Source organism: Micropterus dolomieu, linkage group LG17 (assembly GCF_021292245.1).
Source record: "Micropterus dolomieu isolate WLL.071019.BEF.003 ecotype Adirondacks linkage group LG17, ASM2129224v1, whole genome shotgun sequence".
Taxonomy (NCBI): domain Eukaryota; kingdom Metazoa; phylum Chordata; class Actinopteri; order Centrarchiformes; family Centrarchidae; genus Micropterus; species Micropterus dolomieu.
Window position 1 is genome coordinate 25,617,525 of NC_060166.1, and position 50,980 is coordinate 25,668,504.

General features: G+C 41.1%; 1 protein-coding gene and 1 long non-coding RNA gene across 2 annotated transcripts; one reads left to right on the top strand and one right to left on the bottom strand.

Annotated features, from left to right (window-relative positions):
- Window positions 1-9,636: 9,636 nt before the first annotated feature.
- Window positions 9,637-29,414, top strand: LOC123986408. Its single transcript, XR_006828876.1, has 4 exons — window positions 9,637-9,690; window positions 17,943-17,991; window positions 28,596-28,661; window positions 28,943-29,414. It is a non-coding gene; the product is annotated as an uncharacterized LOC123986408 (long non-coding RNA).
- igsf10 (immunoglobulin superfamily, member 10) lies at window positions 17,576-34,675 on the bottom strand. The gene is made up of 10 exons (XM_046074645.1): window positions 34,555-34,675; window positions 33,992-34,217; window positions 31,137-31,266; window positions 28,968-29,358; window positions 27,601-28,368; window positions 25,496-27,382; window positions 23,792-25,378; window positions 22,415-23,318; window positions 20,064-20,430; window positions 17,576-19,986 (listed from the first exon to the last, which is right to left on the bottom strand). Exons 2-10 carry the CDS (start codon window positions 34,192-34,194, stop codon window positions 18,436-18,438), a joined length of 7,788 nt encoding a protein of 2,595 aa, XP_045930601.1. The 5' UTR covers window positions 34,195-34,217; window positions 34,555-34,675; the 3' UTR covers window positions 17,576-18,435.
- Between the last annotated feature and the right edge of the window lie 16,305 nt (window positions 34,676-50,980).

A 50,980-nucleotide genomic window follows, 5' to 3' on the forward strand; every position in this document is an offset into this window, starting at 1 on the left:
ATGAGTCTAGTGTGGAGTCTGAGTTATCCACTGGAATAATAAATCTCATTTTTATTGCACTGTGGCCTCCAAATGTTGTAGCCGAAGACAAATGAACTGTGAGATATAACATAAAAGGATGACAGGTTAGTAAATGTTCTTTTAAAATTTGGTGAATTTAGTCAGAATGTAAATGTAAAAAATAATGAGAAGGAATAAGTAATTTGCACATTTATTGATGGTTCAATAACTTATTTTTACCAGATTATGCCTTTAAAGGACATCACTTAAATGTAATTTATCATTTATTATGTTATGTCTTATCTTACTGTGCAGTTAATGGTAGTTAGTACTGTGTTTGATATGACCCTGTTTGTGTTTTAGTTCACATTTCCCTTTTTAAAAAAAAAGTGTATATTATTTTAGGAATTGAGGACCAATGAAACCTTGGTATCTACTTCTCTCCTCACCACATGACCCTGATGGTCGTCTGCCCTTCATTCTATTGAGTGCCAGCAGTTAGCATAGCGATACTGCAACTTCCTCTGTCTGTTTGCAAGAGTGGCATTGTCAGCAGCACTTACTTCCTAGGAAAATGTGTGTTTGTGTGTGTGTGTTGTGACATGTATGGCTAAGTCTAATATACTGTATGTGAAGCCGATTTCACAACCATCCATATTTACATGCAGTCATGTTTCGCACAGCTGTGGTCTCTGATCATCTGGGTCTGGTCAGGACTGCATCAAGCATGAACTCTCCTGCAGAGGACTCAACAGCTACACTTGCCACTTTTCAGCTTAACACTTTTCTGTCTGCGTAGCTTTCTGGCCACCCTTTCTATTTTTCTACCTTTTTTATTGCTTCTATTTGAATGTCTTTGGTTTCACCTCAGACGTGAGTTGGCCAAACTATCAATCCATTTCTTAAACGATCTGTCTTGAGTTCTCCAGGACTAGGGTCATTGTGTAATCCTACCTCTTCTATTGATGTTCTAGCTTTACATGAATCATTTACACAAAGGTATAATCAAATAGTGTGTGAATGCACAGTGCAGACATGCATGCAGACCCAGGCAAAGTTGCACTATATTCACACACACACACACACACACACACACACACACACACAGTAATCCTTGTCAGCTCCCTCTCAGACAGACAGGAAGAAGGGAATAAGCAAAGGAAATAAAAATAATGTAACACAAGACTTGACTGACTTTCCATTTAAACCCCTCTGAGACTTCTCAACACCCTCTAACACACACACACACACACACACACACACACACACACACGCCCACACACACACACACACACACACACACACACACACATTCTTTTCCCTCTCCGTATGTGCACTGCTTCCCTCACCTCTCACGTAACCCCTTGACCTTTAAGTCACCACTCGCCACTTTCACTTTCTTCTAATCTTGAATCTAAACTTTCTACTCTCTTGCACTTTATTTTCACCCTGTGGGGATAATGAAGCTGGAGAGTGGAGGGAGAAAAACTTCATTTCCTCTCTGCACATAGGGTATTGCCTATAGCAGCCCTGCTTTGAGTCTTTACGTCGCCTTTCATGAGTCTTTTATCACAACAGTGAGTATGAGGCTAGGGAGAAGTTAATGGAAAGAAACTCTGGTGTTTGAGGGCAAACATCATGCTAATAGCAGAAGCAGAGCTATAACAGCTGTGGTCTGAAAAGTGTGCTTGATGCGAGGGCAAGATGAGGTTGAACTGTGCCCCCTGACCTTTGGAAACGGTTGGCGGTTGATCATCATGTCATCATGACAGGTAGAAAGACGGAAGAAAGGAACTTCTTTCCATGCAGAGAAAAAGAGAAAAAACATTCAGGGTGGTCTTTGCTTGTGGTTTGTTTGGGACTGTCTTTGTCTTTATGTATGCATGTTTATGTGTATCCTTTGGCAGGCTTTCAAATTAGCTTCTACTCAGATAGTTGAAATGTGTGGGCCACACTTTGTTTTGACAGTGTAAGGTTTCTTTTGCTACTGCTGTGCTGCTCAGTGTAGGTTCCAGTGGGTCTGCCACCCATATGGTTATCCACATTGATCTACAGCAGCTCATATTGAGGTGTGTGTGTGTGTTGAGGGGGGGGGGGTAGATTTAACAAAAAAAAACTGACAGTGAACTACAGTATTTCTAGCTTTTATGAGGATTAGACCACATTTGCTGTCATGCACCATTACGGTGTAAAGCATCATTCCATGCTGATCACAAAAATGTTTGGAAATGGTCTATTTGTTCTACTATAGCTGCTAGTTTTATTTCTTTATGAGCTATGTGATGGCCTACATTGGTAACTGCTGACTTGAGTAAATTCGTTCATTTCTCATGAGCCCCATGTGTCCAGTATGGGTGTGTTGACCGTCTGCATCAACACTGCACACACACGGACATCAGTGGTTCCAACTGGCTCCTGGGCTTCAGTTTCTACTGGTGAATGATGTCGTTGATTCCATCCTGAGCTCCAGTTTGTTCCTCACATAGATGATTTCCTAGCAACTGCTTTTGTTTGGGTATTGCTACAAATCACAGATCATGTCTTGGGTCTGGCATATGCATCAGTGAATGATCTACTAGACACTACCTGGCTTACACAATTGAACTTTTCACAACTGCATGCGACTAACACAAGCTTATTTCACGTTTTAATGGTAGTTTTATTTACCTTATGCGTTCATCCAACTGTGAAGCGTCATTTTTGCAAAAGTTTGAAGTTGCAGTAATCAGTATTTTTATATTAACAACTACTATCCAATTTTGCAGTTCTCCTCAGAAATGTTTTAGCATCTTTCAACCTCAGCAAACCTCTGTAGGCTAACCCTCCCTGCCCAGCTCCAAATGTCAGACAAACAAAGTTAGTAATTTGCTGGTGAATAGTGCACAGTGAAACATTTAAAGCCAGATATTTCCCTCAGGTGTTGGTGGAGACCAACAGTCACCAACAGTGCTAAATCATCTCTAACCTTGTGACAATCCCCTAAGTAATTTGTGTGCATATACAGTACAATTTCACCGTGACAGTTGTACAAATAGTGCATGGTGATGATGTTTTTAGGGATTTCCATGACATTAAAATATGGTCATGGTATGTAACATGTACGTCCTTGTGTAACAACCCAATTTCAACCATGTGTAGATCTGTCATGATGACAATGTGAATCCTGGCAGTGAGATTTCTTACCTAGTCAAGTTATGTACTCAAAACTGAATGGTGGTATCATTACTGATTGGTCCTATAATTAGGCCTAGCTATAGCTGTTATGTGGACATTTATTGTGTCATTGTGTGTATCAACATCTGGGTGTATTTACACAGCGCTTTTTTTCTAAGCAGTTTACAATTTGCCTCTCATTTACAAATTCACAAAGACACTCACACAACGATGGCCTGACCATCTGGAGCAATGTGGGGTTCAGTGTCTTGCCCAAGGACACTTCGACATGTGTGGACAGGAGGAGCTGGGGATCATGGATGACACAGCCATACTATTTCCAGTCCAAACCACATTTTACACACAGCCACCCTTGACATACCCTCTCAGTGACTCATTGTCAACAAATAAAACTTAGAGCACCTACACAGTGTTGAGGCATTAAGACATCAGCTTGGTAATGAGGAAGAATTCCATCTGCAATGAAACCATAGCGGAGACACATTTTGAGTGCCTCCGGCACCTGACATTCCTCTTTATAATTCTCATCCAGAGTGTTGATGTTTGTCCGATAATCCCTCAGCCCACAGACTGAGAAAGCAGGATGCAGAGCTGTGGTTTGAGAATTGGAAAAAGAGGGACAACAGCTCCCTTTGAGAAACTGGCCAGTCTGGGATACCAGGCATATTTGACAGGGTGTCTCTGTGTGCTCAACAGAGACCTGTGTGCACACGGAGGGCAGCATATAGGCCAAGGGACACGGCAGAAAGTGTCAGCTTCAGCTGTTAACCACAATGGTGGGGAATACATGTGCAAAAAGGTCAATGTCATGTATGAACTAGGAATGAAGGCACTAGATGCCAAAGACCTAGACCTATAACACACTTTCTTCATGTGCAAACTAAACCCTAAACCCTAACTGAATTATAAAAAAACTCCAACTAAGACATCTCTAGTGAAATACAGGTAGCACATGTATCTGATACTTAAAACAAGGCCATCCCAGCAGTTTCCTTGTCTGGTTTGGACATTAGATATAAAGTAATATGTCATGAAATGATGTGACACAAAATTGCTTTAGGGAAAGTCTAGAGGAAGTTTTATAATCCAAGAGAAAACATGACTTCAGTAACAACCATTTAACTCAGAGCTATAATGAGGGTCTGTTTTTCCTGTGACGTCATCGTGGTATCTGAGGTTGCTAGGTGCAGACAGGCTGCAGCAGATGGTCTAAATGGTGTCATGTAAAATAATTTCACTGCAGTACTCGGTGTAAAGCTAAACCTGTGAGTCTGTTTACAACTTTAACAGAGTGACATGATTTATGTCTGACTTTCTTAATCTCTCTTTCAAAGATTTCATATTTAAATCGCACATATAATTTATCCAAGTTATTTAGGCTAAAAGAACAAATACAATACAATTATTAGAGCTGTTGATGCCATCTATTGGTTGCCTTGGTCAGGATAACACAGTCAGGGAACATACCCTGATTAATATTACTAGCCGAATAATAAACCAATTCTATCACTAGTCTGAAATCTTAATATTATCTCAAAGTGAAAATGAATACGATTGAGTCTCTGATCTTTGCTGTGATCTAAATAAATAAAAGCTTTGTCTTGATGATAGAAAAATACATTTCTACCAGAATGTCTGTCTAGAGAACATGCAAAAATATCTTACTTAAATCAGAGAAGGCTTTTATATTGAGATGGCAAAGCTAACTTGTGCTCCTGTCTTGTTATTTATGTGCTAGTTTTTCCTCAGCTGTGTTACAGCATCTCCAGATTGCATCTAAATTACCCATTGCCTTTACTGCGGAGTGGTAAATTAAACTTTATTTCCAGGAGCACAGAGGAAATGCTGACAGTGGATATCTCTGAGAACACATGACTCTCTTTCACAACAGCTCCAACTTGGGCTTTGTCTTCAAGATCTCATTCCTAAGACCAGGGGCACAGAATGGAGTATGAAATTTATCCCCTCATCTCAGTAAAGATATGCAGGCCTCGGTTAAATTAAAGGTCAGGCCAAAGCTTATGTTGGGGATGTAACAACTAAACAGCCATATAATGTATCACAACTTCCACAGGGTGAAAAAAAGAGATTCTGCACAAAGCATTTCCATGCAGGGCTTAAAGCAATAAAAAATTTTGTGCCTGAAATGTGTTTGGAGGTTATGAGACAGAATGGAGGGTAGGGGGCAAGGATGTAACTTTGTGTAGAAAAGTGGTGGGGACATAGGGGCTCAGATTATGGGTGTGACATACACTTAGCTCACGAGACATGAGGAGACACGATATTGGGTTTGTCGTGGAAATTATATTCCTGGTGAGGGGTTGAGCAAAGAATTGAGCAACCGTTGTCTTTGAAGAATTTATTTAACAAAAGAGGATAAACAGAGAAGTACTTAAACACAAATACAGCTGGTCCAGAGACCTGCCGCCTAGGGCGGCTTCGGGCGTCTGGCCCCGAGCAAAAGGATGGATGCATCATCATTTACACAGCCTCGGTTTCTGTGTTTTGGGGAACAGAGATCCTCTCTCGGCCTTGAATGAACATTCCAGGAGAGAAGAGGAACAACAAGAGGGGAAAGCACCAAAACAATCTCACAGCTCTGACCTAAACCCTAGTAAATGTGGACAGACTAACATAAGGAGTAGGAAAGGTTAAGGATAAAAAACACAATACATATATCTATAAGCCATAACAAAATTAGTAATAACAATAGTAATAATAATAAAAGATCATACATAAAAGATTAAATGTAAGAGGACACAGTTTTCTGCCATAACAGGGTTCACGAAAACAAGACGAGAAGATAATTGTACACTGTTTTGAAGAAATCTTCAAGGATTCTGGAGGTCCCCCCCGATGTGAAATTCTGCACCAATTTCTTCCTTTTCTGCATTTTATGGTGGAAATGTTTTTATTTATGTAAAGACCCCGGCCTTTCTGTGTGGAGTTTGCATGTTCTCCCCGTGTCTGCGTGGGTTCTCTCCGGGGGCTCTGGCTTCCTCCTACCCTCCAAAGACATGCGGTCTAGGTTGATTGGTGACCCTAAATTGTCCTTAGGTGTGAGTGTGAGCACGAGTGGTTGTTTGTCTATTTGTGGCCCTGCGATGGACTGGCGACCTGTCCAAGGTGTACCCTGCCTTTGCCTGATTTGAGCTGGGATTGGCTCCAGCCCCCACGACCCTGTACACAGGATAAGCGGTTGAAGATGGATGGATAGATAATGCAGTAAGGCTCCTAGGCATTCTGTAATAGCTTTCAGATATATTTCTCCTGTAGATCAAAGTTTTTCATTTTTTGTTTTTCATCCCTGCTGAACCAACACACATACAGGCATGATTTAGTCTTCCCTTCTCTTTTGTTTTGTTCACAAGGAAAACTTGGCCAAAAATAAACATTGTCACAAAGTTGTTAAATTTACTTATTGGTGCTGCATGTTTTGGGGTCATTTTATAATCAGAAGCTTGATTTTTTTTAGCTTAAGTTACTTTTTTGGACAATGCACATTTGTTTCTTCCTTATTTAAATTACATTGCATGTTTACTTATTCTGCAAATAGCCTAAACCTTGCTCAAAGCCTTTTTATTTGTTGTTTATCATTTGTTGTTGCAAGCTATTTTTCAGAATATTTTTAACAAGTGCTTTTAAACAGTGGTAGGGACAAAATCAGCCACTTCAAATAGTAGTGGGAACATGTCCGCAACGAAAATGACAAGAAATTAACCAAGTGCCAATCTGTTTTCTGTCTCCACCAACAACCTCCTCTCCATTGTTTTTTGGCATAATCGTCAACTATGGTTGTTTTTTCACCAGTTTAATCAATTTCATTTCCATTTTTCACCACAAGAGAGTGTAACTTGAAGTGTCCATGATGACTGAACGTCATTATGTCAGGATTAGAGCAGGATGTCAGCCCTTTTGGGGGGATTTAAGGATGTTTGCACAACTGCTATGCTTTATACAGTCTACGGTTGGTACTTATGCAACATACCATTGGAAAGCTAAGCTTTATGATTCAAGTGATGCAAACCTATTCAAGATACAATCACAACATCAGGTACAATCAATGTATATATTAGACCCCTCCCTATAATCGGGGCTTGAAGCGGAAAAAAATAGGTGCTGGTACTCCCCATTCACATGTTGCCCTGAGTATCGGGTAATGTTAATGTTAATGTCTAGGTCTAATGTTAGTGTGTTCATTATAATTTTGTAGTGGGACAATGGTGTGGATTTGTGCATTTTATATTAAATAAATTTGGAGCTACTCCAAATTCCTCTTCCTGGGGATCATGGATGACACAGCCATACTATTTCCAGTCCAAACCACATTTTACACACAGCCACCCTTGACATACCCTCTCACTGACTCATTGTCAACAAATAAAACTTAGAGCACCTACACAGTGTTGAGGCATTAAGACATCAGCTTGGTAATGAGGAATAATTCCATCTGCATCTGCAATGAAACCATAGCGGAGACACATATTGAAATTTCCTCTCCCAGAGAGGAGCAGGGGGGTTAAAGATCAACTTCAACAGACTGCTAAAGGGACCCCAACGGAAGGGGGGTGGAAAGTTGCTTTCTCTAAGTGTTATGCCTTCGCAGCCTGATCATAAAACTGGCACCTTATTGATCTACGAAGCTGATAACGCGGTGCCTGACTGTTAAACTGACAAAGGGACATTAACCAGCGATTAGCATTTCCCTGAACAGCCTATCAGAATCTCCTTGGATGGGGCAGGAAATCCTAAACTCCCCCCCCCCCCATGTAACCGTGGTGACTATCCTTGAAGCTACACACGCGAAGTGCCGCGACATCGATCTGCCCCTCAGTTTGTTTTATTTTCTTTCTTTCTTTTGTTTTGTTAAAGTTATCAGTCCATTAAGTTACACTGGACTAATTCAGGAATGACCAAGTTCCCTTTTAAGCTTGTTCGTCGAGCCAACTTCACCGAGGTCAGACCAAGCGTGGTCGTGAAGGAAACCTGAAAACAGCCGAATTGCCAGACGGAGGACGGCGTTTTCTTCGTACACGGAGAACCCCGGAGAATCCCTTGCAAAAAGCCAGGATCGGGCAGCTAGCGTGGGACCTGTGCAACAGGCCAAAGCAGGCCGTCGACAAGCCGTAAGACCTAACAAACATTCTGTGATCAGGGATGTCTGGTAATGTTAATATTTCCTTTTTAACTCCTAAACTCATAGCTTACTTTCATTAGTTCTCCTCTGCCGTATGAGTCAAATGCTTCCCACAATTGAACCTCCATTTCCCATTGTTCAGCCATTGTTTATTGCCCTGATGTATTTAACCACCCTTTTATATCGCATTAGTTAGTTAATAAATTCACTGTAATCAAGAACTGTGTGTGTTGCCTATTTCCACGTCCCTGCCAAGAGAATTGACCTTTTAGATATCAGACTGACTGATTGATTTAAGATAATGTAGCGATTATGAACTAACTGATCACTAGTAATAATTGTATAATTATTAAAAGCTACCTAGAGGTCCAGAGACTCTAGGATTATAACAACTCCGGGGGTGCCCTTTTAAACGAGAGCTTTTATGGATTTTTGATATATTCTGAATATTAAAATTCATAATTGGGTATTAATTCTCATAAATTTATTAAAATTCATAATGCTAATTTAGCCATGCTACAATTTCATATAACTTTATTTTAATATTACTAATTCTAGTTGGACATCAGTTAAATTTTTGGGTGTTGTTTTAATTCATTAAATCCTTGCGTAACAACAAAGCTCTACATGGTCTCTAATTTGTTAATGCAGTACTAGCTCGTCAATAATCACTCATGCAAAACAGTTCAACATTTCTGAAGTTTGCTGTAGGGGTTCAAACTTTTTTTATGTCCCACCCTATCCAGGCTATGATTGGTCGGTTCACGAACAATGACATTGACAAGCTACTTTATGCACACGGCTGCATAAAAGGCACCTGGGCTTCTCCCAGCTCTGTTTCCGACGACGGAGAATAGCGAACAGGTGAGTGTTACAAAGTGCTTAGAGAACCTGATATGAAGAGGGCAAAGAGGACCAGAAGCTTGTGAAAAGTCCCAACATGCTCATGAGTACTGGGCAAGCGGGAAGCTTCTGGTCTACAATATGAAGCGAATGCGGAAGTCCCTGAAACCTGCATTCTATTGAAAATCCAGCAGGGGGTGACTCTTCTGGTTGCAAAAAGAAGTCCGGCTCCATTAGAAATAATGGGAAAATGACTCTACTTCTCAGCTGAATAATTACCCTAGTAAACAACAAAAAACTTTCCTGATGAGTTTATGGTCTCGCCATGGTCGCTCTTCTTCAACACAAAATGATGTTCATTTTGTAAATTATGGTCCCATTTATTTTAAAATAGACCACAAAGCAGAGTATGTTTCAAAGTCATTACCATGGTGACCTGTCAATCAGGCTAGAGCCGGCTCGTACCCTCGGTGCTGTGTAAATTTAACCAGCGCCGTTGAAAAAGCTTATTAGGAGTTGGCTGTTCACTTTCTCTGGTGAGTACATTTAGTTTTAAAAAATTTAAGTGACTGTTGTTCCCTAGACAAAGTTATCAGCCCTGTTAAAATGACAGTTAACGTGAGTTACAGTTGCATCTAGCTAAGCAAGCTAGCTAGCTCCGCACACGGCCGTTAGATCCGCCGTATCGTCACTTCTGGGCACTTCCTGGTTGCAAAAACTCGACATTGCGGTGCCCTATCGGCCAAACTCGAGGCTTCAACACGGCAGTCCACAAACCAACGGGTGACGTCACGATGACTACGTCCATTTCTTATATTTCTATGGTACTGGGCCACTTCGAGCACTGCCTTTCGGCTAATCAAAACTGACGCAACTAACCCGTGAAGCCGTAGTCCAACAAAAATTGTCTTCTAATGTTGGCAATGGTCCAGATGATCCAATCCTGTAAAATATTTAGTCCAAAACGCATTATTATATCATTAAATACCCATGAACTGCTGTTGTGTCGTTTTATATTAGCCTAACTACAGTTTGCATGAAAACAAAAAAAAAGCGCCTACACACTGACCTTTTGAGTGACACTTCAATTGACCCAATAAAAACTTCCATGCCCTGTCCACAGCCTACAATAGCAAGTGTCCACGTATTCGGGAAGTGCAAGTCCCCTTTCTTTCGTGTATGCACGGTATGCACCAATTGTGCTGACGACTCATGCTTCACACACACACACAGTTTAAAAAATATGCAAGAATATTTTCCAGACACAATTATATATTGTCTAATATAAAGCACCCTGCGCCGGAGTCCTTTAAGTCCTGTCCCTTGTCATTGATGCCTGGTGACTTTCTGGTCCCAAAGGATTCTTACCCCAAAGTTCCTACTGGCATCCACCCCACTTAACTTTATTAATTTATCACTGAACTTGGAAGATTTCCTGGAAAAGCTAAACCTGTCAAACAGAAAACATCAGCCTCTGCTGTAAAGTAGTAGTGCTACATTGTTGATGCAGCCTAATTGGGTGAGCTGCCTTGTTTAAAAGCTTTCCCCCCCATTCGGACTCAATAATTTAGAAGTGCTTTGATGTTTTCAGTTTGGTGTTTGTTTGACTGAAGTCAGAACAGTTAGGTATACAGCAGTGGGCTCCACCAGTCCTCAGGTACTCTCTGGGAACCAAAGGACCGCATCTGCACCCAATCAGATTGGAGAAACCCCAGTGGAGTAATTCCTCTGCCTTCAGGAGAGAGACTGAGGGATATGGTCCAGTTAAAAAGTGCCTTATAATACACATAAAATCTGTGTGCTGTGTTGGATACTTTTTGTTATTGTATTTATTGGGCCTCTCTTGCATTTAATGGTTGCAGTATCCACTTACTGAAAGCTTTGGCCAATTTATGGCTAGTCAGTTGATTTGTGATTGCACCTTTGCCCTTGTACCTGGCTCTTATACTTGCTTAAAGGCTCACTCTTAAGACTTTCAGACAATATCTGAGAAAGAGAAAGCAGGGTTTCATGCAGTATATAGAGTCCCACTGCGACTGATACCTGCATACTTTCCTTTCCCTTACAAATGGCCAACATACTGTATAAGCTAAACTGACAGACTATCAAAACTAGTCCAGAGTCCTTTCCTGAGAAGCAATGGTCTGAGAAACCTGGAGCCGCCATCACAGCGTGACAGATCCTACCTGGCAGAGAAGTGCAAAGATGGATATGTCTTACTTGTGGCTAGAAGGTGGATGTGTGGATTCTACAATGCTGGTGTGAAATTCCTCCAGCATCATAGGTACTGACAGAAACGCCGATCTACTGTATGAGCAAGCGTGTGTGTCTATCCACAAGGCTCCGTGCAAAGGAACAACCCACTTCAGTGTTTTGAAAAAAATTCCACCTATAGGTTTGGATTGCAGCAAAATTGAAGCAAAATTGGTAACAAGTTAAGTGGATCACTTGCTTCAATTTTGCTGCAATCCAAACCTATAGGTGGAATTTTTTTCAAAACACTGAAGTGGGTTGTTCCTTTGCACGGAGCCTTCTAGTTAAAGTATGGAATTCACACCACAGGCCTTGTGTGTCTCACCCTTCCCAGCTTTCCCTACCTATCAACTCTGTAGACTTTCTTTCTTTCCTTCCTCTTTTTCTCACTCAGCTCCAAATTTCCTCTACTTTCTTTTAAAAAGCTTTTTGTCATTACTCATTTCAGGTGTTGCCCACACAGATATATGATAACATACATTGTACATTCAGTTTCATAAGTAGTTACGAATGGCATGTATGGTACAATATGCAATTTTTCTATTATGAGTGTAAATTTGTTTTTTTAAATTATTGTAGGTAAATGTCTGATTCAAATACCTTTTGACACCATAGCACGAAAAGCACAGATGTAACTAAAATAAGCATCTCATTTAGCTTTGCCGTGGTAATGTGTATGATGACTCACTCATATGACTTCTTGTGACACTTACATATAACTTGGCCTTGTTAGTGAGCCAAGTTAGTCTTATTAGTTCCACTTGTTAGTTTGAAGCAAACATTTAACTTTATACAATGAATGTTGATTGAAAGTTGGCCTATGTTAAATTAATTATTAGCAACAGAGTTAGAGTGGTTGTAGCTAAGGAAGTAGTCATGGCTATGTACTCTGCAATTTCCTCTTTTTACACTGCAATACTTAACACTGCACTGAATTTTGGGGGCAACACTGATATATTATCTATGACCTTATAAGATGGATATAGCTCACATGTTAGCAAACAATTAGGGTCTACACATCTGGCAGTTACGGAGCATTTGGACCATGTTGTAAATTGTAAGTCCAATATTCACTCTCCTGTTGGATTTGCTTGAGGTGAGGCAGATATATATCGGCCAATATTAGCTTACTGCATATTAATCAGTATTGGTGAATGTGTTGGACGATAAGCAACAAGAACTTGCAGTACAGAACTACTTTCAAGGTAATTTAGATTCAGTGTCTTCAATTTGATCACCAGAGACCACTGATGTTTATTTTTCAACTGAAAACTGTCCCACTTAGTATCTATCTTGGTCACTATTCTTAAAAAAGTGATACTTATTATGAGTGTTTGATTATGCTGTGTGTATAATTTTTTTTTATCATAGGCTAGTTTGGATGTCAGGTTTTTCTTTCTAAATATCGTTATCAGTATCAGGCTCAAAAATCCAGTATCAGTCGGGCTACATTGAAAACTAATTCAATAATCACTCAAAAAGTAGTGCACTGGAACAGTGAGTGCAGAGCAGATTGTGTGTCCAGCACATATGCATAAGATTAGGGCTGACAAATAACGATTAAATCAATTACTATGGGGTGCCGCCGTCAAGCCAAAGTACTTCTTAAACGACGCATTGATGAAATAATCTGTAGAAGCTATGAGTACTAAAATCATCGTTACCTGCAGCCCTACATCTGATTAGTGTAATGAAGGGGGAAAAGTGTTTAATATAGAACAGTAGAGTGTAGTATAGTTTAGTATATGTTTATACAGATGTACGCAATGTTTAATAAACATTAAAAATGTCTAACTGTATAAACCTAATAAGGAAACAAGAAATGGAATGCTAAGTCCAAATTTCTGAATCCCCCCTTCTTCCTTTCCCCTCTCAGACAAGAGTTAAATTTCACTCAGTTGTCAGTCCCTGGCCCTTTAGAGTCTAGATGGAGGTGAAGATAACAAAAACGGGCATTTATATTTGTCTCACATTGTGCCAAACTTTAGTTGTACCGCATATTGTAAAATGGCGAATACTGCTGAAAAGACGAAACGTCTAACTTTTAGGATAGGCTCAGTCAGTAAAATAGTTTTCTCAAACATTGTGAACGACTGCAACCACGAGAGATCCTGGAGCATACAATCATAAATGTGCACAAAAAATATTACACTGATGGGTCCAGTAGTATGTAAAATTAGCAATTAGATAGACAGATACACACACGCACGCACGCACGCACGCACGCACACACACACACACACACACACACACAAATCCCTAAATGCCAGATGTATATAATAAGGGGTTTTGCTGTATAAAGCAGATCCTCCATTTGGTTCCTATACTGGAGATTGACAGCCTTACTGATGCATAAAAAAATAGATAATACATATTAATGTAGTAACAGGGCTTAAAGCAAGAATTATTTCTGTGCCTGAAATGTGTTCGGGGTTTACGAAAGGTGGCGGGTAGGGGGCAAGAGCGTAACTTTGTGTTGAAAACTGACGGGGACATAGGGACTCAGATTAGGGTTCTGACATACACTTAGCTCACGAAACACGAAGAAACACAATTCTGGGTTCACAAGAAAAAGACAAGAAGATTATTGTACACTGGTTTGATAAAACGTTCAAGGTGGAAATATATGAAGGGGCATCTGGGGGTCCTCCCCCAGAAGATTTTGAGCATTAAACAGTTCATTTCCTGCACTCTGGTAACATTTTCTGCCACCACCTATAGTGCTTGAAGTGGAAAATATAGGTGCTGAGCAATATGGCTGAAAACGTTATCACGATAAAACATTTCACATCGTTCAATATCGATTATTCTTATAATATATGTCAAATCATTATAAGGCAGATTTTTGCTCCTGAGTGAAAATTGAAGAAACCAGATGGTTAATTGTGGTTTTAAACTATTTTTATGGTCAAAACAAACACTTCATGCCAAACAGTGGATCCAGTGTTTCCCATACGTTCATTTATTTGTGGCGGCCCGCCACAATATCAACACTGACCGCCACATATTGATTTTCAATGGGTTTTTTTTTACTAGGCCTATTTAAAATGGTATTTGATTGCAGAGCACCATAGCGCATTCACATCTTCTCGCTCGTCCCTCTCTTTCTCTCCCTCATGAACACCGCTGCACAAATCTGTCCAACACAATGCTGTCGGACTCCCAGCTTAAAAAAAGTTATTAGCAAGCATGTAAGGAGCCTAGCTAATAAGAAGAGCTAAGTTAACGTTAGAATACAGCTGGGTTGTCAAGGTTAGCACGCTGTTTATAGCTGGTGCCACAGTTACACTGTCATTCTGTGGGAAACACTGGGATCACTTAACAAATCTGAGGTAAAACATTCCAAACAATTATGATTAAGTACATTTCAATTAAGTAATATTTTTCCTCCACAAAGTAAAGTGCTGATTTGTTCGTGATTCAAATTAATTAAATCAAACACTTATTAAACATGTGTTATATTGTTATTGAGGAAAATTATATTGCAATAATTATCATTATTGTTTTATTGCCCAGCCCTGCTGGTAATCCCTATTCACATGGGAGCTCACGGCTGCATGAAAGGCACCGAGCTTCTACCTGCTCCGTCTCCGGTGACAGAGATTAGCAAAAGGAAAGAATGGGAACAGATGAGCGCCACATAGAGCCCACCAATACACAAGAAAAGTCCCGGGACGCCAAAGAGTAAAATGTAGAAGTAACTTACTGGTATCGGTGGCCCACTTCAAGCACTACCTATTATCAAAATTGACACCACTTATCTGTGAAGCCATACTCCACAGGTGGATTACATTCCGACAAAAATGGCCTTGTTACGTTTATTATTATTTTAATAAATACACACAGACTATTGCGTCGCTTTATATTAGCCTAACTACAGCTAGCATGTAAACAAAAAACGCGTCTACATGTTGACTTTTTGAGTGAGACCTTAGTTGACCCACTAGAAACTTCCATGCCCTGTTCACGGCCTACAATAGCCAATGAGTATCCACGTCGCCAGGAAGTGCCAGTCCCATTTCTTTCTGTATACACCGACACCAATTGTGCAGAGGAAGACTGGCGCTTCACACACACATAACACGCGACGGTTAAAAAAATGAAAGAGGTTTGTAAAATTTTTTATTTTCCACATATTTACACTATATATTGATAAATACAAAAACGCCTCGCGCCGGAATTCTGGCACAGCGCCGGAGAATTTTAAGCCCTGTAGGAAATACTACTAAACATAACTGAACTAGTGTGGACTGTGGGGTAATGAGGACAATTTCCCCAACAAGAAGTCATTTGATTCTATGCAGATTTGTTCTGTTTTTCCACAATCTTCGAGCTGGCCAAGGAGGTACCATACTTTTACCCACCTCATCTAGAGTAAAAACAGGCTTTGTTTATTCATCTGGTGAAATGGTAGTGGTAGTGTAACTCTTCATGTTGACATGTCTCACCTCAACAGCTGTTGTGTGACCAGAAATTGGGTTCAGAGGTACAGTATATTTGACCTGGTAAAGGTAAAATTCACGCAGACAAAAAACCCCCCAAAAAACAAAAAAAACATAACTTTCAATAGCTTCTTACAAGACCATATTTTAAAATGGTACGTTTCACGTCATCTCTTTTCCTTGAAACACCCAAGAGGAAAGGAGCAAATGGGAAAATCACATGTTTAAAATCCTCATAAATACCCAAGTCAGTAGAAGGTAAACTCCATCATTCTCCAAACCGCAAAACCAGAACTGAACAAATAAACTTTTTAACCATCCACAGAGGGCACATGGTACGAATGGTGAACTGTCTCTCACATTGCAGAGAGTTAAAGAAATCACTGAACTACTTTAATTTGTGTTTGATTGTCGCATTGCTCGCATATGCAAGCAGTTTTCTCCAAAATCATGGAGCAATTAGCCTGCATTCCAAAGTTTATGGAAGATGATTCCCTTTTTCCCCATATCTGCATAGGTCACATCACACTGCGCTAGACTGGCTCTAAACTTGTTTTCTCTAAGCTCTCAAAATTTGATTTATTGGTACCCACTTAAGGACAAACCGCTAACCTTTCCATTAAAATGCAGATGTTAGGTATTAGAAGCCACTGTAAATGAATTATGTCCTGTTTAATGGTTGTGTTTAAAGCACCAAGAAAAGAGGAAAGACTCTGATATGGCTTTATCAGAGATGTTTTATCATCCGGCATGCAAAAACTGGTCAGGGGTTAAAAAGGTGAGAAGGATACGCAAGCAGAGAAACGCAGAGACAGTGTAAGAGGGATCTGTTTTAAGCTAACATGTTGTAAAGATAATGTGCATTTGTCTGCAAAAAGAGAAAGATACTGACATGCAAGGGCATCAAAGGCATTGGAAAGGGATGGGGACAAAAGGGTTTTAGATTAGGGGTGTGAGGATACACTTAACTCACGAGATGTGACGATGCACAATATTGGGGTCAAGAGAACAAGATGTAACGATATTTTAACACTATTTTATATACTTCATCAATGCTGAAATATATAGGGGGAGGACCCCCCCCCCAATATTTTCAGCATCAAACACTTAATTTTCGTCATTCTGCACAAATTTCTGCCTTGCCTGCATCAATTTAGAAGTCATCAAAGAAGTGTGGTTAGAGAGCAAACCTCTATACATATACCATCTCACTCTTACCGTCTCCGATGGACCCTATTCACCTTTATTGATGAAATGTGTTTGGAGACAGGAACAGAACATCAAATCAATGATATTTTAAATATATATGGCTTTGTTCCCCTTTTCTGTCAACAACATCTTCCCTCATCTCTGTTTAATTTGCAGGAGGGCAGTAAAATCAGCACACAATCACAAACAAAAATCAAAAGCTCCCCTGTGGGTCTTGCTCTTTGACGAGTTGGGTGAAGAACTATTTTCACAGCTGGAGATTAAGAACTGTGTGTCTGGTAGATTTCTACTGCAACCACAGTCATGACCTCCTCCTGTGGGGTGAGGTACAGCTGGATAATCGTAATGACCTTCATTGCACTGTCATAATACTAGCAGTACCATTCTGTGTACCTTCAAAAGTGACATAGTGTATATACTTTCTCATCTAAAAGATGTTGATGTATCAAATAGTACAATAAAAACATTAAAAGGACAAGAACCATCTTTACTTTTTAATTTAATTTTTTTCTGACATACTTTGATAAAGTAGATACTACAAATAGATACATATACTGTATTATTACAGATTAGCATAATGTATAACATTACTGTAGATTCTTGTGTACAACACAATAGACTGATAGTGTGTCTTTGTATTTTTTGACCAATGATCTGCACTGCTGATAGACATAAAGTCTATCAGCAAACTGTCAACAAAAATATAAAAAGTATAATAAAGAAAGCTGATGTAATTCTTTGGTGAAATCACTGCCCTGTCCATACAGATATGCATCCAGTGTTAAACAAGCCTCATATATTTTTTAGTAAACCTTTTTCGTTATTCAACAAATTGCTTTTTTACAACATAGTCTATCTGCTGTCTTTTTCATTTGCTGTTAAAGGACAAAGCACCACGTCATGACAGCAACAACTTCTGACCAATGTCCAAAGGTAATTAAAACCCTCGTTGGAGCTTTTTTTTCTTTCAGTCTGCTACACAATCCTTCTCCTTCTCTGTGTGGTATGCGCTATGTGCTGAAATAGTATCCCTATAGCCAGCAGCATCTGGTCAGGGAAATCACTTTTAGTTTGACTACAGGCTGCCCCATTTGCTCCCATGAGAACCACCAATGAACTTCCAGACCCCTAGCTCCAAAATTACAACAACAACTTTCTAGCTCCAGGCTGGGTTTTCCAGTTTAAAAAAATCCCTTCCCCTTCTCTTCTTATGCTCTGCTTATTTTTTTTATCCACATTTGTCACTTTATTAATAATATTCCACAAGCCGTGATCCACATGTGAAAAAACATGTACTGTACCTCACAGACACAAGTGGCTGTGTGTGTGTTAATGTTTACCCCCAGCTATGCCACTGTCCTCCCTCAGTCTTTTCTCTCACAGTACATGTACATATGTGGCTTTTGTGTCTGTACCCAGGTGGTTTTTGGCCAGGCACTTGTATGTGCCAGAGTCTGAGGCTGTGGGCCTCTGAATGATAAGTGTGCCCTGAGGGTGGAGCAGTTCGCTACCCATAGGCCGGCCCTGTTCTGCAGCTGACAGAATTGAATGATCGGGCAGCTCCCAGGTGATCTCTGGCTTGGGGATGCCAATGGCGGCACAGTTGAGCTGGATAGGTGTCCCGGTTACTGCCTTCACACTAGGAGGCGGCCCTGTTATGATCCGTGGAGGGTAGGCAATGATAATAACAGGGACAGTGAGCGATGCCTCCCCAGCATTGTTTCGGGCTCTGCAGATGTAGTTCCCTCTGTCGTGAAGAGTAGTATCCTGAATAACCAAAGTACCATTTTCTTGTAACTGGTAGCGCCCAAAGACTTGAGGGCGAGTAAGAGTGTGGCCACCAGGAATGGTCCAGTAGATTCGGGGTCTGGGACTTCCATCAGATAGACAGTGAAGGAAGAGAGGTTCCCCAGACACACTACGGATAATGCCCCTAGGCCTTGTCAGGATGTAAGGCTTCTGCCCAACATCCAAAATAATTAGCTTCTCAATGTAGCCCATTAAATTCCTAGCACCACAGCGGTACTTCCCGGCATCCTCTTTGTGAAGGTTGGAGATGACTAAAGTCCCATCGTTACCAAGGTGGTGGTGAGAGCCATGGTAGGGTTCACCAGTGAACCGTGATCCATTAGGCAAAGTCCAAATGATCTCCGGCATTGGGTGTCCATCAGCAGAGCAGTTCAGAACCGTGGTTCTCCCAATCCAAGACACAATACGTTCGTTGAAGGGGTTCTTGAAGATTGGTCTTCGGAGCATACTGGTCACCTCCAGCTGCACCACCATTACTGCCTCGCCGCCATCATTCCTTGCCATGCAAATGAACTCTCCTGTATCAGTTGGCCGCACGTGACGGAACTCTAATGTCCCATTATAGTGAACATTAATCCTGCTGCCAAAGTATGGAGCTGTCAGAAATATGTTATCAGGCATAATCCAAGTGACACTAGGAGCGGGATCGCCCTCAGCCTTACAGTCTATAAATTTCCTAGAGAATTTAGCAGCTACATCTTTGATTACAGTCCTGTTCTGCCGGTAGCCATTGATCACTGGTGGATTGCCATCTATATCAAGCTTGTAGACTTTTCTGTTTTCTCCACCAGGGTTGCGAGCCATACAAACATACTCCCCAGCATCGATAAGATTCACACCCCTGATATCCAGAGAGCCATTGACATGCATTAGGTAACGTTCATTAGATGCTGCAATTACATCGTTGGTGGGCAGCACCCACAGGATCTTGGGTTTGGGTTCCCCAGTTGCTTCACAGTCAAAGCGGATGTCCCCTCCAGGCATCACCTTGGCATAGGTCTGGCTGGGTGGACGTATCTTGGGGACAGCGGTCACCACGCTGATATGTACATGCATCTCATCCTTGCCGACTTGGTTTTCAGCATAGCAGGTGTAGTCCCCTTCCTCTGACATACCAACCTGGAGAAGCATGACACAGTAATGTAAATCTTTTGAAAAGGTTTTTATGTTTCATGGTTAGGGATGTGATTGCGTACCTGGTTTAGGTAGAGAGTTCCATTGTCAAAAAGTGTATAGCGCCGTGCTCGTCCTCCTCCACTGCTGGCATCAGACTGAAGAGCGCTGTTAACCACTGTACCGTCTGGTAGACCCCAGGAGATCTCTGGCTTTGGTGCTCCTGAGGCTTTACAGTCGACCTTAAAGTCATTACCGTAGGGTACCTGCTTCTTTCCATAGAGCTTAGGCTCTATCTTGGCTGGCTTCATTGACACACTTACCCTCATGAGTTGGAGATCATCACCAATTTTGTTTCGTGCCACACAGAGATAGTCTCCAGCATCTTTATCACTCACAGTGCTAACAATGAGAGTACCATTATCCAGGACCTGAATTCTGCTGCCCATCCTATGGAAATACATGACAGAAAATAGGGTACACTCAATTACAATTGAGCAGCATTTACTATAGTGCAGGACAGGAACAAATGACACATATAATGTTAACATTGAATGAGTTACTGAACTTTGTAAAACCAGTGGGCAATGCTTTTTAGGAGCTATGCAAGGACTTATGGTAATATATCCACCGATGAGTTCATATTGACTTGTGCAGGGGGAAGCCAAGCTCTAGCAGGACTGGGTTGAGAGCCTGGATTGAAAGTGTATCTGACTGAGAAAGATTCAGGTATACCACCAGCTGCTAGACGCACCCCTATCTGTTTGTGTGTCACCAACTTATCTTGAAAAATAATGGCCTGCTGGCATGAATTTTGCTGTGCACTTTAACAGGAAGAAGCAAATTGTTTTTATATTATATATGTATTTGAGAAAAACCTAATTTCGCAAAATTGTGCTTTCACACATCCCAGTCGTCCATACTAACACTGAAGAATTTTATATTATTTCTTTAAAATTAAGGAAATGCATGAAAGAACTGATTGAGCCTATCACCGCCAGGTAATTCTCAGGTAAAGCTCATAAGCACATGTTGACAGTGTTGTGTAATTACTCTCACTGTCAGAAGGCTGAGACGAGAGTTCTGCATTGCAGGTTTAAAAAAAAGGGACATGAAAAAAACAAAGGAAAAATACTAATGAGAACATTGTGGTTGCAAAGAAAATGTTCAAATGGATAAAAATGAGCACTAACAGCAGAAAACTAAATTACCTACTCATACCAAGCAAACATAATTCACAAGGGAGCTTGAATAGACTAAAGCTTTTATGAACTGAACAGTATAAAAGTAAGAATGGAAAAACATTAGCACTGCATTGTCATGTGAAAATAACAAGCTTTCTGCTTCTTTTCCTTGGTGATCAAAACATGACCTGTACTGCCAATACTATTTATTTTTACTTTTTCTTTTACAAAATATTTCCACTTTCAGCTGTCTTTTGGAAAAAACTGAATATTCAGTACTTATATAGAATATATCAGAATAAATATAGCTTGTTTTGTCACTGCAGTACATCTCAGGTCTACAAAGTTATTGTGCACAAACACATCATATCTCAACATAATGATATGCTTGAAAAACTCGAAAAATGTTTTGAAGTGAAATGTCTTACTATCAAAATTAGTGATCTGGTGGATGCACACCAAAAGTGTGATGTCATGTTAACTATATATTTGAAAGGAGGATGGCTAAAATTAGTGATACAATAAAATTACTTTAGCTTAGGGTGTGGTCATCCTTTTTTCAAATGACTATTTTACTCGAACATGTCCTATTCATGCTTATCAAACTAAACAGGCCATGTTTATAAAAATATAATTTTTTTATTATGTGTAATCACGATTATAGCCAAAGGGTATTTAATTTTTCCGAGACCAAAATCCAAAATAAAGATGAGTTCTTTTTTTTCTCTCATCAAAGCTTTAATTGTATTTTCTGTATTTTTTCAGTTTCATTAACTTCGTATGAAAAAAATATCGTATTTGATTCCAAAATGTATGGACTGGGTAACCATCACATCAAAACACTGAATGGTTTATGGGGATAACCCAAATAGTCAATGCAGAAACCTTTGACCCACATTTTAAGATGGAAGCAGAAAAAAATTCACATAATACACAATAATCCCTTAACATGTTCCTTTTTTATAGTATTCTCAAGCTGTGCTGAAGGGTTCAGCTGTTGTGTGCCTGTTTGCAATTCAAGTTATATTTGTGTGCTTACTGCATGAATGGAGACTTATTACTACATCCTAAAGTAAAGATGTGCATTCCTCTAAAAATAATAATGTTTCTTTTTACAAGTTCTTCACGGCCTTAAAACTGTTAAGAAATGGTTTATCTATTTTGTCTGTTTTAGCTTTTACTGATAAGTTCACAGTAAATGCAACCATGTATTCTTCTGTGCATCACTCCTACTGATTAAACATTTTTACCTGTGCCACTGGTCCACCACAGCTTTAGATGGAAGCCTCCAGATGATCCTGGGTTTAGGTTCTCCTGTAGCTAAACAGTTTAGTGTCAACTGGTCCCCAAAGTACAACTCTGTTATGCGCTGGGATGTCTCTAATATTTGAGGTGCAGATTCCTTCCTCTCTACTGTAAGAGTCACCACCCTTCTCTCTGAGCCAGTAGAGCTGGTTGCAATACATTCATATTTTCCACTGTCTGCGGGAGTCACGTTCTTGATGTTGAGTGTTCCATTCACATACACTGTTAATCGTGCGTTATTGGCAGGTCGGTTAGATCGTACCACTGACCCGTCATGGAGGACCCAGTGAATAGTAGGCTGAGGGCTGCCTTGGCCAGTGCAAGGTAGCCACATGTTTTGGCTTACAGCAGCATTCACTTGCTGCCGTTTCTCCTCCACAATGCCTGGGGGAGCTGCCACCACCTGCAGTCGGACTGTAGCAGTATCAGCTCCAGCTGGGTTACTGGCAATGCATTTGTAATGACCTCTGTCATAAACAGACACCTGCTCAATGACCAAAGTCCCTTCAGCAGATACTGATGCCCTTCCTGTCTCTGTGTTTTGATCCCTGACCTGGGTTCGGTTAGCCAGGATCCAGGATATCATGGGTGTGGGCCGACCCTCTGCATTACATTTCATCTCCACAGTGTTTCCTGCATGAGACTTTATGTCACGCATTTTAGGCTCCAGGATGCGTGATGGGTAGGCCACCACAGAGAGGGTAACAAGGAGTTTATCTGATCCATGATCATTCTCAGCTAGACAGAGGTACTGGCCACGGTCCTTAATGTTGGCATTCTGGATCGACAGCGTGCCATTGCTCAATACCTCAAACTTGCCCATCCTCCTTTTAATAGTAATGGTGCTTCCTGAAGGAGAAAGAGAAAACATTCAATATAATTTTGCATCCAAAATAAAATACATTACCCAACATAATTTGTGTTCTTAAAACTCACTTCCTATCCTATTGTAATTTTTATTTACTTTATTACCATTTGTATTGTTTTTTTGTTCATGATGTTTTCTCATTGTTTTTGTTTTTACTATGTTATTAAAAATGCCATACAAACACACACAATAAACAACATAAGTTAATAATAAAACAGACAAGGAATATACATAATTGCTGACAATGTCACGACCAAATATAGTATGTCGGAAGCCCTTCATCAACTTAAACAATCAACAACATGGTGCTCTTGCAAATCATTCTTAGATATACAGCTACGCCTTAAGATTTTTTTTTTAAACTGGCTTTTAAAATACTTTTACACAACATCTGAACCTTTTCTAAACGTTTTGCTTTTCTGAAAGATAACAATAAATTAAACTGTTTCTGTACCTGTGCTTGAGGAGAAGCGTTTCCAGGTTATAGCTGGCTGAGGGTTTCCAACAGCCTCGCAAGGCAGGAAAGCATCTGAGTTGGATAACACGGTGAAGCTGGCTGCATTTCCCCCAACTATCTTAGGTTTGGTTGTCATAACCTTTGTAGTGGGTTCAAAGCCAGCAATATTGACACTTGTAGCTTCATTGCTAGTGACATGATTATAAACACTAAAGATGGTGTGTGTGTCTATGTTGTTGTATGGGGCAGGGGTGTTGCTGTATCCTTGCTCAGCTGTAAGGACGGTCATTGTGTCAAAGGTAAGGCGGTCATCTGCACTGTTTCTGGCACCACTGCTTTGTACAGTTGGTCTGATCCGTCTCATTGGTGGTCTACGAGTGGTGTGACCATTGTTCCTCTGTGTGGGTGGTCTGATGTTACTGTGGACTCTGGTCCGAGCTGTTGTATAAGGCCCTTTTGTGGTAGCTGGCATGAATGTGGTAGTAGGGGTGAATGTGGTTGAGGGGATCAACGGTGTCTTGGTTGTAGTATAGCCTGGTAAACTGCTAGATGTGCGCCAGTAAAATTCCTCATATAAGTCAGTCTCCCCTGTTGACGTTTGGTCAGTGGAAATGGCTATTGTGGTTCTGTCCTCTTTCCTTGATGGAGTGTACAGGGGCTTGTAGAATGAAACAGTACGTTGTGTTAGTGTGGTTGTCTCCATTGTAGTTTCCATAGTTGTTACCGCTGTAGTTAAAGCCTCAGTTGTCGTAGCAGAGTGTAATTTAATGATTGCAGGTTTCCTGAAGGGTCTTCTGCCCCTGAATGGCCTTCTTCTCCGTCCTTGCTTTCCTCTTCTCCCACCAGGTTTCTGTCTCATTTCATACCAATTATCAGGTAGTCCCCCAGACCCAGATAATATGGCTTCATCAGGATTTCCCCTTGAAGGCGGTTTGACAGTAGGTGGGGACGGTAGAGTCTGTGATTCTGGTGGTGTTTCAGCAGTAGTGGCAGACTTGGAGTAATAGGATGGGTTGGTAATAGTTAGATGGTGAAAGGTGGGTCCCAAAGTTGTGAACTCAAAATCTGCAGAGGACAAATCTCCATAGTCATCAACTAATGAGCCCTCTTTGTTCTCTGTGTGTCTGGAGGGAGACAGAGTCTCAGGTTCAGTCAGTGAGTTTGCGGTGGTGGTGGGCACAGCAGCAGGAGTTGTGGTTAGGGTCACTGTTGTAGTTTCAGCTGTAGTTGAAGTTTTCTGGGGGATGAATGGCTTCCTTAATCTGCCCAGTATCTTTTCTCTCTCTTTGCCTCCAAACAGCCTGTTCCATGGAATTCTTCCACGAATAACCTTAGAGGCCGTAGTAGTAGTAGTAGTAGTAGTAGTAGTAGTGGCCATGGTGGAAACTGATGGTTCTTTATTTGTGGTCAAATATGGATGTACTGTAGGGTCAAACTCAGGGGCATCAGCAGAGGTTATGTAGCCACTGGAAACATCTGGCCTAGACTCGGTATGGGTGAAGGGATCACTTGAAGTAATGTAATAGGTTGCATTAGAAGGTGCATCACTGGATGTCTTTTTTTTGTCCTCATCACAGTCACAGTCTGTGGGAAAAAAAAGGAAAAGGAAACAGATACACAGAATATTAGCTAAAGAAACACACACTGAACAATGAACCAAACATATAAAGACAGCTCTTTTTGCTTACAAAACAAGCTTACCTGTGGTCAGTTTGATTCTGTATGGCACTGTGGCGTTCCCTTCTTTCTTCATGGAGGGCTGTTTAAGTTTATTGATGAAGGACTGTATGTCAGTGATCCTGTTTGGTTTAATGATCCTCCTGCGGCCTTGAAAGGTCCTCCTGCGACCCCCTCCTCTGCTATTCTTGTGTGGGATGATATGGATCTGCTGCCTTGAGATGATGGTGGATCCTACAGGCAGGCGCGGGGATTTGATTGTTTGGGTGGTGTGGACGGTTATCTCATCTCGCTGTCTCTCTGTTGTGGTGACTGCTGAGAATATTGTCTGGCTTTCTGGGTCTGTGGATGTGTGAACAACTACCTCCACTGGGCCTGGGCCATCCCTCATCGGTGTGACAGTAGGGTCTGTGGTAAAAGAGAGTTCCGCCCCAGTGGACGTCTCTGGCTCTGCCGGTTGTTCCCCTGAGAACTGGAGCTGAGTTTCTTGTGAAGTGTCTGTCACGGTAAGATGGAGAGTGACTGGGCGCCTGTCTGAGCCTCGCTTGGTAGTTTCTTCCAGGGCATAAAATCCAGTGGTCTCATCAAAACTTGAAAGGCCTGTGTTGTATGACATCGTGTTATATGGTGTAACTGCATCATCTTGACTTTCACTCTCTTCTGTTGGAATGTGTGTGAATGCGTACTTGACTGGTGTAGAATCTGACTGCATATATGACTCTGTTGTTGCTGTGTTTGTCACTTGATTTGAATCAATGTGATTTCTGACTGCAGATTCCATGCCAACAGTTTGCTGTGATGCTGTTGCTACATCACTACCCTGACCTGTCTGAGATGATGTTATAGCTTCAGGCTGCTTGTTTCCTTGCCCAAATTTTATAGCTTTCGTTGGATTATCTGTAGTTGGTTTGACTATCCTTGGCACAATTATGAGATGATCTTCATTATGATCCTCACCAGAGCCTGTTTCACCATCACCAGAAAGACCAGTGTTTGAGTCTGAGTCATATTTTCCCCTCTCTTTCTCTGTGTCAGTTTTTATTTTTGATCCATCTTGAGCCTTTTTCATAAATTCGGCAAATTTCTGTGGGTCCACTTTCCTGGAAGCTTTATCAAAGACCCTACCACTCCAGATGCGTCTGTTGCTGACTGACCCCCTCCTTCTCTGTTCCAGTCTTCTTTTACCACCTCCTCTAGTCTGTGACCTGAGTCTGGGGTAAGGTCGATCTGAGGTGATGGTTCTGGATTCTTGTCTAGTTTTGTCAGAGGGATTGGAAGAGGGGATCTCATTGAGGGTGACTGTGTTTTCAGTCAAGCTAGGATCAACCTTGTCCTCCATTTCCACCCCTGACCCCTCACTGTCCAAAATTGTTACTGTCTCAGACCTTTCTTCAGTCACGGTCACCTGAGACACGAGCAGGTCAAATCCCAGGGGACTAGCAACCAAACACCTATAAAATCCTCTGTCCCTTGCTGTGAGACCCTGAATCAGCAAGGTTCCATTCTCATAAACTTTCCTGTTCCCATGAGACTTGTCCAGAATTGAGTGGTCAGGGAGTATCCACTGGACCGACGCCTCAGGAGATGACGAGCTACAGTCAAAAACCAGATTTTCCCCCAGTGGCCTTGAGAGTTGGACGCCGTTGACCTCAGCTTCTTCCACATCAGGGGACAGAACTGTCACTCGAAAGATGAGGATATCTGCATCCAGGTAGTTTGTGGCAATGCACCGGTAGAGGCCTGTGTCGGAGGCATCTGCACCCCGTAGAGTGAGCTTCCCATCAGCAGTGATTATGATCCTCCTGTCCTCACTGGAGTAAGGAGCTCTGACCTTACTTCCATCAGGTAAAATCCACTCCAGCAAAGGCTTTGGCTCACCCCGTATTTGACAGCTCAACTGTGCCACACCACCTATGTTAAAAATAAAACAAATATTTTATTACAGTAATTATTGCTTTCATATAAACATTTAAGTCATTTTTAGTCTTTTCAGTTCTGAAATGTCTTTACAACACTGTTTTGGCAATTGAAATGATCCATGGATTTTTATCACGCAACATGCATTGGTTAATAGTTTAATTATATGTAGATTAAAGTGAAGGTCATATCAGCTATCAGCAAGTTCCCACCTGTAAGTACAGTGTGCTCAGTCTTGGTCTGATTATCTTGCTTGATCATTGTCCAGGAATAGCGGTCCCTCTTGGGTGATGTGTTTTCCACGCGTAGGTTGACCACCGACTGGTACTTAATGTGCAGAGTAGAGAAAGTGGTAGTGGTTCGGTCAAGTTGGAAGCTCACCTCTCCCTGCATCAACCACGCAGGGGAGGCTTTAATTTTAGCCTCTATGTTTGTGTGAATTCCTTCTTCTCCTGCCTTCGTTTTCATCTGACTGTACCTGTACACCATTTCTGGGCTTCTGGCCAGCATTAAGCCTCTCTCCAGTCTCATGGGAGAGTCACTGTAGGTGGCCAAGATCTGCCACAGCTGCTGTATGTGTTCATGGTCAATGTTACACACCAAATATGTAGTTATGACAGTGGTCAGCATGGTGACATTGTTACCCTCTTCCTCCTCTAAGGTTTGTGTCAGGTTCTCGAAAGCAGAGGGCCTCTGGACCGTGCAAAATAGACTGGCATCACTGTGAAACTGGTCAGTCAGGTTCATTTGTATGGAGCCTAATGGGGCAATGAAGTCCTTGGGGGACACTGGCGTAAAGTCCCCCTCATCCAGGCTGATGTTTTTCTGCTTTAGGTGGGGATGGATCCAGGGTTTGCTACAAGTAAAGGCATCACTGGGGAGAAGGGATAAAGGTTCGCTGTGGTAAGGGGCAGGATTTTCACAAACAGGACACAGCTGGCCTCCCGGATATCTCTTGTCTCGCTTGCATTTCAGCACCCCTGGAAATATTTGAATCAATAGGTGTAGTCTTTAGCTGGTTGCATGTAAGAAAAGAACATTTACAGTTTCCACATAATAGGTCAGCCAAACCAAAACTCAAAAATCAGTAAAACTTGTGAACCAGAAAAGACATTCATCACCATACAGAAATGTAATTTATGAGTTGACTTTTACATTAGCCAAATCATGAATAGAAGGTATAACTTTTGTTCTTCTGTGTCTTTAGTGTTTTCTATAGCCCACATGATGAGAAGAAGATATGATCTCTGCCTCCAGTGATGTCAATGCAAAGGTTTATATTCCCTTGGAAATGTCTTTCTTGCTTTGGATACAATCCCATGGACTATTACTTTGCAGGAAAACATACCACTTTAAACTCAGAGTAGAATAACTTTTTAAAGTACTAATGCAGTTAGAAACTTTACCAGATGTGTCTTACCAAAGCTGTTAGGAAATGTGGATTCACTAATGTTTAAATCCATTTTTTTTTGCATCTGTGCAAGGGATAAGAAGGAAGGGGTTCTTTTCCCTTGTAAACATGTTACAACCTTACACTTCTCTAAATGCTTTCAGACTGTTCCAAACACGCACTCCTCACCTGTGTTCCTCTGTGCCCACACTGAGAACCACTTCATACGGCAATCGCATGTCCATGGGTTGCCATGGAGGAAGACGTTCTCTAACCAGCTGCAGCCTGAGAAAATATCTGCAGGCAGAGTGGTGAGGAGGTTGTCTGACAGGTGGATATTTCTTACTGAAGACACCTTGAACACCTGGCTGTGTCTCAGTGTGATGAATGTGTCTGGGTGCAGCTGCTGGAGGTGGTTACCCTCCAGATGGACCAACTGTAGGTTGGTTAGGCCATAGAAAGCCTCTGGGCTGATAAACTCAATGTGATTACGGTCCATGTGGAGTCTCAGCAGACTGTCGAGGCCTTTGAATGTCTCTTTGTTGATTTCCTTTACTTTATTAAAGGACATCTTCAGGACCTATAAGAATTCAAAAGTTGGAGATGATGTCAAAAGAATGTCTTGTATGACTTAGTGCTAAAAATAATTTCTACTTACTTTTACTGATGCATATTTGTTGAATTTTGTTTTATCATAATTGTTTTGAATGTTTTACCTCACATTTGTTAAATGATCTACTGTTTGGCAAGCGTTTGTCATGTTTTGACCATAAAGAGTAGTTTAAAACCACAGTTAACCATCTGGTTTCTTCAACTTTCACTCAGGAGCAAAAATCAGCCTTTAAACTTGAAAGAAATAATGATTTGACATTTATCGTGATAATTATCACTATCCAATGACATGAAATTTTTTATCGTGATAACATTTTTGGCCATATCACCCCGCCCTAGTATGTCTATGACACACAACAGCACATTATTGGGAGTTACCATGAAATTCTGTCAATTTAGTAGTATAATTTTAAAACAGTGTATTTAGTCTGGAAAAGTGCAAGCAATCAGTTATTGGAGAGCATCCTTTATTTGAAATGAATAAAGTGAAATATAATGAAATCCACTATAAACGCTGCACTATAATGCTCCCTTTGTGAAGCTTGTGGTGTTTAATTTTGTTAGCACTGTGCTATTGTGTTGTTGTTGTTGGTACGTTTTCCGCCTGTTATAAATGCAATTACTTGAACATCTAAAAGCAGTGGAAGTAAACAGCAGATATCAACACCAAAAACCTATCTAATGTACGGATGAAACTACAACATTGAACATTCTTGATATTTGTGTGTCATCGTTTACTAGGGTTGGGCGATGTCTACATTGAAACATCGGGATAGACGATGGTATCGGGGGCGCACGCATATGAAAAAAAAAATTTGCGGGGGGCAGGGTTTTACAATCACAATGTCTGCTCAACCATCGACCATCTGCCAGCCACCACCGATGGACGTTGGCCTCGTCTATTGGCCCAACCAGGGTTCGAGTTATGTGGGAGGCAGAGGGAGCTCAGCTTCCATAAGGATGGTCCCATGGAAGAAGTAAAATCATACATCTGTGGGGGTCAATAATTCATTTATCAACAACCATTATTTTGAATCACAAATAATGTATTTTTCATTGTTATTAATACTATTATTTACATTAAAAAGACTTAAATGAGCTGCGCCACGCATGACTGACAGTATGGATGCACTTCTCCACCATCAGCCACTATGGTGCACACAGTTGACAGGTTGAGGCCGTGACCCTCAAACATGTTCAACTAGAATTAGACTCTGTATTGACTGCTGCTTATTTTTTAGTATTAGTATTATTGGCTTTTTGATGCATCCTCCAATTAGTACAGCGCTTGCTACTGTGTGCCGGCGGCCAGCAGTGCCTAAAATAATAAAAATTTTTTGCCTTGGAATTGTGCCTCTCCTTGAGCAATAGTCTTTAATTAAATTTTTCACACTATTGAAACTTAAACTTTGTTGCAATCGCAGACATCTGGGGCAAGTAGTGGACTGCTGCATGTGTGTTTGTGCGTTTGTGTGTGAGTGAGAGAGGGAAACGTTGAATCACGTAATAAGCACTGATCTCTCTCTCTCTTGCCGGTAACGTTAGTTAGTATATTAGAGACCCCAACAAAGCTCAGATTATAACTCGAACCCTGGTCCCAACCCTATCATGTACAAGTATTGAACTAAACCATTGCATGATTGTCACACTACTATATACTTTTGATATTCCAGTGCAGTGTATTTATTGTCCAATATTAAAGACAGGTGTGTAATCTGTTCACAAGAGATTGACACATGATTTCACCTGTAAGTTCTTGAGGTCTCGGAAGGCTCTGTCTTCAATACTGTGGATAGTGTTGCTATGCAGCATCAAGAGCTCCAAATTCTCAAGTCCTGAAAGATCATTTTCTCTCAAGACAGTAATACTGTTGTACCTAAAAGCAGAGAAATGAAAAAGAGATTTCAAATTATCAGCTAAAATGTACCACCCATAGTAGTATTTTATGGAACGATGAAAATGGTCTCATTTAATGCCTACAAAAGTTTTTTCAATTACTCTTCCAAATTAGATCAGGTAGTGGGCTATGCTGGTCAAGGGTGTAGAATTTAGCAGGGACAGTCTAGTGAGTGCATTTGGTACAAAAATAGTTAACAATAGAAGTTTAGTTAGTAGAAGAAGGAGGAGAACAGGCAAATGTCACAGGAGGAGAACAGGCAAACAACACTGGAGGAGAACAGGCAGAGAACACAGGAGGAGAACAGGCAGACAACACAGGAGGAGAACAGGCAAACAACACTGGAGGAGAACAGGCAGACAACACAGGAGAAGAACAGGCAAACAACACTGGAGGAGAACAGGCAGACAACACAGGAGAAGAACAGGCAAACAACACTGGAGAAGAACAGGCCGAGTACACAGGAGAAGAACAGGCAAACAACACTGGAGGAGAACAGGCAGACAACACAGGAGAAGAACAGGCAAACAACACTGGAGAAGAACAGGCCGAGTACACAGGAGAAGAACAGGCAAACAACACTGGAGGAGAACAGGCAGACAACACAGGAGAAGAACAGGCAAACAACACTGGAGAAGAACAGGCCGAGTACACAGGAGAAGAACAGGCAAACAACACTGGAGGAGAACAGGCAGACAACACAGGAGAAGAACAGGCAAACAACACTGGAGAAGAACAGGCCGAGTACACAGGAGAAGAACAGGCAAACAACACTGGAGGAGAACAGGCAGACAACACAGGAGAAGAACAGGCAAACAACACTGGAGAAGAACAGGCCGAGTACACAGGAGAAGAACAGGCAAACAACACTGGAGGAGAACAGGCAGACAACACAGGAGAAGAACAGGCAAACAACACTGGAGAAGAACAGGCCGAGTACACAGGAGAAGAACAGGCAAACAACACTGGAGGAGAACAGGCAGACAACACAGGAGAAGAACAGGCAAACAACACTGGAGAAGAACAGGCCGAGTACACAGGAGAAGAACAGGCAAACAACACTGGAGGAGAACAGGCAGACAACACAGGAGAAGAACAGGCAAACAACACTGGAGAAGAACAGGCCGAGTACACAGGAGGAGAACAGGCAGACAACACAGGAGGAGACCAGGCAAACAATACAGGAAGAGAACAGACAGACAACACAGGAGGAGACCAGGCAGACAATAGAGGAGGAGACCAGGCAGACAATAGAGGAGGAGACCAGGCAGACAACACAGGAGGAGACCAGGCAGACAATAGAGGAGGAGACCAGGCAGACAATAGAGGAGGAGAACAGACAGACAACACAGGAGGAGACCAGGCAGACAACACAGGACGAGAACAGACAGACCCCTCCACAATTAGCACCCTCCACCTGCCAAATATGGGTTTTTATGGCAGTGGTGGGTCATCCGCCACTTTGGTGGACAGGGAAAATTCACAACAGAAAGATGTCATAAATGCTATGTAGTAAGGTTAGCATATTGTGGCAATCAGCATCACACACAACACACACACACACACACACACACACACACACACACACACACACACACACACACACCAGTCAGCTCAGGGAATATCTATGGCAGCATTTCAAACCAAACTCACCACTGGAAGAGGCCCAGTCTGTCCTGAGTGACAGCCAGTGTACCGCTTGCCAGCAGCCCCGACTGGACTACGGGAAATAACTCCGGTGCTGTCAGAGAATCACTAAGCTTGTCCACGTATACTTACTTTTAATTTCGTAGGCCAAACTTTTGTATTGAAAGTGAGTATTTCTTTGTTCGCTTGCTGGGATCCAAAAGAGGAGGTTTTTGTTGAGATGTGGACTCTTGAACTGAGATAAGGACTGATTTGCTGGTAGCTAAACCAGTGGGTTTTCTATTGAGTACTGACTGTATAAAACACTGTGGTGAACATTGTGTTTCTTGTCATCTGTAGGTACCTTTAAAATACCTGATTAAAGTGGAGTTATTGTCATGTACTGAAATACACGGTTCATTTTGTGTAAATATACTGAACATAGAATGACAACATTATTTAGATTAAATAATGCCTAAATGAGCCGAATGTTATTGCTCAATTTAACACATACATTTCAAAAGTGAGTGATAAAACTTGTCAGTGGCAGACAAAAAGAAAAGTGTAAAAAGTTCATTTCAGACAACACAGAAGAAGAATATGTTCTGTTCTGGTCTGACCACACCTTAAGAAGACAGGGGCCGAATATGCAGCATCACTTTTCAGAAGCTGAGAATCCAGAACTGAGGAGCTGGTTGGTAACTGTTAGTTGCTGTAAAATGTGTATTATAGCTAAATGTTTGCTAGTTACGTAACGTAAGGTATAGTTGTCCCTGACTAACCCCTTTTAGCCTAAGCTAACATTAGCTTGTTAATCTTCCCCAAATGGCAAATTTAAGCTATGCTAACGTTACCCTTACTGTATGGCCAATAAACAAAAATTACTTTACATTTACATATTTATTTATTCATTTTCTTTTACTACCATTGATGGTGTCTAGTGTAGGTAGCGTTAGGCAATAAGTTAGACAACATTAGTTTCTTTGTAATGTTGTTCATGTTTATAAAATGAATCTTCCCCAAGAGTATGCATTCTCAAATCTGCAAAAAGCGGGAGTGAAAGAAAGCGGAAGCTCACCCGAGGTTAATTCTTTCCACAGATGGCTGGATGTGGTCAGGTATTGCGGTTAGGTATCTGAAGGTGCAGTGCACTTCAGTTGGAACATAGCAGGCGCATGATTTGGGGCAGTCACCGCTCGTCGGGAGCACAGCGGCCAAGAACAGCAGAGCCCTCAGCAGCCACCTCCGCACGTATGAAGCGCTGCACGCACAAACACTCATTGTGCACCGGGATGGGGCTTTAGCTGCACGGACAAGGGGGGGGCAAGACTTTAACCTGAAGCATTAATAATGAAACCCACCTGGGGAGAGAGGCACAGTGTGTTGAAAAATTACTCCAAATAGGAATACCAATAATATAACTTATATCAATATTATTATCTGCCTATTTCATTATTATTTAAAGGCATTAAAGAGTAAAATATTTTTGATAAGGGCACACATATTTAGAATGGTAATAAAGTCAAACATAGAATAATGATACATGCCAATACATAGGCTATGCAAAGATGATAAATATTCTGTCATAATAACTAGCCCAGAAAGAAAAACAAAATCTGAATTATCTGCACTTTCTCTCACCGCACTTTAGCAGCTGTAGAAAACGGAACTGCTGCACTTGTAGGAATGTAAAAATTCCGATGAAAGAGTAATAGGTCCAGTTTCAGTAGTTCTCCAGTTTGACTCCTTAGGTGAGTCCACTGTGTCCGAGGCGCAGAGGACGGGAGTCATCTCTGTTTGAGTGCCTGCTGCTGAACTGCACACACCCCGCCCCCCTGCGATCTGCTGTAATGTAATCCTAGAGTAACTGCAACTATGACAAACTAGGGAAGTGGCCTGCGGGAAATACCACGCATCTGACACAGCCATCAAAAACACATAAACCCTCCTCAACTCAATTGCTTGGGGACAAGAGTAGAATTATTTATTTCTGCCAAGACAATAATATGTGATTAGGTTTTAGAAGTAGGTCATCAAATTCTTTTACACAGAAGCACAGCTTAGAATTAGAATTGAAATGCTTCCCTGATGTGATTTAGTAGATACAGCTCTCAAAGAATTGTTTAGATTTTTGCTTGAGCTTTACTGTCTATTCTAAGACTAGATAGTACATGATTAAATTTGGACATGGTATGACATGTGCCCCAAGCTTGACACCACAGGCTCTTTGGTAAAATCTTGTGTCAGTTGAAAGCTATATTCAGTCATGATAGTTGACAAGGACAAATGTGTTAAAGATTAGCTCAATAAACATTTTACTTTCTTCTTTCCCATCAAATGGGCCATTTGAATTCTCTGTTTTTATTTGTGTGTTTTTGCTAATGATAAAAACCACAAGCCAGCCATCATCCCAGGCATGTGGGGCTCAGTTTCTGTTTTGTCTTCGTCCAAAATACAATTCTTTTGACTGTTTTGTAGAATTCCTCTGTGCCCGCAAATTAGCATATTTAGAGAGCTCTTAGTAGTACGCACAGTAACTGAATCAGATAGACATGTCTAAACTTTTCTGACTTTTAAATCCCAGACTTTCAAATTAAATTGTTTTAGGAATGGTGTATTCACAGCTGTAAATCTATAACATAGACTTTAAAGGTTTATCTTTTGATATAGCATCATAAAGCATCGCAAATCCCTTAATTTGTGTCTTTTGGCATTATCAGCGAGTGTACCTTTAAATTAGACCTGCGTTCTCCAGTGCTTTTAGATAAAATAATATACTTGCCTAGATAGCAAACTGATCTCCAGCTTAAAGTTTGCATGTCGTCTATTTGTGGGTGCCTCACTGCGATTGTTGCCATCAACATTTCTGAGTCATTGTAAGCAGTACCTATGATACATCAAACCACAGCTGCCACAAGCTGTCTTTAAATCCTACAGTGTGTGTTTTGGCCCTCCAAATAATATATGTATGTTCACTCTTACAAAGTGGCTGGTTCACCACACGTGCACACTATTAAACATCAACAAACATACACACACTTTGGACACTGGACTAGGTTGAAGATACTCTAAGCCATTTCGTCTCTCATACGAGAGACTTCTTTAGCTCTGGCTGACTAGTAGGGAAACTCAGTTATTTAATCTCTGTGGGGTCACGTTCAACTGTTTGGATACTAATGCATGCACACAGACTCACAAACACACACACACACACACACACACACACACACACACACACAGATAAACATTTGCAGAGGGAAGATTTGTGCCTGTGTCTTTAGTTACACAGAAGACTGTTAATGACTGCAGTATAACCTTTCAGTCATATTTGAACCACAGAGGAATAAGCAAAGAGATCATACATTTTCATTTCAAATGTGTTAGTGGACGTGGTGTTTGGGGATTCCTTTCATCAGCTCATTCAGGTCACAGGCAAAGTTGGCATTGCTTGTGTTGTTTACTCGAACATCTGGACAACACACCAACACATGTGAACAACAACTCTTCACTTCCTCACTAACCACTGTATCAGATTTTTTTGCTTCCATATGTTGTGGCTAGATACCAAGAAGTATACTGGGTTTGCTATAGCTGTTGTTACTGTAAATGTAGTGTAATTCAATAGTCATAGTGCGGGTAAGACATGTGCTATACTTGATTTACTAACAGTGGCGAGGGATGATTATTAATGCAATATTTTCTGAGGCTTCTCCCAGGCTTGTTGACGGCCACACATGTGACTCACTTACCAACTTTCACAACAGTTGGTGTTAGTGATTTTCTGTTCTCCTCTTTCCACCATAATCTTGATACAAACAAGACTTAATGCCTCAGTTATGCAGGATTTCATGCCTATTTCTATACCCCCAAGTGGATTTCATCTGCTAACTTGACCTTTGTCTTGAGCCAAGCCATCATTGTAACTGAACAGTCCACCCTCTTCTTGGCAAGATGGTAAGTTGCAGTTACAAGAGGCTTACAAGGTGCAGGAGAAGAGATGAGGGGAAGAGCATGGCCTGTCCCAGGTTTTGTGTGTGTGCATGTGTGTGTTTGCATGTGCATAGCTTTGTGGCCAGTACAATATGATTTGTTTGTTTGTAATTCTGCTGATCACAAAGTTGATTCTAGTCCACCATTCTTTCTTGCCAAGCAAACTATTTCCCTTTGGCTTTAATTTACTCCAGATGACTGAGTACTACAAGGGCAGCTGTATTATTTTTCAAGCTACAGTACTGAAAATGTTCTGGGGGTAATACTGGGATTCCTGGTGGTTTTTAAATGGCTTTGATTCTGCTGCATGTTGCTTGACTTAAGGAAAGTCCTTATGTTTGCGTACACAGTATATTCCCTAACTGACTGGCTGACAGCGGGGAATGATAAACTGATATTGCTCTCCTCTTCTCTCCACTCTCAGTGTGGGCTGAAGGGTGTGTGAAGGAACGGGTCAGCTCTTAAAAGTCACAGCTAGCTGGTAGGCTCTGAGGAATCTGTAGACACATACAGCATTGGCCTCAGCTCCTCTCACTCACTGCTCGGTAATGACTGGGGGCCCACTTCTGTGGGAGGAGAATGACAGGAATAATGTGGTTTGGAAAAAATATCGCCTTACATTAGACACTTTCCTTGATATGTTTTTCTTGTTTGTGGATTTTTTTCTTATTAATTCAGCACATTTTATGTTCTTCTGTTTATGTTCTGTTTCTTGTGTTACAGTAATATCCTTCACATTTCTAAATGTTTATGATTTGACACATTTTACAGGTGTTTGTGATTTACAGTAGAAACAAATTTATTTGTATATCAGCTGGCACATGGCTGTGGCTCTTTTGAAAAAATAGTCTGTCTAACTTAAATGTCATTGTTTCTGTGTTTAAACAGCAGTTTGTAGGTGTGCTGGCTCCAGCAGCATGTTTCTCAGAGTGGTAAACAAACAGAGATTATCACTCTTTAGAGAACTAAAGCATCAAGTGACTTTGCGTTTACAGTACATTAGGGAAGGAAGATTTATTGTTTTTGTAAGCCCGCATTTGGGTAGTTTGAGAAAGGGAGGGATTAGAAAATGCAAACCATGAAGACATTGGCCAGCAATTTGTGGAAAGATTGCCACATGTTTTCTTTCTTTACTTTGACAGTCCTTGAACCATGGAAGATGCGGGAGAACTGGCCAACAGGGTCAGCTCTGGCTGCTAATATTTTGGTCTCTCAGCTGTTCATTCGACTATTCCAGACCAGTATGGTCTGGGAGCTGTCCGTCTACTATCTCATGCAAAATGTTTTTCCTCCTTCTTCCTGTCTTTTCTGCACAAATTGCTGCATAGATTAGCATGGTAAACTGTTTTTGATGGATGGCACTTTCTGTTTAAGTGTCAAGTGACATGTAAAAATGTTCACGTGATGTGAGGTGTTATTTATCGAGTTGTTCAATGTGTGCTCCGCTCTGACTGTCATGAAAAAAAATCAATGTATATCGATGGAAATAGCTGTTACATGCAGGGTGTGTAGTCTTTTCAGTAGTCTGACTCTCCTCACACTACGTCCAATTTCTCTGTTCTTTTGGCTTCTTTGACATCCCAAGCAAACTGAGCTGTAGTTATAGTAAACTAATATACCAGACTAGTGTGACTGATGAAATCAAAGTGACATTAGTCACACATGTTAACAGCTGTCTGTCTTGAGTCTGATGTGACCATTGGCCTTTTAGGGTCATGATATTGCATGGCAACTATTGTGTGAGACAGGGAGGCTATAGCAGCTCAGAATACATCTATCTCAGAGATATGTTGTGTACTTGTTCGTTTTGTAAAACTTCTTTCACAACACTATTATTATAACATGAGTATTATTAGTAGTAGTACACTTTATATTATATATGCTGATAGGCCATGTGCCAAGACTGATGATAAGATGAAAAGTCCTTCCACATTAAACAAGGTCTGGAATTTGGTTTCTGGAGCAGTTAAAGTTCAGTGCCTTGATTAAAGGTACCTCAACAGCAACTTATTTCACAACAGTTGACTGTGTGCAAAGTTGAATGACTTTTAAATACATAATCACAAATTTTAATGGTTGTACATACTACAACTTCAGTTGATATAAAAATGCTTTAATAAAACTAAATGCTGTGTCTGCTTGTCTTGCACTACTTGCAATTTCCAGTTACCAGTGATCGTCTCTAACTCCTAGACAGTCTGCCCCCTGGACCTCTATCTGTTTGACACTGACCTTTAATTAGAGAGCTTAAGCCTCTGCTTTCAGCTGGCATCAGATGCTATGATCAGAACCATGTGGGATGACTTTTGGGGACAAGGCCTTCTGTTGCCGTGTGAGTGGGTCTATTTAATGCCTCACTTGTTTTGTTTGAATAAGTTCCACTTCTGCATCACATTGAGATATGTACCAGTTATTCCTAACAGAGTTAGGAGACAGAGTTAACAAAGTTGTTAACAGTTACAGCAAAATCTAATCAACTTTCTCAATATATCACTTTTTGCTACAAACTGGGTCAGTATGGACATTTTGTAGGAAAATATTAGTTTAAAAAAACATGTCCAAGTTTTAAAATCATGCATAATTTATAGTATATAGTTTAAAATGTGGTGCATTTTAATAGCCCTAGTAGTATTAATAAGCAGTTATCTTGCGTTTTATATATCCACATATATTGTTATAGTAATAAGCAACATATTTTGTAGCTTAGCGAAAAGAAGTTCACTCACACATAGTGGTGTGTGCTTGATTAGCCAGTATCTCCAGTTTTTATGTGTATACATTTATGCCTTCATTAATAAATATATCACTACAGGATAACCATACATCACATGGTTTCCATGTGTAAGACTTAACCTTTTGTAATTTCTTTATTCACTGTATGAGTGTAATTTTTTTATGATGGACTCGTAAATCAGGGATTTGTGGAATTGGGCCATGGTACTGCAGTATGTCACGCGCTGTGTGGATACACTTTTACATGTCTAACTGAGTGTGCTGAGCCATAGTTAGAGTTTGGAATGTGGTGATATTTTTACCTAGAAATGTTTTCGGAGCCCTCAAAATCCACATGGCTGTTTGGCACTGAACTAGTCAGCGCTGATTTACGAACATGTCACTGACTGTCAGATGTGTCAGTGAGCATGTAAATCACAGTGATGTTGAAAAGAGTCTTGGCTTCATGGAGGATGCTCATGATCGCGAGCAAATGCTGGTGATTCTGAGCGGGCTGCTCAATGAGTTTATGATGGATCTTTGTTTTCCAGCTCTGAGATCAGCAGGATATTCTCATTGTAATGTGAGTGTTTAGGAGCCAGTGAGGATTGAGTAGTTGGGTCTTATAGACTAAGACAAAACAAAACCAGATGGTTGGATTTAGGCTTTATGAAAAAAACTAATAACAGAGGTTAGAAAAAAATAATGGAAGAACGACAAAAGTAATTTATTTCCACTCAGTTCCCTCTACCCTCATGTTTCTATACGGCTTTGGCAAAACTTTCTGAAATCCTCTCTGGGTCTAACAGGGTCTATATGTGTGGGGGTGAATAAAGTTAAATGCTCTTTGATGAGATTGCTATACTAAGGTCAGCTGAACTTTTTCATGTTTCTAATATCTCTTACCACACCCTCCTAACTCTGCAGAGTATGAAGCATAGACTGGAAGCAGCAGTCAGTAAAATAATTACAGTTTGCGGCTGCGTGTGTGTGTATGTAGGCCTACTTGTGTGCATATTTGTATTTATCTGTCCAGGCATGTGCTATGTGTACTTCACATGCATGCATTGATTGAAACAAGCAACATTGTTAAAACAACAGGGAATAGAATTGGAAAATGTTGATTAAATTCTGGAGAAATACATTGTATGGAGAAATGTATTGATGCAAATTAAATTTCAATGTTAGAAATCCGGTTCTATCTGCCAATGATGTTATAGCATAGTGTTTACACATGGGATTGGCTGATTGATCTTGACTAAAAATGTACTTATTAAATATGTTATTTAAAGCTGTGATGCACATTTAGAATGTCGGTAACTTGCGTGGCTGTTTTAAATTAGTTCCACCTTTATCACTCAATGAATGTGTTACCGCTGGCTGGCTTTACTTTACTGTCTGTCAACAACCACATGCACCGCATGATCATATTTATCTCTACTGGTGTCAAATTAGAGGCCATTTTGTAGTTCCTCATAAAGTAAGCTCACTGCTTTACACAACACAGAAAGACGTAAACAATACTTTTTTCCTGGTATGCATCACTAAACTATCAATTGACCCTCCAAGGTTTCAGACACATGATGGTTATTTTTACCTGTAAACCTGAGAAGCGTATTATACTGTAACTGCTGGAAGTGGCCAAGTTTTGTCAATTTTTGTGAGTTTATGGAATTTATACTCATAACGATGAACTGAGAAAAGCTGTATTTGCTATTCGTTAATGGGTTCATATTTTTTGGTTTAATGCAGATAAACCTTAGAGATGCTGATCAACTCTTATTACTATTAGCCTTTTAATGTTTAGGCAACTTTACATAACTCTATAAACTGCATACAGAAACATAGTCAGCTAACTGGCTAAACCAGAACTAATCCAAGAGCATCAGTTCTCTGAAGAGGCACTGAATCTTAGATGTGAACGGTGGCCTCACTATAAGAAATATTTCATGGTTATCAGCGTGATGAAAATTTTTGTAACTCTGAATTATTGGTTACTGGTATCAGATGCTGCTCTGTGGTGTAGCTCTTGCAGCAGGCCCATCCTTAGGTGACTGATCTACTCAATAGGACATTTCTGTAGGAAAATACAGAGATACATTCAGAGATTAAACGAAAACCAGAAGACAGAGAAAAGTTATGTATTTGTAATAACTGATGCATATAAAATGAATCAGTAAATAGTACATGTAGTAGATGCACATTCCATTTCTTCTTTCCTGTCAATGACAAAAGGTTTTAGATCTGTCACACATTATTTGTGATCATTTGCTTCATTTCTCATGTGTAGTGTGATAATGTGAAAATCTATGGGATTCATCTGTGTTGTGTGTTCTGTATGCTCACAAACAACCTGGAATTTGTGATAAACATGGAGGAGTTTATAACTTAGGTGTACAATATGGTTGAACATATGCAGCTACTGCTGAAATCACCCACTGCTCTGTATGTATTTCCATTGCATTAGTGCTGATCTGTGCATGTCTTCTTTAGATTCAGCTCATAAATAATGCTCCAGCTTTCTGTCTTTTAACACAGCGGGACGCAGTGAAGGAGTGCAGGGATATCACGTAGTGAACCATTTGTTATTTTCCCCCTCTTTTCACCCTGCCTTTTTTCATGTATTCCTCCTTTACTGCCGCCTGGAACTTGTGAGTCAGTTTCTGATAAACTGAAAGTATTTTTTTACTGCAAGGAGAAGAAAGCAGATCAGCAACTGTTTGATATTTTCCATTCACCTACCTCACTTTATCTTTGTGTCTGACAGTTGTTTTTGCCCTTGGTCAAAGTGTCTTACTCTGTCACACCATCCCCTTTAATCATTTTGATGTTGTTGTTTGAGACTTTTGAAAGAGGCCTGTTATATATGTGTCTGTGGAGTGTGTATGGGGCCCTTGTTGATGTGCAGCTTGATGCACAAGCATGTTAGCGCATGTGAATGTGTCTGACCTAATTCTGGTATGTATAAACTTGCCAGGAACACATAGTGTTATTCTAGAGAGTTGTAAACTCATGGGTTTACTGCTTTGTTTATCCCTCTGATTGCAGTGACTAGGTTACCATAGTAACCATATTCAACAGTGCCACAGACATTTTCTGTATTGCACACCCTGCCCCGTGCTGTGGATTGAATGGTCTCACCCATTCTGGCACTCCACCTGTGTGACAAGAATTAATAAATCTGAATACAAAATGTTGTGCGCTGGTTTGTAAGACATGCAAGAAACACAAGTTTTTAGCTGTGAAATTACAATGTGAGCAATTCTGTGGTGTAACATTGATTACTAGTATTATCTAGTATACAAAATATACAATATTACAATATATACAATATACAAAAATATGCCTACATTCAAAAACATAATCTTAATACACTACTTATTACAGTCCTTGTTTAGATGAAGATATTTTTCAGAGCAATGATTTGCGTAGTATATACAGTATTATGTTTTACCTTTCTGCAGTCAGTGTGAGGTTAAAAAAATAGATCACACATTTGGGAAGTAGAGCAACTAATGCAAAGGAGAGAGGATGTCCCAGGCTTGTGATCTGGCTGGTGTAGAAGGACTCAGCGGTGCACATTACCTGCCTCTTTTTGTTAGAGCCGAGTGATTCTACACAAAGGCCACTGCTGCGCTCTGAGCTTCCTGCCATGCATAGCTGCTGTTACTCCCAGTGATTCCAGAGGTTACAGCTATAGGCCTCATTAACTGAACATGAAGAAAACATGACAACATATGTTTCTGATCTACTGCTCCAGAACATAGGCTGGGTGACCCAGGTCCATGAAAACAAAAGAGTCCCCGGCTACCTTTTCTTTATACCAGTTTATTTCCGTGCCTAGTGGTCCTTTGGGCCCTAATGGCCCCAATAAAAACATCCCATTAGAGCCATTAGAGGATATCAGGGTCCTGCTGGTAGTCCTGTATGTCCTTCTCTTTATTTATCGTCCTTCTCTTTCATCTGAACATACATAAAAGCACCACATTGAACACACATGTGTGAGTTAATTCATTGAAGGGGAATGTCATTAATGAAAACCAGCTCTCACTTTCTCGGTTGCATAAAATTAAGACCAGGACTAAAATGTGTAAAAATCTTACATTAAGGAACTTATTAAAGTAAAAGTAAATAATTAAAAGTGTGCAACAGGGTGCTCATTAAGTTGAAAAAGAAATGTATGGGAACAATTATATTGCTATAATCATGTCATTGTTAATGGAATAACAAAGATGAAGATGTGCACTTCCTGACAAGCATAAATTGTAGGCTCTCATGACAGAAGTTATGTGACGGTTCTGTCTTGTAGCACTAAACATAGAATGGATTCCAGGAAAGAAATCCAATCCATCTGATGCAGCAGGTGTAAAGTAAGAAAGAAGAATGGGAGGATTGTATTTGGATGAGTGGTATTGTGAGGATTTGATGGCTAGGCTGAGCAATAAATGGCAACAAGTTGTAACTCATCAACTTGGCTTCTAATCTGAATCTGATTCATTTTGCATCTTGTGTATATTCCTTTCACAATTTGCCAGATCGTGTAAGTTACATTAGTGTTCTCGCTATTACTGTAGCTTTACTTGTTAGCCTATCTGTTGCCAGTTGATTGATTGATTGACCTGCTGATTCCACTGCTTATTCCTTATTTGAATATGTACACCTTACTTGACTGATGTACTGGACGTGTCCTTCCTCCAGTGTCACAATTTAGATTTGAGTCCCTGCTTTCAGACAAGCAGATACTTACTTGAGAAGCATGTGGAGATACAGGCTGTCGTTATGTAAGCAAATCCATGATTGCATGACAATACACTATAACAATAAATCAATAAGAAATTGGAAATCTGAAATCAGAAAGAGTAATTGAAACATTGGTCAAGCATGTCTATCAGGCAGCTACAAAATATTGCTTTGTTATTTAATACTTTTATGATAAAAATGTCAATGGCTTCTTGAGTAACCTAGTTAGAACTCCCATCCTTTTAAAATTTTGCTGAAATAGTACTACCAGATGAATCTAGCCGTAAAACTAAATACATGATTTAAAATCATCGAATGAAATACTGCACAAAACAGACCTATAATGTTTAGTGCTGACTCCTTGCATAATTCCCAACATACATTGCTAAAATATGTCTGTGAGTGAGGGAAATTAAATCCTGCCACAGTCAATGTAATGACCTCACAGTGTCTCAGATGATACCATAAGCCCATCAAAATCAAACATGTGGCTCAGTGATCTCTGTCAGACCCAGTGGGCCTTCCAGTTTCTCTGTGTCCTCAATGCTGTCCAAGTCTTCCGTCACAGGAACAAATCTGAGTGCTTTACAAGTCTTACTATCGCCCGTCCAGAAACCTTTAAATTTAAAAGGCACAGAAGTCCAAAGCAGGAAGAGATGAGTCAGCCCGTTATCCTCTATGACCTTACTTCTTACCGAAGATTAAAACTGTATCTGTCCTTTGAGATTTTCAATTGATGGGTCAACAAGTCACTGTGCTGCATTGTTCAACTCAGAGGAGTGATATAAAAGACAGCATGAACAGCAGAGACGAGCTTCCACATTTCCACCCTCATATGAAAAGGACAAAACCTCCACTTTCTTGACTTATTATCAGTTTGGGGGCCATTTTAGATGATGAAAAAATATACTGTATTTGACCTACTACAAGAAATGTGTAGTAGATTAAATAGTTTAAAACAAAACACAACAAAAATAAATAAACTAGTAAAGACAACCTGCGAGTTTGAGAGCAGCAACTAGTAATCTCATTAGAGCAGCCTCAGTGGTGTCAGTAAAACCAGCATGGAGGTTGCATCATTGCAACTGCAAATGCATCTGCTTGAAATATTGGAGATCCTTAACCTCCTGGGCCTTAAACTGCAATGAACCCACTGCTTTTGACGATCAAGGATTGCACAGTCTGAATAGGAATATAAAGTAAGGTGACGATTGAGTGGTTTTAGTTTGCTTACTCAGTAGGTCTTTTCTGTTGGGGGACTGAAATTTAAGACATTTAGCCAATAGTGAGAAGTCTACAGGCCTTCAAGTCTTATTGGATCCACAAGAATAATTTATGAATGTTATGCATACTGGACATATCTATTGTCAAGCTTTTATGTACATTTGTGAGGTGGCGAGTAATTGTAACCCTGAACTGAACATTCTAAATTTTTTCTGGGTGTGATTCGTTGTTACAACCTGATGAGTAATGGGGTTGAATGTGTCCAGTTTTTCTTACCATTTACCAGGAGCAGAGAAGGATGGTAACTTTTCTCAAGGGAGTGATTCTCTAAATCACTCTGATTCTCCTCCTCTGTAATGGCTTGCATGAGCTAGTCGACTCAAACGGGCCCTTGGTGGCCCTGGGTCATTGCTACAACAAGTTTTAAGTGTTCTCAGTGTACTCAGGCTGGAAATCCTGGATCTACATAATAATTTTAATTTTTGTACACTTTATATTGCTTACAGCAATGTCTTTATCATAACTTGGTCAATTCTGTAAAATGTTTTATTAAAAGAAAATGAAAATAACCTGAATAGCAGCACAATTAACAAGCTAAGGAGTGACTATGCCATCAATTGCTACAGCTGTGTTACACAAGTAGGTGTGTCTGATCCGATTAGTCTCAGCTCTCCGGTGTCATGACTCTGGTTTTTCCATCTGCTCAACTCAGACAGAGAACCAGACTGTGGAAATCCTGCTACTGCTAAGAAAGCAACATTTAAACTGAACATTTAAAGGTGAATCAGAGGTTTCAAGGGGGGGAACTAAGGTTTGTTGATACAGTATGTTAAATGGTTATGTTATAGCCAAACAGCATGTCACTGCACACACACCATGCTTCATCTGGATTTCAAAATTAATTTGTGACCAAGTTGAACTTTTTATTAATTTATTTTTCTTACATGTGTGTGATTTCTTACTGATTTGTTTGTGATTTACATTGTCATCTGTGAGAAAACAAAACAATACAATGCGTGTCTGATAAAGTTCAAACAGACAACATTTTGATATGATAAATCTGGAAGAGCTACAGTTTGTTGAATGCTTCAGTGAAGCTGAGCACATGACCGCTACCATAGCATAGTTTCCCAACCATATGTTTTACTGCTCATAGTCCATTTCTGAGACCTTTGTGTTTGTGTGTGTGTGGATGTGTGACACGTTTAATGGCAGTATGTCACCTGTGGTTTAGATGTAAGCTACTGTGTTTGGGCATGATTTACACATCTTTGACCTTTCACCTCTAGGTGTCAGCAAAGCAACACACAGTGAAACCTTAGGGACCAGCAGATTAAAGCTACAGGCAAGGAAGTCTGGATGAGTTGATAATGAAGGACATCTAGAGCTCACATAGCACTAAGAGACATAGTAATGTACAACCCCCAAGAATGCTTTTTGTATATCATCCTCACAGACACATTTTACAGTTTGGCTTGTCTTCTTACACTCCATCTGAATGTAACATTAGTGTGAAAATGTATTTGTTAAAAGTCCTCACAGATGAGTAATTTTGTGTTCCTTTGTGTGTGTGTGTGTGTGTGTGTATAAAATAAAAACTGTCCAACCTCACCCTCATGCTGTCAGACTCTGGTCTAATGTAGAAGCTTCCCAAATATAAATGATAAAAAGCGAAAACATGATTTTGAATTTTAGCCTCATGATGTGTGTGTGTGTGTGTGTGTGTGTGTGTGTGTGTGTGTATACAGTATAAAATGTAATTTGGGAAATAGATATACAGTAATCAGATATTGAGAGATGTTATGATGCAACTTGTCTGGCCACTAGGTCTCATTGTTAACCCAGAATGCTTCTCTATTGGGTTCTCTATAGCAGTGAAGGGAGAAGAGCAACTGCATTAAATCCGTTGAGTAATCTAGACCAATCTGCAGCCTGTAGGCTGTTTATGTAGTTTCTGGACATATGTCTCCCAAAAATGTTAAATAATGCACTCAATGGGAAAGAACAGTGAACATGCCCCATGCAGCATGACCTAAGTGTCAACTAATAATTGCTCTTCCGACCAGTTGACCAGTAAAAAGATGCAGATAAAAGCATAAAGGTTAAGTTTGAATGAATATCATCACTGTTTGATGATTTGGTGATTTGCATGCTTCATGTTTCTCCACAAGTTTAGTTTTTTTTATCACCCTAGGCTTATAATGGCTCTCTAGAGAAATGTGATTGTGATTGTTTACTCTTAGGTACATAGGTAGGTACATTTTGTAGATATATGCTTTTGGCTTACCAACTGCAATATGTTTTGAAGAAGATGCATTGCAGTGTTATAGCAGTTGACTTAGGTCATTGCACCCTCTGCTGGAGACAAGTACTACCGATGAACTAATGCAATTCACTATTTTGCACTCTATTTGAAACCCTGCTTGATTTAGCAGTAGTGCACCACAACTGTTTGTAATTTTCCAACTAAATAACAAATGTTTATTATTATTTTTTTATTATGGGTTTTTTTCATGAGAGTCCTACCAATCTGCAAACTGACTTCATCCATCCCTAACAGTTTTGTCAGTTTGAAGACTTGGCAGACAAGACAAAGAAGAGACTGAACACACACACACACACACACACACCCCTGGTGGGTTCTGAGATAATGTTTGCCAGATGCCTATTTTAAAGCTGAAAGGAAGTGAAGTAATTGTTATATCCTTCCTTTTCAGACAGGTGTGAATTAGATAGCCAACCTTTATTTTTACCGGACAAGAGATAAGCAAGTTATTAATTCACAGAAAAAAACCCTCTTGTTTTTACCATGTTACAACACAGCTATGTACTGACCAACGGACAGACATCTCTGCAACCATGACCATTATGAATCTTTGTAAGATTGTAACTGTTGTGCTGTATTGTATGAGCAAAACGGTGTAGTGTTAAAATGTTGTTTTGACAGTTTAAGTAGTTAGAGTCTCAGGTAACTTGAATAATGTGCTGAAATAGCCGCTGGTTAAATCATGTTTCCCTGAATGTTTTATAACCACAATAGTATTTCATATTTTGAATAACTGTTCTCAAAATAGTAGCCTAAACCAAAACTCTTGGGATCAAGAGTTGGTGTTGAGTAAAATATATCAATTCCCTTATAGAGAAGTTTAAATGCCCCAGCATTATGCATTATTATACATTATGTGAAATATGTAGTTTTTCAGTGAAAACACTCAAATCAAATTTTTATTGTCTTTTTGTCAGTGGGCTTTAGCCTAACTGTCACACTCTGCCTGTCTGCCATGATGTGTTTTGCACTTTTGTGTTTAGTTAGCGATATTTTGGTCTGTTGGGTTTTGGGGGTCTGTCTTGTCTTTCGTCTAGTATTCGGTAACCCTTGTTATTTCTGTTACCCCAGTGATCCCTCTGCATGTCTGTCTCTGTTTTCCCCTGCTCTCTCTCTCTCTCTCTCCCTACGTGTGCCTCGTTAGCCTCATGTCTTTCACCTGTGTTGCTCCCGCCCTGCTCGTTAGTCCCTGTGTATATACCTGGTGTTTCTGTCTTGTCTTTGTCGGGTCATTGTTTATTGTCACCCAGTGTTTATTGTCACCCAGTGTTGCCTTGTTGCCTTGTTGCCTTGTTGCCTTGTTGCCTTGTTGCCTTGTTGCCTTGTTGCCTTGTTGCCAGCCTACTCGTCGTGTCTCCCTGTTTCCCTGCTTATTTTGGATTCTGGTTTTCTGGTTGGCCAAGAGACTGGCACCTGCACCATCCCCGTCGGTGGACCAACCAGCGCCAGTCCCGTCAGTGGTCCAGCCGACTCCTGTTCCCTCGTCGGTGGTCCGACCAACACCAGCTCCGTTGGTGGCCCAGCCGACTCCTGTTCCCTCGTCGGTGGTCCGACCGGCACCTGCTTCGCCGGTGGCCCAGCCGACTCCTGTTCCCTCGTCGGTGGTCCGACCAACACCAGCTTCGTTGGTGGCCCAGCCGACTCCTGCTCCTCGTGCTCCGTCGGTTGTCCGACCGGCACCTGCTTTGCCGGTGGCCCAGCCGACTCCTGTACCCTTGTCGGTGGTCCGACCGGCACCAGCTCCGTTGGTGGCCCAGCCGGTTCCAGCTCCTCGTGTCTGGTCCATGGTCCCCAGCCCAGCTGTCCAGTCGGTGGTCAGACCGACTCCAGCACCTCGTGTCCGGTCCATGGTCCTCAGCCCAGCTGTCCAGTCGGTGGTCAGACCGACTCCAGCACCTCGTGTCCAGTCCATGGTCCTCAGCCCAGCTGCTCAGTCGGTGGTCAGACCGACTCCAGCTCCTCGTGTCCGGTCCATGGTCCTCAGCCCAGCTGTCTCGCCGGTGGTCCTCAGCCCAGCTGCTCAGTCCGTGGACCTCAGCCCAGCTGCGGCTCCAGAGCACCAAAGCTTTGGGTGCCGACCTCCGGAGAGGTGTTGCCGTCGGCCTCCTGCTGGGCCCCCAGTGGGTTTGCTGCCTCACTGTTGGCCGTCCTGCCAACCCCTTGAACTCTGTTGCCCCCTTGATCTGCCCAGCCTGTTGGGTCGTCCCCCGGGACGGCCTCCCGAACTCTGTGGCCCCCCTGTTCTGCCCGGCCTGTTGGGTCGTCCTCCGGGATGGCCTCCCGAACTCTGTTTCCCGCCTGGTCTGCCTGGCCTCATGGGTCGTCCCGCGGGACGCCCACCTGAACTGTTTTGCCCTCCTGGTCTGCTGTGTCGACCTCCGGGTCTGCCCCCTGAACTTTTGTTCACCTCTGGCCGCCTTGGTCGGCCTCCTGAACTGCCTTGCCCTGCCGGTATTTGGGCCTTTGAGACTTTTTTTTTTGTTTTTCTGGCCCTCCGCCTGGCCTCCCTCCGCCCACCCTGGGCCGGCTTGACCTGTTTGGTTTTTTTTGTGATGTTTTGTTTTAGGACGTCAGGGGCCATCCTTTTGAGGGGGGGGTACTGTCACACTCTGCCTGTCTGCCATGCGGTGTTTTGCACTTTTGTGTTTAGTTAGCGATATTTTGGTCTGTTGGGTTTTGGGGGTCTGTCTTGTCTTTCGTCTAGTATTCGGTAACCCTTGTCATGTCTGTTACCCCAGTGATCCCTGTGCATCTCTCTCTCTCTCTCTCTCTCTCTCTCCCCGTGTGCCTCGTTAGCCTTATGTCTGTCACCTGTGTTGCTCCTGCCCTGCTCGTTAGTCCCTGTGTATATACCTGGTGTTACAGTGTGTTGCCTTGTTGCCAGCCTACTCGTCGTGTCTCCTTGTTTCCCTGCTTATTTTGGATTCTGGTTTTCTCGTTTGGATTACTTTGTTTTGGACTCTGTCATCAGCCACTGAGTTTGTAAGTGTGCTCGCCTTTGTTTGTTTATTAAAACCCCTTGAACTGTACCTCCTTTGCCTTGCGTCCTGCATTTGGGTCCTCCAACCTGCTCAA

Coding starts and splice junctions, on each gene's coding strand:
- igsf10 (XM_046074645.1), bottom strand. CDS start 34,194: ATGAGTGTTTGTGCGTGCAGCGCTTCATACGTGCGGAGGTGGCTGCTG. Junction 31,267..33,991: donor GTGGAAAGAATTAACCTCGG/GTGAGCTTCCGC, acceptor CTCTGCTTTTAG/GTACAACAGTATTACTGTCT. Junction 29,359..31,136: donor GAGACCTCAAGAACTTACAG/GTGAAATCATGT, acceptor GAATTCTTATAG/GTCCTGAAGATGTCCTTTAA.